The sequence below is a fragment of the Populus alba genome, chromosome 10 (assembly GCF_005239225.2).
Source record: "Populus alba chromosome 10, ASM523922v2, whole genome shotgun sequence".
Lineage (NCBI taxonomy): Eukaryota > Viridiplantae > Streptophyta > Magnoliopsida > Malpighiales > Salicaceae > Populus > Populus alba.
This window is the reverse complement of record NC_133293.1, coordinates 12,244,230-12,295,839: the sequence shown is the minus strand read 5'-3', so window position 1 is coordinate 12,295,839 and position 51,610 is coordinate 12,244,230. Positions and strand designations below refer to the sequence as shown.

Genomic DNA, 51,610 nt, shown 5'->3' with positions numbered 1-51,610 from the left:
AATATTCCTCACACAAATATTAATACGGTGAAAATATGATATGTCATTAGAAGGTTTTTTATACACTTAAAAACGTAGAAAAGATATGATCCAAAATATATTTGATTACATGAGATCTTGACTCTTCTCCTAGGTTAAGCCCATGATGGTGGGCTCTTCTCCAAGCCTGAGCCCATGACGATGGGCTATTTCTCATGACAAAACCTATAGCCCTCGTGGAGGAAAGCCTAACATAATTGGCTTTGCCTATTAGGAATAGTTCATGATGGTGGGCTATTCCCTTATGGCAAGGCCTAAAAGGAATGGTCTTTTTTCATAGGTTGGGCTCATCTATTGAGTTAAGCTCATGAGGGCTCAACTCTTTTTCTATATTGAGCCTATGACATTGAGTTTTTTAAAAAAATTGAACTCGTGGGCAATTGGGTCTAGACATATTATCTAAGACTGTGAGTTTTTGAATCTTTAAAGATTTTTTAGGCTTGTTAAATTTAAATTTATCAATTTTATTCAATAATTTAATATTCATAATTATCTATGATGTGGTTATAATGGTAGCTTTCATAAAGTGTTTGAGATAAATTTATACTTTTAGAATAATATGTTTTTTAGGCATGCTAAATTAGACATGATAGAGCTGAAGAATTTCAAAACTTATTCATTTCTAGCTCCAAATAGGATTTAAAAGGGAGCAAACTTACAATCGAGTAACCTGGTCTGTTGTGGCAGTCACGATGCTGATAGGAATGGTGAAGAGAAAGGCCATAAAACTTGCATAGATTAGTCCCTGTTAGCAGTTGTGATGCTAACTCGAAAGACATTAATGTCTCCTTTTAGCATCTTTGGTATGAAAATAAGTCGCAGATTCTTATTCGTCCTTCGCTTTAGAACGGAGAGGGAACTCTAGCTACACTGTGGCTCAAGCAACATTGTTACTGTGGCATGGACTATAGAGTATAGACTTTTAGCATGGGCTTAAGTATCATATTGGACGGTGCCCTCTCCAACTACAGTAGAATTAGGGGTGCATTTAATAACAAGAATTTTCAACAACCTCTAAGCACGACCTCCTCAAAAGCTGTTTGCTAGAATGCTCAGGATCTGGGCTTGTTCGAAATAAAATATATTTTAAAAAATAACATATTTTAAATAATTATATATATATATATATATGATATTTGTGACAAGTCACAAATATAATTAAAGAATATTTTAAATTATAAATTATTACATATAATATTCGAAAAAAAAAATTAAAAAAACTTAAAAATTTATATGAATATATTAAAATTCTGATAACAATATTACTAATATCGTTGAAAAAATCTTGATGAAATAAATCCAACTATCTTAATAAAGGTCACCAATAATTATAAAAATTTCAATGTATTTTCAAGATTTTTTCTAATTTTGAAATCCGAAAAATTAAGACTATTCATAATAACAACAACAATAAATTAAGACTATTCAATATTTATCATAATAACAACAACAATAAATTAAGACTATTCATTATTTCAAGAGCCAGAGCCCACGACTTACATCAATGCTCCCTTAGTGGGCGTACTTGCGTACTTTTCAGCCCACCCTTGATTTCCACAACGTAAATTAAGGAGGATGATTTTAGTGGTGTGCAAAATGGTCACTCTCACTATTATTGTCAAGAATTATAATTGTCCCTGGCTAATGAGGAAAGAAGAAACAAGGGCTCATTTTATCCTAGCCTCTCATTTCACCCTTAGTTTTTGTGCATGTAAATGATAGAATATCTTAAGATTATTGACAAATTATAAAGAGAGTTCATGAGACCGGGAAAAATAAGTGACACATAAGAAGGAAACCATGTAGATAGAGTCCATTAGTGATGTAATTATGAACAGTAGTTTTAGAACATTTACAAATTTTGGGATTGGTGGGGCAAGTCCGAATTATAAAGATGAAAGTGAAATAGGACTAGAGATCGAGATGTAAATTTTTTAGCAGGTATTCTGGCCAACCACAACTTGTCACATCTTTAAGAACTCATTTGGTATTGTGATAACTGTTGTTTTTTAAAGTGTTTTTTTGCTTTATAAAATATCAATTTTATAATGTTTTTTTTTTTAAAAAAATATTTTTGATATAAACATATTCAAACTATATGAAAACACTAAAACATTTTGATGCAAATAATTTTATTTTTTTAAAAAAATATTTGTAAAATACAAAAGTAAATAGACTCTGAATCAATGCATTCATCGCATGTCAATAGTCAAGTATCTTAACTGTTCTTCGTGTTTATAAAGTAATGTTGATGAATTAAATATTTTTAATTTTATTCTTTGAATCAAATTGCACTTTTTATTCACTGATATTGCAAATAATTCTAACACAAGTCAAAGAGTGGCATTATGTTATTATAAAACATATTTCATGTTTTGTTTTTTTAATTTGTATATACTTTAAATGATTCTCAACTATTTTAATTTATTTTAATTGAACGTCAGTCAGTTTTCTATTCCATTCGACCCCCTAACTCTTTGCTTTCTTTCTTCTCCATTGGATGACTGGGTCAATTTTGAAAACCTAATTTCCCATGGATTAGTTGCTCAAAAAAAGAAAATATCTCCCATGATTAGGTTCTTGGAAAATCTAGAATCAACCATAGAGTTCTCAACTAAAACGGTCCACGAGCACTTTATATATATATATATATATATAGCCTTCTAATTATCTTAGAGTTATCACCTCAAATGTTGAAAGGCATTCTCTACTCTCGTGGTCACGTTACACACGTCCTCGACCCTACCTTTACCTGCTATTTCCGCGTGAAAATGGTGTTGATTTGGACGTTTATACTGACCAAGTCATGGCCTCTCCCCACTTTCAGAACAATCGCGAAACTCAGTCTTATTTGTTTAGCAAAGTGTTTTTGATGATTTTTTAAATAATTTTTTATATTAAAAAACATGTCAATGATAGTCCATATATTAATAACATCACCCAGCATACCATGTTAATTTACATGCATACATATATATATACATACATATATATATATGTAAACCCTCAATTAAATCAACCGTGAGAGCTAAATAATAAAAGGGGCCTCAACTGTCAAGGGATTTCAGTATCTATAACGAATTAGAAACAATAACGACGTCGAATTCATACTAATTGAGGAGTTACTTTATACTTTGAATCCGTGTGGATGCATACCCGTGTTTTATTTTATCAAGACTCGAGAGGTACGCCTGAAATTTTTAGGTTGTCACAAAGATGAATCCTGAAATTCTATCAGTATATTCTCCTTCATGCTTCTCTTTCTCTGGGTTTTTTTTTTTTCCTTAATTTCATTGCCCCGGGATCATATATAGCTTGGAGGGTTTTAGGTCAAAACGTTTATAATAGCAATAAATTATGAAAAATCCTTAAATATAGTTTCACGATTGAATGATTTCCGACGGTAATAAATAACACTTGCCGTATCCAATTCAATTTTGATTTAGAGGAGAAGTCGAAGTCCATTTAGTTATTAATATTGCGTGCAACTATATTTTAAGAATTTTTAGGTTTTTTTAATTCTAAATTATTTTTTATGTGTTTTTAAATAGTTTTAAAGTGTTGGTGTGAAAAATAAATTAAAAAATTTTAAAACTAATTTAAAAAAAAAAAGCATGAAACAGCATGACAAGGACATTAATCAGTATCCTGTCTAGAAAATGTTCTAAACAAGTCATCGACTGCGGAGGCCGCCTTGACGCAGTCACTGTTCATCCCGCGTCAAAGAAGAAAACAACGCAAGTAATGTAACAGAAACTCAACTCGAGAAGGACAATTCCCACAACTAACACCAAGTCTAATTTGCGTATGTTAATTATGTAAGTGCTTCCTATAAAGTTATAGCTGCCTAACACCATGCCAAACCACGAACACAATATATATCTCAAACCTTAAACCTTTGATCATTTTTCAATTCCCAGAATAGTTTTTGATCGATTCATAATATCTAGCTCCAGATAAACCACGGCCATGGATCCATCAAAGCCAGGTGCATCAGCCCTTGAAATAGACACAAAGCCACAGCCTGCATACCCACCCCCCGTGACCGGCATCCCAGTGGGACATGCAAGCCAGTATATCAATGAGAATCCGCAGCATCCCCGTCATCATCAACAGCGGCAGCTTGGACAGCAGGCTCCTTGGTCCTCTGGCCTCTGTGATTGTGGTTCCGATGTCCCTGGTTGTAAGTACAAGTTCTCATGAACAGGCGAGATAGCTTTTTAGTTTCGTTTTGGCCACGTGTACAAATAGAACATGGGCTTTAAATCTTTAGCTATAATATTATATTTAAACTGTTCCTATGAATTGCAGGTTGCCTCACGTGTTGGTGTCCATGTATCACTTTTGGACGGATTGCTGAGATTACAGATAAAGGAACAACACGTAAGTAAATAATATAGAGCCTTTATTGTTAATTGCTGATAATTTGCTAGCAATCAATTGTGGCGTGTCTAGTTGATTTTGGATGTTACTTTTTTTTCTTTCTATCTAATTATTCGTGATTTTTATGAAAGAATTCTTTGGTTTTTTGCAGCTTGTGCTGTGAGTGGAGCAATTTATGGATTGCTTTGCTGGTTCACTGGTTGTAGCTGCCTCTACTCATGCCTCTACCGGTCCAAATTAAGGACGCAATACATGTTAGAGGAGAGTCCTTGCAATGACTGCTTGGTTCACTGCTGCTGTGAGAGTTGCGCCCTGTGCCAAGAGTACCGTGAGCTCAAGCACCGTGGATTCGACATGGCTAGTGGTATGTATTTCACTCTTAAATTCCTTGGTGAATTGCACAACAGGGATAGCAAAATTATAAATTAACTTGGTCTATTTTTTTTATTGGAAATTATCAGGTTGGCAAGGGAGTTTGCAGGGACCAAGTGGCACCGTGGCTCCATCGGCTCCGCCGGTAGGTGTACAAGGCATGACCCGATAGGGTGGGTGATCTACTGGATACTATTATGCTACGATTAGTGAAAATGATGTCAGCTTGTGGAGAGCGTGGCATCTTCTTATTGGATCACATACATACTCTTCCTCGTTTCTATACTCTGTTTTACCCTCAAAATATATACAGATTTTAATATGGTTTGTCCACGTTTACGGCATAAACTATAGCGGTAATAAATGAAGCTCTGAGCTTGCTTTTGTTTTTGTGTTTTCAATTCAACTGGTGGTATCTTTTCTGTTTGGGAATTGAGATCGTGGGATGTTTACTGCGAGTCGCATTTATGCACTTTGCACACAGCTTAAATGATCAAGGGATAACTCATGTGTGAAAAAAGTGTTTTCTTCTTCTTCTTGTTTTTGTTTAATCATCTTCGATATTATTATTATTATTACTATAAATCTAAAAAAATGTGATCATTTCACCATTCACACGTCATTTTATTCACTCTTTTATATTTTACTATAAATATTTTGTTTAAACACTTTAGGACGTCGTAAAAATATCTTTTCAGATACGACTATGCAATTACAACTCGTTTTTACTCAATGGATAAAAAACACTACTTAATAGATACAAAACACGCATGCTTTAGCTATTTTGAATTTTTTAAAAAAAATTTATCCTTAATTTATTTTGTGTGATTTCATCATTTTTGGACCAAACTCAAGGATAATTAAATCAAATTTACTTACTAAAAACAAAATTCAAAAACATGGGATTAAAGTAGAAAAACCACTACAAAGTCATGGTTTCAAGGTCACACAAAACATTTACTTTAGTCCTCAAACTTTACAACTTATATAAATTCAATCCCTCAATATGTTTTCAATCCAATTTGGTATAAAAGTTCATTTTTGTTATTAATTAGCCAATGGTTTGAGAAATATGAGAAAAAAGTCATCGAAATCCGACCATAAAGAGATAAAATTGATGTTTCCACTGACTTCTGTCACCAAAATAGTCGATCTTGGATTTAAAGGGTTCCATTTAGCGAGGGAATTTTCATTTAAGTGTTTTTTAACCTTGAAATAACTTGAAAAACAAAATCTAAGCTTGGGAGGATTTTGGGTTTTCTAGAGGTTTTTGAAATACCATTTATGAGTTTGTAAATGTGTTTATACTCTTTTCTAGGTGCTTTAAGTCGAAACAAAGTTGAAAATAGGTAAAAAAGACATATAACTTATTTTTCTGACCACCAAAATAGTTGAAATCTAGTGAATTCCAGTCAACATGTTGTATGTTAAGAAAAACAAAACATATTTTTTTTCAAAACATATTGGTTGTGGGTGATATATTATCCACCCCAATTACATTTTAAAATCTTTTATAAAGAGGATGAGCTAGAGTTAAATCTTGCTATAAGAGTATCAATGAGAAATAAATATTGTTTATAGAATCATTCATGAGAGATAAATATCCCTCACACAAATATTAATACAGTGAAAATATGATATGTCGTTGGAAGGTTTTTTATACACTTAAAGATGTAGAGAAGATATGATCCAAAATATAGTTGATTATATGAGATCTTGACTTTTCTCCTAGGTTGAGCCCATGATGGTGGGCTCTTCTCTAAGCCCGAGCCCATGGCGATGGGCTATTTCTCATGACAAAACCCATAGCCCTCATGACCTTAGTCTAGAGGAAAGCCTAACGTAATGGGCTCTGCCTATTAGGAATAGTTCATGATAGTGGGCTATTCCCTTATGACAAGGCCCAAAAGGAATGGTCTTTTTTCATAGGCTAGACTCATTTATTGAGTGAAACTCATGAGGGTTGGACTCTTTTTTCATGTTGAGTCTATGATATTGAGCTTTTTTTTATGGTTGAACTCATGGGTCATTGGACTTAGACATATTATCTAAGACCATGAGTTTTTGAATCATTAAAGAATTTTTAGGCTTATTAAATTTAAATTTATCAATTTTATTCAATAATTTAATATTCATAAGTATCTATGATGTGGTTATCATGGTAGCTTTCATAAAGTGTTTGAGATAAATTTATACTTTTAGAATAATATGTTTTTTGGGCATGCTAAATTAGACATGATAGAGCTGAAGAATTTCAAAACTTATTCATTTCTAGCTCCGATTAGGATTTAAAAGGGAGCAAACTTACAATCGAGTTACCTGGTCTGTTGTGGTAGTCACGATGCTGATAGGAATGGTGAAGAGCAAGGCCATGAAACTTGCATATATTAGTCCCTGTTAGCAGTTGTGATGCTAACTCGAAAGACATTAATGTCTCATTTTAGCATCTTTGGTATGAAAATAAGTCGCAGATTCTTATTCGTCCATCGCTTTAGAACGGAGAGGGAACTCTAGCTACACTGTGGCTCAAGCAACATTGTTATTGTGGCATGGACTAGAGACTTTTAACATGGGCTTAGGTATCAAATTGAACGGTGCCCTCTCCAACTACAGTAGAATTAGGGGTCATTTAATAACAATAATTTTCAACAACCTCTAAGCACGACCTCCTCAAAAGCTGTTTGCTAGAATGCTCAGATCTTGGCTTGTTCGAAATAAAATATATTTAAAATATATATATATATATATATATATATATATATATATATATATATATATATATATTTGTGACTCGCAAGTCACCAATATAATGAAAGACTATTTCAAATTATAAATTATTAGATATAATATTCAATAAATTTTTTTTTTAAAAAAAATCATATGGATATATTAAAACTTTAATGATAACATTATTAATATTGTTGAAAAAATCTGGATGAATTGAATTCAACTATCTTAAAAAGGGTCACTAATAATTATAAAAATTCTAATGTATTTTCAAGATTTTTTCTCTCTCTCTTCTTTATTTATTGAATTTTATATATAATAATTTTACAATTTAAGAAAGTGGCGAAGAACATGTGCCACTCGTTAGATGTTATTTGCAACCTAACATTTTGATTTATTTGCAATACAATATATTTTAGATATAATTATATCTTATGATTATTATCTTTTATTTTGTATAATCAACTTCTTACCCTTCATCTCTAAAAATAGACTAGTAATAATAAATAACTGACTTCTTTCTTTCTTTTTCCCTTAAAGCTCCACCACGTCCATGTCCCATCATGACACACGCAAGTAAGCTAAAGCCACGTGTCCTCGTTCTATAATTTTTTATATTCAAACTCTGTTTTTGGGATTAATATTGATATTGATTGATTGATTGAATGGTCCTCAATTCCCAACAGCCACACGGTTTCTATAGCTTGGCCACTTGAACTTGCCTCTCTGCTTCGAGGAAATGAACTGATTGTTGTTGAGAAATGATAAACAAGGCCTGCATTTGACACGTTAAAGTAAACTTGACCCATTCTCCGTTATAAATATTGTAATGGACCTTTATGCGGTTGATAATGACATTAGAGGTTTCCGCACCCTTTCGCTTGACGTGCAAAAGAACGCATTAGAAAAGCCTTTGGCAAAGAAATCGGAACACGAAGGAAATATTGCTTGTAAATTATTATTTTTTATTTGTAAATATATTAAAATAATATTTTTTTTATTTTTAATTCCAAAATATCAAAACATTCTAAAATTATTTTAAATAAATTTTTTTTTTTAAAATACTCTTCAAGCACAAAAACCAAAAAAATTATTCTGCCCGTTCTCGTCGAAAAGAAAGAATTGTCCGCAATCTCGCACCATTGAATACGCTCCGTGTAAAGTTAGGGAGGGCTGCTTGTAAATTAGCGACGCGTGTCATTATCTGATATTGAAAATTGTACCTGGCAATAAATGATCAGTGGTAATTTTGTAATATAGTTAACGTAAGAGGATACTTTAACTACCTTCTTCTCCCAAAATAAAGTCTTGTTCATCCACCCTGTTTTCTCCACCAATCTCCTCTCTCAAATTCTCAAATCTCATGGTATCCCGGCACCAAGATCTTCTCGCCCGTTCTTTAATCCCTTTTGCCCAATCTCAAACTCCATTTTCTTGTTTAAAGGAGGCTCAAGAGAGGTGTATTGATCAATTACTTGGTGGATATATTTCTCAGGATCCCAAATTATTGGAGTCTGCGGACGAGAAATCCAATTCAATGTTGATCGAACTAGATGACAAGGAAATTATTACATAACAGATAGATATGTGTTCGAAAATTATCACTGACAACATTTATAGTACATGCATGACTTACAAGCATAGTTGTAAGATTTTGCAACCTGCTGGTTCAATGATAAAAATTTAGGATTAAAAAATTTGTTTTTTTTATGGTCTCAGGTTCAAATTCTAGATTATTCATATGATGACCACTGGAGGCTTACATAATCGTTAACTTCAAGGCCCATGGGATTAGTCGAGGTACGCGCAAGCTGGCCCGGACATCCACGTTAATAAAAAAAAAAGATTTTGTGTATTATCTATTATTTTTATTTTAAATAGTATGCTTTTTTTAAAAAAATAATAATTTTAATTTAACTTAGATTTAACGAGGGTAACGGAGTTATAAATTAATTCATCATGTCAAAAATTATTCAAAATAAAACATAATCTAAATCAATTTTTGAGCCCCGGATTGTCCTGCCTTACCAAGTAAGTCATGTTTAATAATTATGAATGTAATTCAAGTGACAATATCTGGAAGCCGGAGCCAAATATCGGGGAAGAAGATCTTAGAGGGGAGAGGGGACGGGCACGTGGAGGGAAGAGAATGAGCAAAGAGCCTTGATTTGGGAGGAGGAGAAGGCAGTTAAAACGTCCTTAAATGTTAACTATATTACAAAAATTGTCACTGACCTAGTATTTAGCGGTTAGATGATTCAACAATGAAAATGATGACACGTGTCACTAATTTATAGCGAAGACGAAGACTAAGAGCCCTATCAGTTCATAAAGTTACCTATAGCCAACAGGTCCCACACCAAACCGTAAGCCCCATAATCATTTTTCGCGTTCCCGGATTGTCTTTGATCAATTCATTATACAATATACTGGAAAGGGAAAATTACCGAGGAAACAGTAATTTTTTATTTTTTACTGTAGCTAGTATTGTGACGTTAATAAATTTGTAATTTTTTTTCTTTTTACTGCAATAGTGAAAAGATTATAATTATAATTTATTTTTTTATGATTTTTTTTTAATACTTGACATATTTATCACTTTATATTTAACATATTTGTGATATTTTTTTCACTTTATATTTTTTTTTATTCTCTTGTAATCTTTTTTATTTAAACACATTTTTTATTATTGAAAATATTTTCTCTCTGCGCATTATTTTTTTCTCTATTAATGAAATGGGCAACAATCTACATTTTATTTTTGATTTTTAAAAATGTTTTTTAAAAATATTTAATTTTTTTATTAACTTCAAATTAATATGTTTTTAGTGTTTTTAAATCATTTTAATGTACCAATGATAAAAATAATTTTAAAAAATAAAAAAATATCATTAACATGTATTTTTACATGAAAAAATTATTTTTAAAAAATTACAATCACATAATAGAGCATATAACTTTTTTTTAAAATAAGCTAGGCTGTGAACCTAACTTGTCACTTCTAAATTTAGCATGAACTCTTTTATATATAATTTTATTTTTTACAATCGACCGTGACCCAGCCTAAAAATAGTGTGCGTTGACTTGTCAAAGTAAACTCTCAGCTATCCCTTTATATCTCCCTACTATTATTGTTAGTTCTTAAGTGAACCCGCCCGCCGTCCAATCAACGGGCATCGATCGGAAAACCACATGCTACAAAGCATAAACTCTTCTCTATCCGATCTGGGTGTATTAAACACAGTCCTTAATTTCCTAGCTTAATCATGTACTCATCAAACTCATCTTCTTATGACAAATTCTCCACTTCGCAGCCACCAGTCTTCAGTCAAGATACATCAACAACTGGGATTCCAGTGAGTACAACAAGCCAGTTCTACAGTACTGATGATTCTAGATCTTCTATTGAACTCCGATCCAAGAGCAAGGGTCCCTGGTCAACTGGGTTGTGTAACTGCTTCGATGATTGGCGAAACTGTAAGTTCACGACCTTTCAAAAAATGCCTCTCTTTGGTGGCGCGTCACTCACACGCCCTGCATTTCCGAGCGTGGGCTTGGTAGCTGGTGTCTCCTTGTCTGAATTATTCATTGTCTTTTTTCTCATTCCTTTTTTGGTGGTTTTACAGGCTGTGTAACTTTTTGGTGCCCCTGCATCACTTTTGGACGAATCGCTGAAATCGTCGACAAGGGATCTTCATGTGAGTAGTACTTTATAGTATTTCACATCAATTAATTAGTTTTTGTAGTGTTACTATTAGTTTTATGATAGATGGTTTGTTTTATTATTAATCAAGAAGTTGGGATTAAGAAAATTGAACCACTGAATTACTTAATCGATTTTAGAGAAATGTTGCCAGTACTCAGTCAATCCCACGTATGTAGATGCTAATCAGCATGTTGATTAAGAGGTAAATTCACTGATTATCTTGATGTATGTGTTGCATGCAGCCTGTGGTGTAAATGGAGCACTTTACGCACTGATTTCATGTGTCACTTTCTGTCCGTGCTGCTACTCATGCTTCTATCGTGCAAAAATGAGGCAGCAATTCTTGTTGAGGAAAACTCCCGGCGGGGACTGTTTGGTTCATTGCTGCTGCGAGTATTGTTCTTTGTGTCAGGAATATCGCGAGCTCAAAAATCGTGGATATGACTTGACCATGGGTGAGGATATAACTTTGCACGAGACTATCACACGTGTGTGTTTTTCAGATCTTGTCTGAGTTTCTTAATTAACTGTTGCTTGCTTGAAATTGTTTAGGATGGCATGGCAATGTGGAGAAGAAGAATCGCAGCGTAGAGATGGCTTCAGTGCCACCGACTGTTGAAGAGGGCATGAGCCGATAGGGAGCTTTTGTGTGGAACAGAGGGATGTATTAATTATTATTATTATTATTAGCTCACGTCGTTTCCATTGCGACTGCTTTGTTAATAATTCCTTGTCTGTGTTGTAGACTTGTGGTGGTGTAAGAATTGTAGTATCGGATCCTCTATGATGATGATGTTCATCTAAATCTCTTTATTAATCTTGAATTTAATGATTTAGATCAGATAAAGGAAATAAAATATAAAAAAACTACGATATTTTTGTTTTTATCATTTATTAAATCACAATCATTTACTATAAATTCAATGATTTACATTTAATGAATATAATAACTATAAGAACATGAGGTCGTCTTCCAAGTCCAAGAATATTAATACAAGAGGCCAGTTCCTTGGCCCGCTCAAAAAGAATGCTTTGGTGACTTGAAAATGAAAACTGTACCATATGGCATAGTAATAGTCTTGAATCGATGCACTTGTGAATTTAATGTTTTTTGGCTGTATTTTTTTGCGCCGGTCTTGTCCGGTTCAGGAAACCGTGTATGGTTTTCTTTTATACTGCGTGTACCGGGTATTTTTATATCTTTATAAGACAGACAGCCCCTCCTCTCTTTCTTTTTTAACTGCTATTTGCTAACCTGCGTTCAAAACGCAAAACATGGTGGTCCCTCATGAAATAAATCACGTTTCCTTCATTACCAAACACGTGTTTTCTGTAGTTTGCTTTAAAAGCAGAAGCAACACATAAACAAACACCCACTTAAAAGAAAAGGCAAAAGCAAAAGCAAAACTTTACCCGCAATGTCTTAAAACAACGACGACGACAAACAAAGCCGAGTCGGCCCCCAAGAAATTCTGATTTCGAAACATGGGTTTCTTTCCCTGTAAAAAGCTCCTTTTCTTTCTCAAATTAACAGCTTGTTTAGGATAATTTATGAATAGCATCTGGGATTAAAGTAGGACAGGTATATATAACATTAACAGTATTGTTATTTAATATACACACATGCTTCAGATATTATAATAATGATTTTATTTTTATTGAATAATAAATCATAATTAAATAGTAAATATTTACAAGAATATCTAAAACTCTATAAATATTTTTTAAATATTTTTCCTGATAAATAATAAATAAGAGGTGAGATGCGAATATAAAAGCTTCAGACTCAACAGTTACCCAGGGCCACCCGTGAGCTGAAGACTTGGATCCCAAAGGATAAGGAGTTTGGCAATTTAGCACACATCTTTCATCTCCGGAAATATCTTCTTCTTTTCGATAAGTAGGGCCGGACATACCTTTAGACTTTAATGCTCCAGTTACACGTACATTTCCTTTCAGATTTTATTATTTATGAGTGCGTATTGAAATGGACCGATCCATCACTGCAGAACCCTCCATGGGCCTGAAGCCCGTGAGACAGGTTAGAGAGCTTACTCCATGGGCCTAAAACAAGTTTTAAATAAACCCGTATGAACAGCAGAATCAATGCAACCAGTTAGGAAAAATGTTAAGCTACAGGTGCATCGGTATCATCCTTGTTTCAAAAGATTTCAAATCCAAACCTTTTTTTAAAAAGGAAAAAATAATAACAAAGCCACGCAAAAACTCTAGTAAATTAACCAGAGCTAATTTTCCCTGGCAGAACATTGTTTATATAAATTTATAGACGTGTTTACTGGAATGGTGTCATCATATTTTTTTTATCCTCACCAAAAATCATTGAATTAAAATCATTGAAATATATTTTTCTTTCAAAAATGAATTAAAATAATATTTTTAAAAAAATTTATTTTTTATTTCAGGATGTGAATATATATAAAAAATAATTTTAATTTTTTTTTATTATAAAACACTGTTTAATTTCAAGATATTTAATTTACATGCTGAGCTATGGTCCAACTCTAATATCATTTATAATGCTCCAAGCACGAGGGGATGGTTTTGGCACGCAATAAATAATCTCCAAGTCTATATATGTAATTTCGAGTTTGAGTTATTTTTCCTCGCCATTTAAATAAATTTTTATTACATATAATTTCACTAATCATTTCTTTAATCCAATTCAAATTTTTCTGTAATTTTAAAATGTAAAACAAAGAGCATCACAATGATGTTTTGGGCTGCCCATATAGAGGCATGGATTCTCAAGAAGTGATCTTCTTGAGCCTTAACTGGTCGTTAGGCCTGCTGGTCCGGCTTCCCATATGCAATTTTGCAGGAAGCTAGGGCGGGGAGGGAAAGTCCGGGGCAGACCAGACCCGTCAAGTTCGAGAGACTTTTGGAGCCTACGAGGACCCACACCTTTCATTGCAGGACTCTCATCTTATTACAAATCCCCGCAATTGCCGTTTGTAATGTACGTACTGTTCAAGGACTTTCTCTTCGGAGGTCCCATCTCTCTTCTTTGATCTTGGGGCAATGTTTTGTGGCCGAAGCTGGTGGGACTGAGCTTCAGGAAAGGGAAGGTTTCTGTGGGACGGGACCTACCTACCTACAAGACTAATGATGACATAGACTGGTCTAAATTAGTCAAGAGTCAACTCCTTCCTCACCTCGTGGTAAAAGGAAAAAAGGAAAACCTTCTGATACCGCCTAATTTCCCAGTGCCCTCGTGTTGATTACCAAAAGGCAAATTCTAGAATGCTTGCATTGACTCTACAAATTCATTTTTTGCCACAACGTGTACAGGCTTTTGGAGTAGTTTTATTTATCTTTTATAAATATACAAGAACTTGAAAAGAATGGTCATTTTTTCCAGAGAACAAATCTCGCGTATAATTAGTAAATAAACAAATAAAATACCAACATGTAAAATTAAGAATTGACCAGCTATCTTCAAAGATGCCACAAGTAGCCATGAATTTGGTTATAGTTTGGAACATCCGGTCCATACAAAAAGAGTCTAGTCAAAGACACAGTAAAAAACCCTACAAGTTAACGAGCAAAAAGCTGATCAATTTCAGTGTAGAAAGCTCTGATACTGCAAGAGCAAGAAGAAGTTCCCTGAGCCCCGCTTTGAATTTTGATTAGGATTTCTCGGAAAGAGAAAAGAAGGCACCGCATTGTTTACTCGATTATTTGTACTCGGATTCAGGTTGGCAATTTGCACTGGATGAGGTCTCCAGTATCCTGAATTATTAATATGCTCTCATAAAGCAACTGAGCTGAGTGTTGATAGCTATAATTATAGAACTTGTCAAATCTTGCCTGGCTTTCCAAGTCCTAAAAGTAACTCTATTTTCACTCAAAATAACAAGTGATTTGGGGAGAAATCTCTTCATCATTCAAATCTCCCTTCTTTTAAAGAAAAGTTTGGGTGTACACAATATAATACACAAACGAATTTATCACAAAACAATCATGTAGATTGGTGTAAGAATATTGTCTTTTTAGAATTGGTTAATTTCTTGATTTCTTAGATTCATTTTTTATAGCTAAAGTGATTGGTGCTTGGTAAGTCATGGTGGCTAGTAGATGGTATTTGTAAGAAATTTTATTTTTTGAATTTAGAAACTCTTTAATAATTAATTGTTTTGAGAGAAAAATCTATTATCTTTTAAAAAGAGACTCTGAAAATAAATAATAAAAATTAAAAACATGAAGTTCAAAGAATTCTTCTTGTATTTATAACCCACAAATCTTGTTATTTTATAGAGATAAATAATTTTTTCATAATAATTTTACTATCACTTATATTTTTTTTTTTTAAAATATCTCTGACTCATCTAAATTTCATAGTCCAACACGGAGCCTAATAAGATTTCTAAAGTCATATAAGTTTGGACTCAAAGCTTAGTTAAATTTAAAGATACCAAGTTTAGCTCAACATTGACAGCTCGCTGGACTTGTATATATTTAGGCTTAGTGTCATGTTGCATTTAAGATCGCCGGGTTTAACAACTCGCCAAACTTATATTTGTTCGAGAACACTTTAATAAGTCTAGAGATATTGAGTTATCACCCTCACTTCGACTTTTTTTTAAAAAAAAATTATGTAAAAATAAAACATGCTGATTATACAAAAAGATTTTATTTCATTTATTTATATATAGATTAAAATTTAAAATATCTTAACAAATAAAGCTAATATAAGATAAATATACCTCGTCTTCAAAGATTTAAATCTTATGAACCTCAAAGTTGAGTATACATATTTTTCACAAGTGCATCTCTATGTCTCTAGTGTAATATAACAATCAGGTCTGATCTTCAGCTACTCCATACAACCGAACACATATTTGTGCGTAGGTGGGCTAAAATCTTTCCGTTAATCAAGAGTAAAAAATATATCCTACGGCGATTACAAAACTAGCGTTGTCCCCACTACGCCTAACCCAACAACGACCTGACCTGACCTCTCCCTCCTCCCTTTTAGTGAGGGTTTGGGATTCTTCTAACATTTCCTCTCTCGCTACTTTCTCCCCCCCACCCTCTCAATCTTTTCATCAAACACTTTGTATGCATTTACAGTAACTGCTGATTCATCTAGGCAAATTTATGATCAATTTTTTGTTTACGTGATGAGAGAATAAGCAAGAAATAAAAAATCAAGCAAAGTGAATGGAGGGAGCAGAGCTGGAACTTGAGCGAAGGAGCAAGTTCTTGAGTAGTTTGATAGAGAAAAAGAAAGCCAAAGAGCACCAAGAGCAACACAGCAAGCTCAATGTTCGTGTCAGAGCTGCTGATATGCCCGTTCTTTTGCAAGACCGAGCTTTTAGGTGTGCTCGTGACCAGCTTGACTCCATGCCTGGAAAGCTTGATAGCAAACGCCTCGCTCTTGCCCTGAAAAAGGTTAGAAATTAAACAAGTTCCTTGCTTTTCTGGGTTTCGATCTTTGTTTACTCTTCAACCTTTAAAGGTTCTGGTGATTATAAATTATTTATTCTTTCGTTATTAGAGGGTTTATAGTAATGGGTATCGAGTAAATTTTGCATGGAAGCAATCCTGTTGACTGTTCAGGCTTAACCTGGACTTCAAATGTGCTTAAATATGAAGCTAAATCGGCTTGTTGGGTTTTTTTAAGGGCGTGTTTAGTGTAGATTAATGGCCACTGAGTAAATTTTGATTATAGATGGTCCTGTTGAATGTGCCATTGCTTTAAGTGAAAAATTGTTGGGTCCTTTTTATGCTGCTGGGTTCTAATCTTTAATTAGGGTATGGTTTACTCTGATTATTAAAGTTGGAATCCTTTATGTGAAGAGGAAAGTGTTTGGCACGTGGTCCAATCTTGGAGCCGTGTTAGATTTTTTCTGCTACCATTATGAAACAGCCAAACTGAGGATAATGGTTTGAATCTTGTCAGTAGTGTGTGTATAGAAACTGCAAGTACAGGTGGCCTTATTGATCATTTGTGTTGTTAATTCTTAATATAAAATTCACTGGCTTTATTTTTATTCTTGATTGCGAAGTTGGTCTGAACCCATTATTTTTTACCAACTCTTTGCTTGATTCTACTGAAAGTATGAATTCCTTAGATTCCAAAGAAATTGAAGTTGTGCAACCATATGTATTGAGTTAATCTTTATAATATTTAGTTATTTACTCAGTCTAATCGAGCCAAAAGGGTAACACCTGTCTCGTAACTAATTATAATAACCAAATAAATAATACATTTCTGGTTCGATTATTTTCTTGCTTTAGATTTTCTTTTGGTTGATTGCCAGTCTGACTAGCTTCTCTGAATCACTAATTGCATTTGTTCAGAGGGAAGGGAATTACGTGAATCTGAATATGGGTTTTCCATCAACTTACATGCCGTAATTTAGTTCTGTTGGAGGAAAAAGTTGACTTTTCTCTCTTAATTGAGGGTAGAGTTGAGACTTTGGATTACCGATACATGATACATAATTTTAGTCAAATTATAACTATATGCAAATTTTGTTGTAGAATTATTTCATTAAATGTACGAGAAAAAATAGAAATATCTGGATGGTTTTCATATAGGTCGTGTTTAAAATAGTAAAAGAGATCCAACCTGCTGATAACCTGGGCACATTTATGATCCCAGGAAACCTGAGAAAACGAGCAACTGGATTGCTTGCTGTTTAGACCTTCTATATATAGGGTATCTAAATCCTATTAAACTGCTAATGAGTTCTTAGAATTTGTACATATGAAGAGAGCAAAGCATTCTCACAACTCCAGTGTTCAGCAGAATTCTTGGATATGAAATAGGGGCTGCCCATGAGGGCAGGTCCAAGTCCAATATCACTTAAGAAAGGAGTTACAACTCCCTTATGAACTGTCTAGAAGCAGTTTTAGGTCAGTTTTTGAAAAGGGAAAAGTAATATAGAAAAACAAACTTTGTTATTTCCCTGTCAAGGTTCTCTACGTTGTGGATGGCACTTGAATTGTGGAAATTTCATGTTCTTTCCTCTGTGATTGCGTGCTAAGCCTTTAAGCAAGTAAAATAGCAATGATCTTGGAACTTCTGCAAACTCCACTGCTCGGACTAGATGTAACCTAGATTTGTAAAATTGCTTCATTGGTAGCAGAGCTATGGTTATTACAAGAAGAAACAAGAGAACAGAGATGAATGCACTGTCATGGTAGCAAAATAGAAGGTGTAAATGTTGAAATATAAGGCATATTGACTTGTCGGGCCTAAGCTTGTTACAGCTTTCCTTAGTGTACTATTAATTGTGTAGGTCTCTTGCAGTTGATGTTAGCCTAGGTAGCTCTTGCAAGCCAGATGTTCTACTGTTCAAACTAGAACTTTGTCACTTGTGTTTCTCGGGGATATAGTTACTTATACCTGCTCATTTGTTTCCAGATTTCTGAGACTTAAAGGAAGCATTACACCAAAGCATCCAGCAGTGAATTTTGCTAGATTTACCTCTTTCTCAGTCTCTTTAATTTTCCTTTTACCTCTATCGGAACACCTACTTGTATGCAATCATTATCTACATCAAACGTGGAAATTACCTATTAGATTTGTTTTAAGAAGCAAACTTTTGTATGATAAACGAAAAGAAAACTGGAAGCTGGAAAATGGGGAGAGAAAGAAACAGCTATTTATAAGGTGGAATGTGAGAACACAAGAAAAGAAAAATTGGCAGATTCCATCATCTTTGAAATATGGTAATGTTTCCTGTTTGATGCCAGCTTCAATGATTCTCGATAAATTTTTTACACATGGAAATGTTATCTCTATCTATCTTGCATCAATTTATTTTGACAAGTCAAGCAGTTAATAGACCTGGATAAAATAAGCCAAAGATCAAGTTTCTAGACTAATCATTGCTAGTGGAACATAGCTAATGCACACGTGTGCGTATGTTACTCGGATTGAATTTTCTAGAGATGCCATGGGAGCTGGGAGGGAAAAAAATGACACCTGGCAAACTTCAACTTTGAAGAGCGAATTGGCCCATACCTCAGGTGGTTTTTTATAATTTCCCTTTAGATTATTTTGGCACACTGCTTATAAAGAAGGCCTTCATTGAAGCAGCAAGACTTTGATGTTTAAATACAAGAAAACATAGATAGGCGAATGTCCGCTGTTCTCTATCCTTTTTTTACCTAAGAGATAATGATGATCATTTAAGCTTGAATTTATGGAAATTGTTCTAGGAAGTGCCGTTTAACAATAACGATCTAACAGATCACAGTTTCACTGGTTTGCCAGGAATTTGATGCTGCATATGGTCCAGCTTGGCACTGCATTGTTGGAACTAGCTTTGGTTCATATGTTACTCATTCCACAGGAGGTTTCTTGTATTTTTCGATCGACAAGGTTTACATCCTTCTCTTTAGGACTGCTGTCGAACCTTTAAACCGTTGACAGTTTACAAATTTTGAGTTTCAAGCTTTTCTATGTTGTTATTGATATCGTACATTTGATTTGCCAGTTTGTGTAAAATTACCGGCTAAGATTGTAGTTTCTGTTTTTTTTCCAGCTGTATAACACTCCTCATCATAAGAGCACAAGAGATTGGTCCTCTTTTACTATTTTTTTTGCTGCATTATGTTCTCCATTACAAATTAATTAAACCAGGCAGGTAGCATCGTATCTTCGGTCCAATATATTTGTCAAGGATTCTCTTTTCTCATGCTTTAGATATATATTATGAGATAATTCATTTAACTTCTACATATTATCTGTCAGCACAAAACAACGATATTTTTGGACAGTGGATCCTCTCACTAGCAATTTCACTTGCAAAAATTCACAAGTGCAGATGAACGCCTTTAAGATACGAAATTCCTGGGAATTCAACTAGCCGATCCTTTATTTTGATTACGGAAACTTCCAAATTACGGAAACTTCCAAATTATAGCTATAGGCTCATATGGAAATGCTACGGATATGTGCAAATGTTGTCTCTGTTATGCTTGCATAGGTGGACCTACGATAATTTGGATTCTTGCATTCTTTTGCTTAGCAAGCAAGAAATGAATAGGTTTTGACAGAGTCAAATGACTGGAAGTTGCAATTACAATACGCGGTTCACATTGCTACACGTATGTGTCATGTTACTCAGTTCCAAAACTCCTCTCTTTATTTTTCTTGTCTGGCTGTGTCATCCTTTTACACCTCTTTCCCAGAACTCTTACCCTTTATAAATTATCTTTCGAACTCAAATTACAATGTTTGAGCTTGATTGGGGACATGGGGATTTTACATTATGTAGAGAACAAAATGCATGAAAGTAAAGAATACTTTATGCAGCCTCTGCAAATTCTGTCTGCTTTTTTTTCTCATCTTGGTTCCAAAAATAGATATACAAACCGAGAGGTGGAACCAGGGCCACCTCATGAGGCTCTATTTTTTGCCCTGGCTTACCTCGATGTATTTGACCTTCTTGTCATGAGTAAAGTTTGCATGCCACTCAGAGATGCAGTGAGCAAAGATGTATTACCGTGGCGGAATATCATCATTGAAAGGCCTTTGAACTCGAGATTGTCTGATGAGATTCTGGTGCAAATCACTTCGAAGGCACAAGGCAGACTCAGAAGTTTGGCTCTCATAAACTGTTTCAAGATCACAGATGATGGCCTTCAAACTGTCATTGAGAAAAATCATTTAATCAGTAAGGTATGATTAGCAGGATAGACCTTCTTTTGTTTCTTATATTCCCTTTTTTTTATTTTTTATTTTTTATTTTTTGATGATGATTAAATTGATTTTTTTCCACTGCCGTTCTCTATCGCTTTGCTATCTTAGCCACAGAGAGAGAGAGAGAGTTTCGATACTTGCGCCACCGTTTTTCTAACAACTAATTATCTAGGTTAAGGTGGACATGGATAAGATATGTTTGGAGGGGATTACATTTTCATTTAAAGCAAAAGATACCTAATCTTATCAAAATAATAAATGGACGATGTTGACTTGAAGCCGTTCAAGAATCAGATGAGTGAGTGGCTTCTGAGGTAAAAAAGAACTTAAGTAGATTGAGCGACTTGCTGTGAACCAAGTTGAAATCCCATGAAATATTTCTGCCCGTACTTTGTTCTTTCAATTGAAATTGCTTCAATTGATAAATTTACTGCAGTTGCGGAAACTCGTTGAAAAATAAGAAGATATTGCGAATGACTAGCTGTCTTCAGACGCAGAAACAAAGTGTATCATGAATGTTCAAGGCCTAACACCAGTACTCGTGCAACAAGTATATGTAAATCACCAAAGCAGTAAAGCACTAACCCAAGGGTTAGACCGCTTGCTCTTATGAATGTACTAGGTTGACTTGGGAGGTGGGGCGTCTTTAAAATGATCTGAGAAATAACTTGGTCTCAACTGACACTAAAGCTGGTTCAAGAATATCCATAATTTTGAATAAAAAGGAAGGAAGCACTTTTTTTGGTGGAGCAGAAAGCATTCAGGTAAAATCCTCATTATTATTATTTGTTTCTTGTCTTTTGGCTCAGCTCCACGTACCCGGATGCTCTGGCTTAACCCCTGAGGGAATCATAAGAACTGTGAAGACACTATCCCAACGTCACAACAGCTTAGAGAGTTTACAGATAAACGGTATCCACAACCTAAAGAAAGAACACCTGGAAACAATTTCTTCTCATCTTCAAATGAACCCACCGCATCAAAAGCCACAGCCTATCCTGTATCATCACCATAGCAGTTCCTTAACATCAAGAAACGAAGAAAGTAGCCGCATGATTGATGTGGACATCTGTCCAAAGTGCAAAGAAGTAAGTACAGTTTTCGACTGCCCGAGGGCGACCAGCAAGAGTGGGAGAGAGCAGTCATTCACCCATTGTAGAGGATGCTACTTTTGCATTAGCAGGTGTGAAGAGTGCGGACAATGTGTGGATGATGAAGAACTGGAAGAGACTCTTTGTTTTGGTATTTTGTGTACAGATTGTTGGCTTCTTCTTCCAAAATGTTGTTTTTGCAACCAGGCATACTGTAAGCAACATGAGAATCAGCAGCGCAGCCTACCAGACAGTACTGGGTTTCTATGTGACCTTTGTAACGAGAAACTCGAAACTTATGGGGAATTAGAGTAGTGATATTCAGTAATAGGTTGAGACAGAGAAATCTTCGAACTTATCGCAGCTTTCTCTACATTATATTTCATATACATGAATCCATACAGTAGGTATCGGAATGATAGTTTTGATGTGACTCTCAGCTTCTCGTTTCGGGGTTTTATAAATAATGAATCTTATATCCTACTTGGCAACCCTTTATACCAGTAATTGCCAAAGTTTGAACGAGGTTTAAGCACGTAAGAGCGGGGCTAAAAAGTGGGTTTAACTTGTGAACTTTGGAGATTTAATACAAGGTCCGTAAACTAACTATTATTTTTCAACAACAGTTTTATACCCTAAACTAAAATTGACAGTGGATTTTGACTCGCATGTTTCTCAAAAAAGAAACAAAAATTATAGATATATTGAAAAAAAAAGAGAGAAAAACAAACAAATGGAAGGATTCTTAAGAGGGAAGAAAAAATAATTGACGGGAACAAAAAATTGATATAAATAATCTATTTTCATAAAGACAAACTTGATAAGCGATCCTCGAAATATCATGCATGAGTCGCAATTTTGACCAAAAGGCCTACAAGAATATGTGCAGCAAAACCATTTGACATTGTACTACTGGGAACAACGTTTGACGTGAAAATCATCACGCTACCAATCAGAAATTGAACACATCACAAATCCAGTTCAAAGAATACATATTCTGCCCTAAAAAGATAGTTACAACTTTACAATAATCATCCAGAGTTCTTTTCGCTTGTCTATAAAAAAAATCCAAATTCACCAACTCATGTTAAAAAACTACTCCGTGGCTATATGACCAATCAACCTCGCCACTCCCTTAACTCCTCTCCAGGAAAACCAAAATTGGGCGTGCCGCAAGTTGTCCGATGGCATAAAAAAACAAATGTTTTGAATGATTCCAATGCTATCCAAGGGTTACAAATGATACAAATGCACAAAGTTTTACAAGCAAACCATGCTCATTAGTAAAACACCTATAATCACAGAGGTTGTGAAGGAACCAGCACCATAGATGGAATGGCAACCAGATGTCGATGAATTTGAAGACGGTGCCAGAGAAGTTGTATTTGGGAAGGTGCCATTTCTTCCAGCACTACATTGACATAAAAAATCAGGGTAAAGAAATGTCAGCAAACTACTCTTGGCAATCTGGCGTATCCAAAACAAGAGTTATGAAATGCAGTGCAAAGAGAATTAGACAGACGAGTGGAAAATAGCAACAAGAAACAAAAATCAGGCCTTTAAATCAATTGTACAAGCTTTAGTTTATACCTTCCAGGAAATATACAGGAACCATGACCTGCAGAAGTAAAAGAAAATAATAAACTCCATATGTGATAAGAAAAGCACAAGGGAATAGACAAGCAACAAAAACTCTTCTCACTTGTGCAAGCATCTCTAGTAAACAAAGAAAAACCCAATCTAGCAGTTTTGAGAGTTAAATACCCTAAATCATTAACAGGCATGGCCACTTATTTTTGCAGTGGAGTAGCGTTTATGCTAGATGAACACTTACTGCAAAGTTAGCATACCATTACCCAATTAATGCTCACCAAGTAATTCATATCCCCACTGTAATATAGTTGGTTGTTTTCTTCTCAAATCCTATTTTGCTGGAACTATAATTGCTTACTTGGGTCACTGGTGGTGACGGTGGCTACCCCCTTAAAATCACAAGTACCAGGAGACTTGGCCATTTTCTGGAAATAAGCATTGAAAGCATATGTTGAATGAGCAACAACATTATCTGGCTCATAGCATGGCTGCCCTTGTAACAAGAACGAGCAATCAACTTTCCCAGGTCCACAAGCCCAGTCAAGAGCTGCCTGTAGCATCTTTGGGTCAGCACCTTCCTTTGCAACACAAAAGGTTTGGTTTGTGGTGTCATTTGCAAGTAAAGTACCAGCACCAGTCAAGTGTAAGGTATAAACTGGCATGCCATTGGCATCAAAAAGCCCCCAGTTCTTTTCAGAGACTGGCCCAGGTCTCGAATCCTCATTATAGAGCTCATAAATATATGTACTAACCACAATCCCAGGATGTTTGGGAGTGCCTGTGTTATTAAGCACATGCCTAATCAAGTTGCTGTTGTAAGTGTTAGCATTGTCAAGTGTTGCATCTGGCTCAGATGAGTCACCTTTGGATGGCCAGCCAGACTCAGTCACAAAAATAGGGATTTTGGTGAAGTTCAGATAGGACATTGAAAAATATGCTGCATCAACAACGGCATCAAAGACGTTAGTGTAATGAAGGAGTGTATTAGCATCCACAGCTTCCTTGTTAGGAGGGAGGGGACGGAAAAGCGCATAGTCCAACGGGATCACACCATTTGATTGCATGTAGTCATAGTATGGATATACATTTAGCATAAAGTATGACCCGGTGGACTGCAAAAATTTAAGCAAGGGAACCATGACTGGATCCCAAGAGCGATTAAAGAAGGCTTGGGAAGGAGGGAAAGAGTCAAGGATGATGGAAGAAGACTGAGGGGTAGAGACTTTAATTTGTCCATCAAGATTGGAGGCAACAAGGGCAGAATGGATAAACTTCAGGGCAGAGACCAGGACAGGGGCAGCATTTGGGAGCGTAGTAAGGATTTCAGATCCAACTGCAATGGCTGTGATGTTGGTGGCAGGGACATGGGCTATTACATTGCGAGCAACCCAGTTGGCTGCAGTGGCATTCGATTGACCAATGCCAAGAAGCTGCTCATTGGGAACTGAAACAGTTACACGGATGCCTGTGTTGGCAAGTGCATTGAGCATAGCTCGGTCTGCATCATAGAGTCTGACATGTCGAATGTTCTGAGCCTTAAGAAGGGCTGCCACCTGACTTGGACTTGGCATGTCAGAGAGTGCTGTGCCAATATTCACACCAATGAAGGCATCTGGTAAACAAGAGAGAAAAAAAAGCAATTCAACAGTAGGATTTAGACAAACAAATTGTCTTTGTTGATAGAAAAGATTTCATCTTCATCAAACAACTAAAAGTTTCTGTAACTATATTATGAAATATGAACACAGACATTGTAAAACTATGTTCAGAAAGACTATCAATCCTTGGCCAGAGAAAATCTGAAACAAACAGGGGAAGAACTCATTTTGACATTCAAGAGATAATAGTCAGGCATGGAAAATAGCTTCTATATTCTCAGACACAAAGTGTGGAAACTGTAGCTCATTTGGCACCAGTCAGGTAGATATCCATGATCATCAACGCATTGTGTGCCTTATTTATGACCCATTCACAATGCATTCAGAATACAAGTATTAACAGTAGACATGGTTGCTTAATAATGGAGGCAAAATCTATAAGTAAACTAAAAAGAAATATAAATGCAAAATTAACTCCTTTCTACAGTGACAGCATCTAGACCAATTCCTAAAAATGGGATCAAATTAGTCCCACTAATCCCAATCCAGTTTGGAATCACCATAATAAAAACTAACACTTTTCTTATTGAGCAAAACTTAAGATGGCACCACCAAATAATGGGGGCCACACGTACCTCTCATGCTGAATCATGTACATGACTGTTAAATTGCAGATTGTATTTATCTACTTTGTACAACTATACATAGTATCCATTGATTATCTACATGAAAAGGCATTGTAAATACAAACATCATTATTTGTCTTCTTTTCAGAGCTCCCTAAGACTTAAAAGCATTATGAAGGGTAAACTATATATTTACCCTTTTGGATTCATTAATATTTCTACTTCTACCTCCATACTTTAAAGTTTCCCAATATTAAATAACCAAGGAAATGTTCGCTTTTGTTCATACTTTGTATCATCTTTTATTATTTTTCCCTTTATAACTCCCCATGCATATTGAGCATCTAGAAAAAAGCTGCTAAAAATCTCAAAAATCAAATTCAGAAGTAGGCTATTTAATGGTTAATGGTAACATTGCAACTTTTCACTTTTCAGGAACTATAAGGGTAAGGTTGAAAAAATTTAAACCATAGGAATAGAAGTGGAACATTGGTGAATCCATAAGGCAAAAGTGAACTTTGCATACCAGGAAACCATTTATGGAATTACAGCTTTATCCTTTCCATTGTAGAGGGAGATTGTTGACTCTGTCTAGAATGCATCATGCCATTGTTAACCTGAAAACAGACTCTTCTACTACTACTTCTAAGCTTAGGTACCATATTTAAGATTCTATATATTATCCTAGAACTTAGATATAGGTTAATGAATTATAATCAACAAAATATTTGTTTATTGAGTAACAAATTATTTGAGTTCCTTTATTAAAAAAATGTTATTTGAGGTGGGTTGCACTATGTAGTGAGTCATTGGACATTTGATGTGCATTCACCATGTACAAGTAGGGATGGCAATTTAACACGAACCTGGTGGAAATGACCCCGAATGGATGGACTTTTTATAGTTGCCTTACATGATAGGTAACGAATAAATTATGAATAAGAATATTCACAAATGTGATCCAAACTCAACTCAACATATATATAGCCCAACATTAACATAACACACAAACACATATGTATAAGATTTATAATATCACCATTTAATATATATGTATACATATCTCAAACACATATTACTCTTTTATTTTATGTTGAATAATAAATAGCATTTAAATAGTGATTGCTCGAATAAATACCTGAAATTCAATGGCTAGAGTATGAATATCTAAATTTTTTATCTGATGGATAAGATACGGATATAGTAGAAACCCGACTCATGGATACCCATTACCATCTTTACAAGGTCATTTTGAGCTCGCTGCATGAAGAGATGCAGGTTCTGCTTTAAAAATATAAATAATATACAATAGCAAATGGTGTCTAGTAAATAAATGACACATCACACAATTTATGTAACAATGCCCTCCTAGCTTTGATCATGACTAAGCCTTGCACTTAGTAGACCACCATGAACTTCAAAATTTTTCCAAATATCAAATCTCTAGACATTGAAGGCGAATGAGGATGACTTCTATAATATCCTGACAATCAGATCTACAATGAGGATGACTTCTATAATAAAAGAAGAGCTCTGGGCAAGAATAAAACAGCTAGGGAGGTGATTGCTTTTGCATACTATATACATCCACTGCCCACTGGGGGGTGTACAATGCTGTAGTGGAATACATGTATGCAACAGGTTGTGGTACTAGTAGCAAAACAACAACAATATCCTTGGAAAGAGATTTCTAGGATTCCAATTCATCCAATACATGATGCTTTTGCATCCTCATGCTAAGGGTTTTTTGGTCCTACAGCGTATTTACTAGAAATGTATCACAGAATATGCTAGTTAAAGAACTGCCACGAGCTGGGAAGCAACATGGTAGAGATTCCCCCGTTAAAGGAGAGGGTTGAGATGAGATCATTGGTTTTAAACTAGGGGAAATAATTTTATGCAGAGGCTTCTACTTTGATAGCAACAAATTAAAATCAAATGGAAAGAATATCTTTCAACATAAATGCCATCCTTTTCTTATACAGGTTTCAAGAAACAGACCTGCAATGAAGTAGAAGGAAATTTATTGACTAATTAGCACACTAACCTGCAAATTCAACCAAATAGCACCTATTTTATTGCAAACTTAAATTATAGTACAAATAATCCTCTCTTCCTGTTCAGACTAATCACTGAAAACCAAGCTAGTGTCACATAGTAATAATAATAATAAACTGACTGAAAAACTGCAAAAATTAAAATAAATAAAAAAGATACCCAGCAAAGGCACACGCAAAGTTAACTGGAGAACTACAAGAAAGAACTGGAAAAGAAAGGGGAATCGAGGTAAACAGAGAGAGAAAGAAAAAAGCGAACAGGTAGAATAGAATGGCAGCCAATGCCTCCAAATCATTGTTTCAAGAATAAAAATATATTAAAATAAGCTAGCTAAGAGGACTGAGCTGCAGCGAATAATAAAGATAAAGAGTATGAAACCAAAATAAACCAAGCAGATTAGAGAATCAATACAAGAAAAAGCAATAAAACCATGAAAGCACATAGAAAGAAGCTTGCCTTCATCAGCAGAAACAGCAGGCACCGTCAATAAGAAAAGCAGGAGCAGCAGAGCCATTGAATCTTCCGTCACAAATTAAATCTTCTATACCTTGAAAAAACCACAAAAACCCAGAAAGGAAATGTATTAGAGGACCAATCCGAAAGACACTAGAAGAAAACAAAAACGAGCCCGCAGAGAGAAGGTAGAGAGAGAAAAAAGTTTGCTCCTTTTGAGGTCTCTATCTATCGTGGGAAATGTTTTTGAACAAAACGAAGATGGGCTTCGTTTAGTTTAGTTTAATTTAGTTGTGCAATAAAGAGACAGAGCGTGTGGGCAGGGTTTGTTTATTCCGGCATTTCCTACGATGCCTTTGGATTTGACCTCCTCGAGTGGTTTCTTTTCTTTTCTTTTCATAACCATTTCTATTTCTAGAATAGCTTAGTTATTATAACTTCTAATGTAGTAGTGGTGTTCTACAAGTACGGTTTTTTAAATATATGTATGCATTCTTTCCATCAACTTGATGTATTTGATAAAAGATAAATTTCCTTAAATACATTTTAAAATTCGAATTAAAAAATCAATTAAGAGATTAAACTTCTTTTACCACTGGAAAAACTAAAAGCACTAGTCTACAAACAACATGTTTATTCGTGCTGGTATTGATTACTTAAAGTGTCGGATACTGGAGGGCTGAGACTGAGCGAAGGTACATGTTAAGCAGTGAGGATAGCAACTTTGTTTCAAATTGAATGGAGAGAGGCGTGAGTCTGTGAATGCAGGCTTTTAATGGAAGAGGAGAGGGGCTTCACTTCACGGTCTACGAGGAGAGTTCCGGTGCTGACGTGGAAGCAGAGCTGGATTCAATCAACGGTCATATTCCAAGTAGAAAGTGCACCCTTTTCTTTATCACTAGAGTTATGCCGCGGTCGGGTTTTTTTTTCAATAAAAGGAATAAATATATAAGTTTTTTCAATATATTTTTTTATATGACAAATTTCAACCACAAATATTAATAATTATATATATATATATATATTTAATTAAATAAATCAATATTTTATGAAAAAATAACTAAAATTAAAATATTTAAAATCACAACACAAACCATGCACTCATTTATATCTAGTAACCTTGTTTTTTACAATAATGTTTTTTCAATCAAGCAATTAATCACACTAATAAAAAATTAGAAAAAAAGAGATGTTAATAAAAGCAAATTAAATGAAATTATAAAACACAATTATTAAAAAACTCATTATTGAAAAGTAAAATTAAAAAAAAATCATGGCCATGAGCACGTGGTTAAGATAAACTCATAGAGAGTAAAGTAAAAAGAAAAGCATGAACATTAATTTCTAAAAAAATATATGTTAAATAATAAAATTGAAGAAAAATCAATGAAGCAAGACACACAATAAACAAAAGCTAACCTATGAAACTGGTGAATAACCATGGAAGGCAAACTCAAAAATCAACGAAGCAAGATTCTCAATTAAAAAAAAAAAAAAAACACTTAACAATGAGACAAGAAAAAAAAAAGAAAAGCAAAGAAAAAAAATCAAGTCAACCTAGGATTGGAATAAACCCCACGTAAAGAAAAGCGAAAAGATAAAAAACATGAAAGCTAGTTAAAAAAATAAAAATTGAAGAACAAAATTGAAAATAAATCAATTTTATAAAAAGATCTAAAAATAAAAGTTAACATGTTAATCTTCAAATCCTGTAACCTTGTCCATGATGGTAGAACTAACCCTATAAAAGAAAAAAAAATCAAAAGAATTTAGATTAAGTTTGACATTAAAATCAAATCAAACAAGATGAGAAAATGATGAAACCGAAGAAAAAAATCAGTTAAAATAAGATTAAAAAAATATACAATAATAATAATAATAATAATAAAACTGAATTAGATATACAAAATAAATAATAAGACACACCCACACTTTATCAAATAAAAAAGAAAGAAGAAAGCAGTCAATCAAGCAAAGCTCTACAACACATGAGTCACTCCCCCACACACCACCATGTAGAGATCATAGGTGTGCTTCCAACACCACCTTTAATGACTTTTTGGATACCACTGCATGCATCGTCAAGATAATATGGCGTGTCATCTACTTGCTATGTTTGTTTGGTATGCGTCAATTATTTTTTGTATTAATATTTTATTGAACATTAAAAAATAAAATTTCAATAAAGCCCCTTCACCAACCAATTATTAAAAAAAAAAAAACAATATAAAAAATATCAAAACACTCATGGCTATCAGTGAGCAAGACATAATTTTTTTAGGGGTGGTGTAGTTAATACACTGTGAAAAAAAAAAGAGAGAGAGACAAAACTATTTATTACTGTGCAAAAAAAAGAAGATAAAAACACTCCTTGGAACAACCGTCATTTTGTTTTATTAAAATGATAATTAAGTCATTTCAAAGTACATAAACATTCGTAAAAAGACAAATACACATCTCATCAACACAATAAAAATGAACATGTGAGAGTATTTATATCATTTAATAGCAATTGGGAGTATTTATATCTATTAAATGATATAAATACTCCCAGTAGCCAGGCATTTTGTTTGTTCTAGCTAGGACAGGGAAAACACGATGGACCATCCATGGTGTTTTTCCCCGTGCATGTTAGTTTTACTTGCTAGTTATGTGATTTGTGTTTCACCGTGGAGAATATATTCTTTTTTCAACAAAGAAATTTATACACGCATGCTTTTTCAATGCATTTTGGTAGAAAATAAAAAAGTTTATGGATATATGTTTTGCCACCTGACCTATTTTTTTGGAAATGTATACTTGGATTTATTTAGTTGTATTAAGGGTGAATCACATATCATTTGTTTTGATTTTTTTATATAATAAATCAAATGATATGCAGTTTAATTTTGCTTAAATTTTGGCTACCGTAGTAATAGAAAAAATTAATTTTTAAGGTTTTTTAACTCAAAAATATATTTTTCAACTCATTTTAATTAAAAACAACTAGAAAACATTTTAGAAACTATAATAAACTTATACATGATCTAAAAATTTCAAAAAATACATTTTTCAACCCATCTTAAGGTTTTTATTCCCAAAAATATGTTTTTCAACCCATTTTTTGATAAATAATATATATTTATTTATTCATGTTTGTTATATTTAAATTTATTGTTTTAGGATCATAGTGACTCCTTTGTTGCAGGATCATTTCTGGTGCACAAAGACGATAAAGAATTAATTCTAACATATCTCCTCGAAGATCAGACCATCACCTCTCTTGATCATCACCTTCGCGCAAAGTCGTCGTCAGTATCAATCAATCATTTTTTTCTTGTTACAGAACCTGGAGCTCAGATTGAATGAAGAGACTGATATACGTGGTTTGATGTATAGCTAAATTTTATACACGAAAAACTGCTCGAAGTTGTTTCCTTTCCTCCCTAGGAATACTAATTGTTAATTTTACTAATTATGTGGGGATTCCTTATTTCCAACAATAAAATCCCAATTAAATCAGGATTCAAAATTTTCCATATGAAAATTCTCTACACTTTGTCCTTATTGATACCCCACCCCAACCCCTACACACACACATGCAGGCGCACAAAAGAGTTGTATTGCAAGAAAGAAGAATAAGCAACGCTCTCCAAGGTGGAAGGATTTTTTTTTGTCGATTTTGTAGGTACACAATATATTGGGAACTCCATGGAAATTAATACCAGGGAGGAGGAAGAGCAACTAACGCAGTGGAGAAAACCAGACCTTTTTCGACATCTCAGAATGTAGTTACCATGTCAAAAACACTCCAGAGTTGCAAGGTAAACTCTTGCGGGATCACTTTTGCCAACATCGCCTTCTGGAGGAAGTACTGATTCACTAGGTGGAAGCAGATCAAGCCCTTCGGTTTCAGGAATCAATACTTCAAATTTTGTGTTACGAAGTGGCTATACTTGCCAACAACTTTCTTGCTTGTTGATCCAAGCCTGTGGTCTCTTACTAGCGCAGCTCCCTCCTGACTTTCTGTGCAACTTTATATGGAGGCATCGCGTATAATAAAAGAGAGCTGGTGGCTTACTGATGGCAAAAGGTCACTTGGGGAACTGCACTCTGCTGGTGGCTATGCTTTGTTGGATACAACATGGCCTGCTCGGGACAACACCTCGACAGCCATTGGTATGCTATTTAATTTGTCGTCTAGTTCTGTTCCTTTTTTTTTTTTTTGTTATTCTCAAAATGCTTAGGTGCCCAAATTTTCATAATTATGCTAATTTTTTAATTAAAATGTTGTTGAACTCTGGCCATTCCTAAATTCTCTGAACTTGAGCACCAACTATCTTTAATCATGCAAAACCTGAACGGTTAGAAAGGTTTAATGACCTTTACTGACTTTTGTTGATGATTTTAAAGCAAGCCATCTTGTTAATTCTGCAGCCCAAGTCATGTTTGTCAATAGTACACAACGAGATACATTTACATACCATGTTGGGGACAATGCAGTCATCGCATCTCAAGTATGGTGATAGTTTAGTTTACGAGATTCGTTTTGCTAGAACCTTGAATTAAGCAATGGTGGGAGATGACAGGGTGTGTTTGGACAGCAGTAGTAGAGGTCTAAATGAATCCAAGGTCATGTGGAATACACCCACAAGCTAGTCCTTGTGATGCAGGACACGGAGAGGAATGTAGAAATAGAGGAAATAAGGAAAAGAGGAGAAGAAAGGTGCAAAGGAAGTGAGGATAGGAGGAGCGGGGATGCAGAAGAGAAGAAGAACAAGGAGGCCATGATTTTCTCAAAATTTGATATCAATTCAACTACTACTTGATATAATAATAGATAGATATCCTTATATAGGCACCAAAACCCTAAAACATAAAAAAGTAACAAACATATTGAAATCCCTAAATACTTCTAAATATTACAATAGCCTGAAAATAACTGTAGATTATAAATTAAGAAACACTAAAGCCAAACATGATCTCTAATTTTGCTATAATTTTGCTATAACAAAAATAACGAAACCTTCCTTTCATTCTCCATCACTTGGTGGTGGTACGGGCAAGTCAAGAGAATGGTAAAGAAAGCTACCGCATTCTGAAGATGGTGAGGCTCTCGAAAATATAAGATGGCGAAGAGAGAAGCTAAGAAAGAACTTAGAGAAGCTAAGAAAATATAAGTGTGTTGAGAACCAATTTGTTTTCGCATCCGGTAAATCAACAATGCAGTCAATCTTTGTATCGAGAATGATCAACAATGGAGTTCTTCTATCTTTAAATTTTAGTTTTGTTAACAAAGGTTTTCATATTTCTTGCAGCCATTTCCTAATCAAGTATTATCATTAAATGCCAGTATCCCAGATATATGCCATTCGTATCATTTTGAATTAAAAAATCGTTCTTGTACATCTTGCCCTTTCGTCCCCAGTGAATGGTGGCAGATGAATGAATATTAGAGTTCAAATCTTATGGAATATTTTGTTCTTGTGGATAAGATATCCTAAGCATGCTACAACAAAAGTCCAACACGATAGGGGGCACCTGGCGAAATGGATACAATTAGGCAGTGTAGGATACTTATTAGAAAGGTCTTCCACTTGATGATCTACCCAATATTGGTGTTTCTGTTGCTGGTTATTAATGGATCAGATCAATAACCAAGATAAATTGTCATAGTCAAATAAACATTTGACAACTGAGGTTTTTATAAAAGAGCCAGGCATTTTAAGGGTGCCTTCCATTACATTGGTCACCCGGCGATGACTGATGATTAAGGTTTTCATTCAAAAAAAAAAAAAAAAAGGAAACAACTTAAAAGTTTCTCAGGAAGTAAATCCATTCTGCGGAATCTGTTAGTTTGATTTAGTTTATGCTTATGACCAGCATAGAGAAGCCAAAAAACTAAAATGCTGTTGTTGGGGGTTTATGAAGAGTTTTTAGATCAATACAAATGTTATATCTGCAAATGAACTTAAATAGTTGAAACTGGAAGACATGCATTCATTCTTTCATCTAAATCTGTAATCGTCGCCTATTTTATCTAGAAAATATCAGGTACTTGTGCTCTGATTCGTTGTTATAAATATCGTATTGCCAGGTAACATAATCGCCCTGCTACATTCTTTCTTTAGCAACCTCCCACGGGAATGGCTAGAAAGAACACAGGCTATCATTAAACATCTCAGGCAGCTAACATCAGTTGCAATGTTGAGGATAGCATTCCGTATAATGAGTCCATTGCTCCCAAGACTTGCTGATGCTCACACGCTCTTCAATAAGGTATAAAAGCTACTCATTAGTTTCTATGATCTCCTCTTAAATGTTCACTCGGTGAGATTGTGATTATGACATGTCCATGGCCAACTCGCTGTGCCATGTTTACTCTGTGATGAGCTATCCCACCATGCTTGTACCATGAATTTCTTGAGTTGTTAAATCTACAAAATTTGTAACTAGGTAAATAAGCTGAAAAATGCTGGAGCTTAAGTTTTTCTGGTGCCATATCTTTATCACTAAAGTCATCGTACCTTGTGATGGAGGACAACGAACTTAGGATTAATTTCCACAAAAGATTCATGTGAGCTAGGGTTAGTGCTTGTTAGATTAGGTTTGTGTACGATTTGCTTAGACAAAATAGGATGGAATAGAACTGTTAACAGTAACTCCGATACAGTAGCAGCAGACCTTCAAGGCAAGGAAGAATAATTAGGGAAAACTAGAACAACAAGAGTTGGAAGAAAAACTCTAGGCTCCTCAGCATCAAAAAATCTTTAAACTCAATTTTATTTCACAATTCACCTCTAAGGTAAACAGCGTGATTCTGTAACTCTTTTCGGTCTATTAATATGATTTCTTTATCTGAAAAAAGGAACAGCAAAATAGATGCATAACTAATCCTTACTTGATTGGGTAAGCATTAGAATAGGAATATATGTATACTATTAAAGATTGAGACCCCAAATTCCTACGCAAGGCTAGGAACTTCTAGTAAATCAAAATTTCAAATATCCTTGTTGGAATATGCAGAACTTATAGTTCTGCCCCTGCTTAAAAAAATTACCCATGACTTGGAACATTGGACCCCAAACCAAGAAATCTACACTTCTTGATTGATGAATAACCAATTGATCGAGCCTTAGGTTTGAGGTTCATTTTTTAGTTTGAAAAAATAGCCACCCCATCGCCTTATGTAGAGTTGGCAAGTTGATAGGGTGATGTAGAATGATACGAGATGCGTCTTGAATTTGTTGATTCGACTTGCTCCATGAAGTGACAGGATAAATTAAACAGGAAATGAAAAAGAAAAGATGAAAAAGAGAGGGAGAGGGAATCCATGATGGTTGCCAAGGTATTGGACTGATAAGCCTTGACCAGTGCTGTTTTTCCTCTTAATTTAGCAAATCTGGTCTTAAGTTTTTGAGTAGAAAGTAGGTGGTGATGTAAATTTGAATCAGATGGTAGCAAGTAGAAGATGCCAATAGAAAACAGAGGATGAATTGAGGAAGGACAGGTCAGACGAAGAGAATTGCTAGGGAAATGACCCCAGACCGGTGAAAACACCATACCCCAATTTAAGAACAGGGTCTATTGTATCAGGTGCATCATTCTCTTCCACGTAATATGCTTTATCTGATTTGGTCTCCACAAGGGTGGTTGTTTTTGGGAAGTGGGGGTAAAGACTAGAAACTGCTGATTTACATGACTGCTTTGGATAATCATGTATAAAATTATTAGGTCTTAAAGAAATTGAGAGCAGTGACCTGCGCACAAACACAGGAATCCACGTGATTTTGTCTTAGGGCTTGCATCAATGAAAATGATGAAATCTTGTTACATTACAAAGGGGGGAGATCAAATGCAATAATTGTTACCTGAATATATCTGGTTGAACCCCATGTGCCAAAAGACAAGAAAAAACACGTTAATAACTAAAAGGGAGTAATCCCAGCTGCTAATCACATTATCACTGTAGGCATCATGCAATTTTCCATTTTATTTTCCCCCAGTTTTTCATGGCTATATCCTGAAGTAAGTCAGATAAAGGAATTAAAGGCACGGCATTGCAGTCTTTTGCCAATGATGATGATTCTATGAATCTTGGACTTTTATTTTATTTTCTATATGGTGTTTGAAGTCTGAGTGAAACTTTTGTTGGTTTCATTTATCTCATGCATGGGTGGCGCCCCTTTGTTGCCTTCCAGCATATATTAATTTTTCACTTGTGAAGAGGAGCCAAAAAAAAAAAAGCAAGAATCATGATGGTGACACACAAATTTGACCATATGAACCTTGCCTTTTTTTCAAATTATTTTCGTTGTTCTGCCAAGTCAATTAACAGTTTTTAAATCCTTGTTTCACCATGAGGACATTGCCTTTTGAATATTCTCTTACTGGTTTGGGTTCATAATTCCCTTTTATGTTTGATTTTTCTCGACCATCTTTTTTCAGACCCTCTCGTTGCTTTTAGATACAATGGTTGATGTTTTTGGGAGGAGTTCACAGACATCAACTGCTGTTAAAGCATCAGAAATTGCAGATCTCATTGCCTTTCTGTGAGCACAAGTTTCTTTGAACTTTCTTTTATATGCTTTGAAATTCTGTATGTCTAGAGAATTTACTTTAACAAAACTCTTGTGAGTGTCAGCCATCATGTTGTCCATTATGAAGGGCAGGGAGGTCCTGTCCAGCCTAACAGCAAACCTAAATCAGAGGTTCTTGCCCTTTGTGGGAGGGCAGCAGAAAGTCTACTTCTAGATTTACAGCATCCTCTTTCCCACTCGAAACCTGAAACAAATTCTTCCATATATGCTGCCACTCATCCAAAGCTGGTCCAGGATCCCCCATGACCTTAGGGTTTAAGCATTCTTCATGAACCGATCATGAGATGGCTATAGTACCCTCCTAATTGTACTAGCTTTATATCCTCTGGGTTCTTCTCACAGCAGATTTTGCTGCACTATGTTGCTTTGGAATAAGAGAGATAAAAGGAGTGAATGGAGAAAATCACAAGGTGCTTGACAGCTTCCAAACCCGATAGCGACGGAGAAGACAACCCAGTTTGAAGGGCACTGCCCTGCGCCGATTTCCTTTTGGTTCAGGAAAGCCTCCACCTGCATCCATGGCAATAAAAGAAGCATGATCCCTTATTGGCCATAGAGGAGATACTGTACATTATTGTCAACTATTGCCAAGCCAGTTGCATCCAGGATATCCGAAGGCCAGGAGATGACGACAGAGTTGTTAACTTACGAATATCTGAATTTTGTAAGGCTATGAAATTTTAAAAACTACCTCAGCCCAACTAATTGTTTAACTTGCGAAAGTGGTAAAGCTGTGAAATTTTAATCATTGCACGGGGAAGGAGCGTCAACTTGTATCTGAGTGTGGTAAGGTTCGAGGCTGTCTCAAAGTGACCCCAAAACTTTGTTGACTGTCAATTAACCCCCCACTGAGGTTTTGGTACATTTTCAATTAACCCCCTTCCTCTTGGGAGCTGTTCAAATGTAGTAACAATTTGATTTTTTAAAATATACGGGAGCTGTTCAAATATAGTAACAACTTGATTTTTTTTAAGTGTTATAAATATCTTTATATAATAAATATGAATATATTAATTTATATCTTTTCATATATATATATATATATAACCCACAGCAAAATAATATGCCAAAAAGAAAATTAAAATCAAAACACAAAATTAATGAGAACCATTCAAGTTTCAGAAAGGACAGCCACTCATAATTTGGCATCATCCCTTTGTTTGAGCACGTGAATTTTGTGGACGCCACAGCTGGAATTGGAATTATTCCACATGTCTGCCACGTTGCTTTCACTTCTCCCTTCTTCTTCTTTTTTTTTCCTTAAGAAAGAATCTAGAACCGGCCTTGCCATAAAAATTAATAATGCTTCATCACATCTGCCATCGACTTCTATGAAAAAACCTCCCAAAAGCTCTAACAAAGCCCAAAAGCCCTTTTCCCCAAAACTAGCCGAAAGCAATTTCAAAAGGCCGTGAAAGCTAACACCCTTGTCAACCCGAGCCTAAGCTTACTTAACAAAGAATACTCAGTAGACAAATCTAATCCATATGGCCCACCACGTACCTAGCATAGGACCAGAAAATTTGGTCCGGGCAACCATAAAACCTTGGAAGTTGAAATGAATTCTTCCTAATTCATAGTGAAGCATTAGTAAAAATAACAAATATACTGCAGCCCCGTTTATATTTTTTTATTCACCATTGTAGTGTAGTGATTTTTTTTCTTTCACGTGAAGTTTTGCTTGTAATTAAATCAGAGGTATTTCTGTATACTATCTCTTAGCATTATAGATTAGTATTTTTATCGATTCAATATATTTATAAATAACAAAACAACTAAAATACTTTAAAGTGTCAGAAAAATAAAGAGTTATAGGGATATTTTGGTGTTTATGTCTTTTATACACAATAGAATTACATATGTACCCTTAAATCCAAGAAATTCAATTCATTAGAGTCAGGGGTATATTATGGTGTTTCAGCCATTTTTTTATATATAAAAAATTATTAGTTTTGTCAAGGATAGTTATGTAATTAACCATTAAAATAATAATTTTAATTTGAAAAAATTATTAGCGTGTGTAATGCATATGCTAGCGTGTTGAAGTCGCCTGCGCACTCTGAGCAACGCGTGCGACAGTTTCAGCCTTTCAGGTGCTCAGAAATGAGCTTCCTCCGTCTTATATTATTCATCGTTATCTCCTCTTCCATTTAGAGTGGTATGTGGTGTCTAGATGTTGCCAGTTTATTGTCAGTGACCCTTTTTTCCCCTTTCATTTCTCACTCTTAACTCAATAAATACACTATGATCCTTATTGTTATTGGTATTTCATATTCCATATTTTTAGTTTTGATTTCTGTATTTTACTTCATTTACCCTTTAGTTAAAGTTTTATTGTTTTTCAATTTAACCCTTGCTTTGTAATTTGTATAGATAATGTTTTCAATTCGGTCCTTCTACTTTTAATTTTTGTCCTTTGTTATTTTATCAAAAAAAAATATGGCTTTCAAATTTATCCTTTATAATTTTTTTTCAATGATAATAATTATTCCAATTTGGTCCCTCTTCTTTTAATTTTTTATTTGTTTTTCTTGGTCCTTTTATCAAAGTTTTTATAGTTTTCAATTATATGTTTCTAATCAAGTTCATGGCTTTTATTTTTTCAACAACAACATCATAATAATAATAGTAGTAGTAGTAATCAAATTAGTAATTATAATGATGATAATGATGATGATATTATTAATAACAATAGAAATGATGATGACGATGATGATGATAACAATAACAATATTAATAAATAAATAAATAGCGATAATGATAAAAATAATAATAATTGTGGTGGTGGCAACGATGGCATTGATATCGTTATTACTATTGATAGTGATAGTAATTGCAATAACAATAGTGATGGTATTAATAGTTGTGACAATAATAATGATAATGGTAATAATTGTGGTGGTGGTGGTGATGATAGTGATGGTAATGGTTTTAATAGTTGTGATAATAATATTAATGGTATTAGTAATAGTAATAGCAGCAGTAGTAATAGTGATGACGACGACGACAATATTTATAATAATACTAATAGCGATGATAATGGTCATGATAGTAGTTGTAATAAAAATTTGTTGCGGTGATGATAGTTGTGGTGGTGGTAGTAACTATAATGACAATGACAACAATAATAAAAATGATGGTTATGATCTTAGTAGTAATGATATTAGTAGTAGTGGTGGTACTAATGATGGTGGTGAGAATAATAATAATAATAACGATAATAATAATAACAATAATCATAATCATGATGACGACGACGACGACAATATATGAGAGAGAATAAGAAAAAAAATAGTGATGATAATAAAAACACTAATAATAATAGTTATGATAACAGTGATAATGACAATAGTAATAACAACAATAATAATGACAGTGATGATAATAATGATAATTGTTGTTAAGATAATAATAATATTAATAGAACTACTATTACTATTATTAATGATGACGATGATAAAAAAAAAAAAGGGCTTGTTTTGGGGGCATTTTTTAATTTTCACATTGTTTTTTTTTGTGTGTGCTATGAGTATATTAATACAGAGGGTAAATTAGTATTTTACATTAATTAAAAATTATTAAATTTTAAAATATGTAAAGTGTGTGCAAGTGATGTGGAAACGCGTGAAAGGGTTCTGTTATGCTTATACAACATTTACAGCATCTTGTGGCGGAGAAAAATTATCTTTCACCATGACATTAGATTTCTTACAACGTCCTTGTCCTTTAACGTTACACATGTTTATTTTTAGATGGATTGTTGTTAGAATTGTTTTCTTTTTTCTATTTGTCCTCTTTTTTCTCTCATCTCTCCAAATTCACGCTCGACAAATAAAATTTCAGGGCAATCCCTTTAGTTGGGGATATTTAAATATCAATTCTTATTCTTTTGATTTGTTATTTTTATCATTGATTTTTTTGTAAGTTTTTGTTTTTTTTTTTCAATTTTATCTTTCAATCTAGATTTTTTGTTCTTTTGTTTTTTCAGATTTGTTCTTGGTTCTTATTTTTCCTTCATTTTTCTCTTATCACTTTTATAAACCTTCAATTATTTTCAATTTCATCCTTTAATCAAAATATTTAGTTTGTTAATTTTTTTAAAAAAACTTGGTCCTTATTTTTTGGGTGATTTCTTCTTTTATTTCTTTTGTAAAATTAATTTTTCTTTTCAATTTAGCATTTCAATTCAAATTATCTACCCTCTCGTTTATTTTTTTTATTCAAATTTGATCCTCAAATATGCTTTTTTTTTGTGATTGAATGTTTTTTTTTTCAATTTCATCATTTGATATTTAGTTTTTTAAGGTTTAAGATTCATAATTTTTCCAAATTTGATACTTCTAATTAAATAACTTATGTCACAAGTTTTATAAGCCAAACATTGATTTTTTAAAAATTAGACTTTATGGTTTTCTTTGTTTATCTTTTTATAGGATTATCCTGATTTCATGGCATGATATGTGGATTTAGCAAGTTAATTCGGGTAGGCTTTTTTTTATTTATTTTTTCCTTCTAGTTACTTTTTTTTTCTTTGAAATCCTTTTGTGTTATTTTTTTTTTTCAATATTTGATTTATTGAGAATTGATTTTTGTGTTTTTTCCTTTATATTTTGTGTTTTCAATCAAGTGTTAGTATCATTATTTTTTTACTTATTTTTCTTTCGTCTCATATTTTGACATTTTTTTTAAATTAAGTTTTATAATTTTCTTCATTTTCCTTTCGTTGATTTGAGTATATTCAAGTTTTTTTTTTCTTGCTTGTAATTGCTATTTTTTTATATATTTTTATATGTTAAATTTTATTTTTTAAATTTTATTCTTTAATATTTGGTTGTTTCAAGTTTTTTTCAATTTAGTTAGAGACGAGATTTTTTATTTTTTTTTGCTTTGCTTTTAAAAAAATAGGTTCATGTCAGCTTAGCATTGTTTTTTTCTTCTTATCCGACCCGTGACGAGCACAGGTCAGCTATAGCGTGTGTGTGAATTGAGAGAGAGAGAGAGAGAGAGAGAGAGAGAGAGAGATGGTCTTATGTTGTTTCAAATATGAAAGGAGGCTGCTTAGCTATAAAGAAAGGCTATATAATTATTACAAACTGGAAAGTTGTATAAAAATTATGCTAATAGAATTTTAATTATGCTATAAATGTGCTTAATATAACCTAATCTTAGAAGCAAAGAATCCGAGAGCAATAAAAGAAAGCGAAATGACAAGAAATGGGCGGAAAACCCTACACTTACTATATACGAGAGAGAGTTAAAGTTTGGCAATCAAAGAGAGTCATGATTACAGTTATTCTATGAAACAAAACACGAACTGACATAATTTAACTTGCTGCACAAAATCTCAACTTCTGCTTTGGCTTCATTGTATGTTGTTACTCTCCTTCTTGCCAGCCACAGAGGTTGCGAAGGAATTAATTAGTAGGGTTCGGGGTTGGCAAAATCTGGAGATTTCTTGCCGAGGTTGTATGGCTCTGCATTCGTCGCTCTGCATGCACAAAAAACTGCCTCAATTCAGGAGCCAGATGATTTAGTTGAGCTAATCATTGCATCAATAATATCACTTCATTGAAATTCAATTTTTCCAATATAGTAAAGGTTGTAGCATGGTTTCTACTTTCCCCTTCTTCTTCTTTTTTGAAAAATTGTTTCTTTATTGTTGATAAACACGCCCCCTCAAACCCAAAGCAAACGAAAAGCAGGCTTTGAAAATTCTGAAGCAAACTCCAAACAAATGCATCTCCAACTCCAGGCCCAAACAACTTCTTTAAAACCATTTTCAGTTTTTCGAAACGACCTGAAGGTATAATTATCACAAAGACAATTACCTAGCCTAGCTAAATTACATGCGTCTTACATCCCCGCAGGTCCTTGCTTTGGCTTACCATCTAAAGTGTATTTGTTAATAATTCTCAAATAGATTTGAGCATTAAGGTCAAAGAGAAATTTAAAACAAGTATCTTTCATTCTTCTTCGAGTTAGAACTCACCTTTCCTTGCGTTTCTCTAAAAACCGAGCCAGGGATGCTTTTCGAGCCTGAGGGACTGCAGTGACAGAGATTGGGCATTGATTATACATTGCAGATAAAGATTAAAAAAAAAAAAAAAAAAAAAAAAAAAAAAAAAAAACCTAATTTGAAGACCATGCAATAAACTCTCAATGAATGTGCAAAATAATTTAGATATCTTTTTGTCGGAACATCTTCATGGAGGCAATATATATTAGAACACTTTCAAGAAAGAGAAGAGAGATCATACCAGATGGTATCATGGTGGTTCTAGCAGCAGATCCCACTACATTTCCTGTCTTTGGATGATCTGGTTTAATAACAGGAATGGTCACAGGTCCAGTGGTTTTGGTTGCCATGATTTCCTCGGTACTAGATGACCCACTCCCTGACTGGGCACCTGTATGTGATGGGCTTGAGAGACTAGAGCATGGTGGAGTAGACATGATAGGTTGGTTCACGGGACTAACATCAGCTGCTGCTGGCTTTGAGCTAAATGCCTGGACTTGGACTTTTGGCTGTGCCGCTTTGGATGAAATGGAAGACCCATTTCCAGCCAAGAACATGATTGCCTGAGCCTGGACAGGATTCCGTAAAGAAACCAGATTTAGGATTGCCATCTCCAATTAGACAATAAATTAACTACTGCACACATTTATGTGGAGAAGAGAGAGGCAGAAAGAGAAAACCTTCTCAGGGGATATATCATCATAGACGTTGACTGCGCCAGCATAAAAGATGGTCAATTGAGCAGGAGACCCATATGCTTTGACACTGTTCCAATAAACATATTCAATTAATGTTTGTTGTAAGAAAAGTTTGTATGTGTTCATTTCAAGCATAAAGTGATACTTACCTTGAGTCTGTTGCCCCAGCAACAGGACCAGCCATGGGAAGAATTGAATGTGGAGCTGTGACAGGAAATTCTCCAAGCAACTGTGGCTTCATGGTAGTCCCAAACATATTCTGACCAGTGGCTGGATAATGATTGTTGAAGAAAGGGTTGCCCGTAGAGATTGAAATTGCATGATTGGCGACCGGAAACATCTTGATATCATGAGGATGGTGCGCGGAGTTCACATCATGTTGCGCAGGAAAAGCAGGGTGAAAAATGAGTCTTACCTTGTCTATTGAGATTGAATAATTTCTAAATGGTGAAAATCCATGGAGAAATAATGACAGTAGTTCACACTTGATGATAAACCAGTCTCTTTAGTCCGAGCACCCAGGGAAATAATCATCCAGCTCATTTTAAATAGTATGTGAAAGGGATAAAGTTTGTTCCTTCAGTATTCCTAATTCAGACTCATCTGATAAGTTGTTTGTGCCAAGGAACTTCATTAACTAATGCCTAACCACGTAAAAATAATACTAAACACAAAGGAAAACTATAACATACCTGGATTTCAGCAGCAGAACGTTTTTGACCAGGATCACATGCGTCTGCACTTAAGACAGACATGAATCCAGAGGACACCAAGGCATCAGATTCAATCGTTTTGGTCTTATCTTCTTGAGCAACCTTGAAAGACATCAAGTTATGAAGGGTAGAGACCTTGTTGGAGAACGGCCAATGCATCCCTGAACCCATAGTAAATCCTATGAATATCAACAAAAAGATTAGAAACCCACGCAACCTTTTAATTCAAAACAAATCCAGGAACCTTTTTCTCTAACACTCAACTTTGGTCAGATATCAAATTAGGAAATAAAATTCAAACTGTCTGAATCAGACTCCAGATGGACACTCTTTAGAGTTAAATTGGAAAAATCAAGCTTGAGCTATGTGTATACTCCAAATTTTCTTGTTGCAATAAACAGCAAAGCATATACCAATTATTAAAGATCAATATAAACAGTCACTGATACCAGATTGAATCTTTATCTCACAGATATAATCCCATCAACAATAAATAAATGGCTACACACATACATATATGCATATATATTGGTTAAACAGGTAAATACTGCAGTAGCGAAAAAATAAATTTAGCAAAGAAGCAAGAGATTTCTTAATGATATCAAACAAGAATTCTTATCGAGTTTTTAAGCAAAAAAGCTCCATAATTTGTTAATAGTATGAACCACCTACTCTTTCTTTCCTTTTATTCAATTCAAACATCATAGTCACAGCTGCACCAGCCATGCACTCATAATTAGCAAGGTACAAGAAAAGGAGAATTTTCCATGTGAAAAACAAAAGCTAAACCACAATTTCATTTCAAAACTAACACAAAATACATCAAACAAAAACAGCATACACAAGTTAATATTAATGTAAGAATCACAAAAGAAACCAAAAAACAATAACTTTTTTATGACAAGAAGAAGAAGATACCTAAATCTTTACACCCATCAGAGCTACTCTCCTCCTTCACCACAGCCGACGGTTTCTTTGAACTCAAACCCAAAAAATCTCTTTCCATTTTCAAAGGAACAAGCTACTACAAAGAGAATTCAGCTCAAACCCACCTCGAAAAACAAACCCAAAAACCATACAAGATTAATCAATCAATTCCTCGAATCTACAGAAAACCAAACGTTTTTTGTTTTTTACAAAAAACCAAACGTTATGCGGAGAGGAAGGAGAGAGAGAAAACCACACAAAAGCTTATAGTAAAGGGGGAGAGAATTTTTTTAAGGTTTTATAAGATCTGGACCGTTAATTTCTTAAGAGTTATCAGAAAACAAGGAGTGAGAGTTACCGGTTTATCCAGTATGGTTACTGGTTTGTTCGGTATCCTACCACGTGCGAAACTCTTTTAATTAACCCATTGCCATTGCCAGGGGCCCACTTGTCGGTGATAACGCCTTTCTTCGACTGAGAGTCTGACACGTGTATTTGTCACGTGATGATTTTCTCTTTGCGGGTTGAGCTGATATATTTTTTAATTGCTGTCTTATCTCATATCTGTGACTTGTGATACTGAGATAGCAAAATTCTCACGAGAAATTAGTAAAGAGTGAAATGGAATTCATCTCAAGCTTTTATTTTCCTGAGAACTAGTTTTTGCGTCGCTCCACATCCCTTTTTGTTTTTAGTTAAAAATAGATATGCATTTGTTTGTCAAATTCGCCTAACAAATAACTATATATTAATTTACAAAAACTAGAGGATTTGGGAAAGTAAACCATTGTTTACCCATATTCATTCCACTAAGTTATTCATAGTGTTTTATTAGTATTATTGATTTTTTTGTTATGATTTTTTTAAAAAAATTAATTTTTATTAATTTTATCTTTTAATATTAGAATAATTGAAAATTTAACTTCGTAATTTTTTTTGTTTTATCTTTATGTAGGGTTAACATAGTTTTATGACTTTCCCCGGTTTATGGGTTTGATGAGGTGTCTTTTTTTTTTCCTTTTCTTTTATAATTGAACTTGAATCTTTTTCTAATTTATTGTTTTTTCTTATATAGTTAAGAAAAAATAGTTTTAGAGAAAAATCATGTTATTAAACTTTATAAAATAATAAAAACTAGAAAGTGTAGAGAAATCATTGTTCACTTATACCCATTACATTGTGGATTACAATGTTTTGCTTCTTCTTCTTCTTTTTCTTTCAATATTGGATTTTTATTATGATTTTTTAAAAAATATCAATTTTATCATTTAATATTTGGGGTGATTTAGAATTTGGCTTTGTAAATTATTATTTTATTTTTTCTTTTTACAGGGTTAGCGTGGTTTGCGGGTTTTCTTACAGTAATTGAAGGTGCCTTAATTTATGGGTCTGGTGAGTGTTTTTTTTTTAATTGAATTTGATTTTTTTATTGTTTGTTTTTTTTTTCATATAGTTAAAAAGAAAAACACTTTAAGAGAAAAATTCAAGTTATTGAACTTTTATAAAGTTTATGAATGTGTCCGCATGTTTGGCTGGTTGAGCTGGTTCGTGAGTATAGTGAGTTTAATTTTTTTAATTAATTTTTGTTTTAAATTCCATAATTTGATATTGGGTTAATTGATTTCATTTTGTTTTCTAAGAGACTTGACCTAAAAAAATATATTTTGGTATTGGTTGGTGTTTGATTTAGCGATTGTTTATTTTTGTTATCATGTAGTTAAATAAAAAATGGTTTTGAAAAAAAATATAAATTATAATTTTAGTGAAGTCTTGGTATTTCATACTCGGTGCTTGATAGATTAATATAGCTTGTGGCTAGTACTTGTAAAAAATTTGTTTTAATGGAGATAAAGAGTTTTTAATACTTAAATAAGGATCTTTTTAAAAAGATAAAATATAATAATATTTTAGATAGAAACACTTTCAACATATATATATATATATATATATATATATATGCAGTAGAAAATGAAGGTTGTGAACTTTTGCTACGAAGGTCTCATAAAATATTTATAACTCACGAGTCTTGTTTTTTTATGAAAAATAGGGTTTAAAATGTAATTATATCTTTGTGATATTTTAAGTTATATTCTACTAAAAACAACATGTATTGGACTAGTACAAAATATTGAGGGACATGTATGGGGTCATAGAAAAACTCTTTGGCGAGTATTGGACTTAGGCAAGGTGCTCAAGTCCATTAAAATTGAAAGTAGATCCGGACGTGCTGTCAGGATCTAAATATACTGGGTTTAAGCATGATATCCCGAGCCTATGAATGTGCTAGGCATGTCACACCCATTGTGGGTGTTCACTCTGCATAGGCTTGCGCTTCTTGCTTGTGCCCATGTCCTCTAGAAAGTTAGGCATGGGCAGTAGCCAAAGCCCATGTTTTTTAGATGATGGGCTCGGGCTACCATGCTTAAGCTCACTTTTTTTAAGCTCCGTGCTATACTTTGGACTTATAAAATTGATCTCATGACAAACGGGTGTGTTCTTGTTGAGATTATTTTTGAGGAATGTTTTGGATTTTTTTGGAGGGTTTTCGGTTCTTTTTTTTTTTAAATCCATCACGTATAAATGAAAATTAAAAAATATAAAAACAATTAAAATTAATCCTAACACTCTTTTACTATTAAAACACTACCTTGTATTTTCTCTAGTGAAGCTAATGATATTCCTTTTAGTCTTATTAGTGATATACTGTAGTTATCAATATACAAACTCTTGTAATATTTTAGAATTGCAAAACCTGATAGATTGAAAAATTAAGCCCAGGGGAGGATACACTCGTTTTCTGAGAAAAGGATAGAGTTAAAAGATGGAATTTTTTCACCATTAAATGTGCCTAGATGTTAAAGTCTTCCTTCATAGAGTCCTCGATTTCAATTAGCTATTTCTGTATCCGTGCACGAGGTTAAATGTGCCTTGATGTTAAAGAGCCACAGATCTTTTTCTGGATATCTTATTGGTTTTTTAATATTTATACACAACGAAATTTAATTTGTTTACATCATGCTTTCATAAACATGATTTTATTTTTTAAGTCGCATGTAAAAATAGAAGAAAAAAATTGAAAATCAAAGATTTGTCTAATAAATTATATTTAATTATCCAACGAGCCTTATAAAATCCGGAAGAAAGTTGAAGAGATGATAAGAGAGTATTTGAAGATAGGTTTCATTGTTTGATACTCATTATAACATAAGAGAATTGGTTAAAAGTTTTTTAAAATTATAAATATATTAAAATAATATTTATATATATATAAACATATTAAAATCCTTTAAAAATATCTAAAAAGTATTAATTTGATATTTTTTAAAATAAAAACCAACTTAAAAAACATTTTAAAAAATAACAATTACAACACAAAATCAAACACCTATTATACTTAAAAAAAGATAACATGTTAAAAAACCATCCAGATCAAAGACAATTAATACATGTACACAATTTGAGTATGGGTAAATTTTTATTTCATCCTAGTATTTAAAAATAAATTAATTAGTTAACACCTTTGTATTGAAAAACCTAATATTCAGTCCATATGCCTTTTAATTTGGCTGTAACCCCATATCTGTGTTGTTTTTCATCATGACTGAACTATTTTTTTAATCATTTCTTGTCTGTGATCAAATTTTATATCCATTTTAATACGGAGCTAACTCATGCTTTAAAAAAAAAAGACTAATTAACTAGGAAAATCATTCAAAATACGGATTTAGTGGAGTGGTTACGGATACAAACTTGAGCTTTGCTGAGCTAGTATCTTTCGGATTCAATTCCTGCAATTCTTTTAATTATACAGTGTAAAGGAACTCTTTCCATTACGTCGCGGCTAAGGAAATTGGATTCGTCGAATCTTTTGAACTTTAATCCATTAATTAAAAGAAACTATGGTGGGCAATCATGCTTCTATTTTTATTAAGCTAGACTGGCAAAATTTACTTCAATACTTAAACAACTGATAATTAATCTCTATAACCTCGCTTCTCTCTGTATTATTTTTTCCCCACAATTTATTCTTTAAATTATTTTTTATTAATAGAACATGGTATTTTTAGACTTGTCAAGTAAGATAAATCATGTTAATATAATTTTAATATTATTTAATTTTGCATTCAGGTTAAACAAAAGATCAGATCAAGAGGTTTTATATATAGGAACCACAATAAAGCTCCAATGAAAAAAGATGAACGAAAAACTCATTCGAAAAATGTGACGTTGGGTATTTTTTAATAGGAAAAAAAATAATTAAAATACTAATCACTTAATTACTCTTTCACGTGATCCTGTCGAATATTTAAAATATAAAAGGTAAAAATAGTACCAGTATAATTTAGATTAAGAAAATGTTTGAGATTACATCATAATGTATTTTATTTAAAAATATATTAAAATAATTTTTTTTATTTTTAAATTTATTTTGATATTAGCACATTAAAAAAATAAAAAACTTATAAAAAAATTAATTTTAAAAAAATCAAAAATATTTCCAAACACAAAAACAAGCTTACCCTAAGTTAGTAAAGAATCATTTTATCCCTGTGCGAAAATAAAAGGGGAAAACAAGTGAGAAAGGGAAAGGTGAAAAAGAAAAGTAGCGCAATACATTTATCCGAAAACACTTCCCTTCGTAAATTTATTTGAAAAAGAATTTTACCTTTTTTTTATTAAGAAAAAAAAGAAGAAACGTTCTGGCTTTTTTCAATTTCTCGCCTTATGTACCGTGCCGTCATTTCGTAAAAGCAACGGGCTGTGACGAGGCATAGGAGACAGATCTAAAACGTGTCACATAAACTATTGCTTCGCTTAGAACTGTACCCACGTGTTGTCTTCCCGATCTTCTGCCAATTGTTACGTGCCACGTCAAAGATACCGTTCCGCAGGTGACGTGTTAATTCTCTCAGTATCTATCCCACGTGTCTCTGTTCCTGTCTCTCTGTAGTCTGTACAGGCAGTGGATTTTTTATTTTCAGAAACCACGTGTAAAAAAAGAACTGAATGTTTTGATTTGAGAAGAAATTATAGTGGTGGTTAAAAAAAAATATACTTATCTTATTTTTAATCATCACTTGTTATGAAGTGAAACAATATTCGTTTATTTCTGAATAAAATTGCATATTTTAATAGTAATTGTATATTATTAATTATAATTAGGTTTTTTTCTATAAAAAAAATTAGAGCTTGTTTAATATTGTGATATTAATTATTTTTTAAAGTTTTTTTGGTTTAGGAATACATTAAAATAATATATTTTTTTATTTTTTTAAAATTTATTTTTGACATCAATATATCAAAATAATCTAAAAATATCAAAAAATTAAATTTTAAAAAACATTAAAATAAATAAATATTTTAAAATATTTTTATAGCACAAAAACAAATAGATTTTATGTATCAAAATATCATGTTTAAAATATCGTGGAAAAACCTTTCGTTAATTTGTACATGGCTTTGAGAAAAATGGGCCTTTGGGTGATAAAATTCTCCACCAGCCCCCCTCAATTAGATTGTGACGTGTCAAAATAAATATAGTAATTTCACGTTATTGCGAGGAGTTAAAGTATATTTTTCTGCACTTTATTTTCAACAACACATTTTACTTTGCTTTTGAAAGCATCACTCTCCCATTTGCAGCTTGCGTGTAAAACAACAGGTTCTGGGGGGACACGGAGATCATGTAAATCAATTAAAACAATGATGCGATTGGTACATCAAGATCATCAAAGTAATATAATGGAAAAGTAAGCTTGAAGCTTTTCCATGGAACAGAACGCAGTTTCAAAATTCAAAAAGCATACAAGTGGGTTAGCCAAATACCCGTGGTGAATTTGATAGCCTCTTGAAAGGACACGCATGGTTCAAGTCCTCTTGACAAAAGCTAAGACGAAAACATTGTACCTCTAGACGTAGAGGTATTGTTTACTAGCCAAGTCCTATAACCTATGATTTTGCCATTCATACCACAAAAAAAAACTTAAAACTATTAGGGGAATTAATATCTTTTCAACAGGCGTATTAGTTGTAACTAAATTGAATATGAGTAAATAAGTTTTTTTATATATTTTAAAAACATTAAAATAATAAAAAATATTTTTAAAAATAAAAATTTTATATCTGGCTTCAAAAAACAATTTAGTGTTTTCGTAATTACCAAGTCGGATGAAGAATAATTTAATATATAAGTAGACATAGAATACATACAAAGGTGAAACAAACAAAATTTAATTGTAAGTTAAAAAGTTAAAATTGATCTTAAGAGGTTTTTTCATCTATTCTCATGTTTTGTCATTGTTATCAAAAGCAAGTCTAGGGATAATTGGGTATTTTTATAAACAAATAAAAT

At 33.5% G+C, this 51,610-nt stretch overlaps 6 protein-coding genes across 9 annotated transcripts; 4 read left to right on the top strand and 2 right to left on the bottom strand.

Moving 5' to 3' along the window:
• Positions 1 to 3,740: 3,740 nt before the first annotated feature.
• LOC118046415 (protein PLANT CADMIUM RESISTANCE 2) lies at positions 3,741 to 5,195 on the top strand. Its single transcript, XM_035055309.2, has 4 exons — positions 3,741 to 4,222; positions 4,351 to 4,422; positions 4,574 to 4,786; positions 4,884 to 5,195. The coding sequence occupies exons 1-4, from the start codon at positions 4,009 to 4,011 to the stop codon at positions 4,964 to 4,966; spliced, it is 582 nt and encodes a 193-aa protein (XP_034911200.1). The 5' UTR covers positions 3,741 to 4,008; the 3' UTR covers positions 4,967 to 5,195.
• Positions 5,196 to 10,647: 5,452 nt separating this feature from the next.
• On the top strand, positions 10,648 to 12,117 carry LOC118046416 (protein PLANT CADMIUM RESISTANCE 2). The gene is made up of 4 exons (XM_035055310.2): positions 10,648 to 10,998; positions 11,148 to 11,219; positions 11,470 to 11,682; positions 11,780 to 12,117. The coding sequence occupies exons 1-4, from the start codon at positions 10,788 to 10,790 to the stop codon at positions 11,863 to 11,865; spliced, it is 582 nt and encodes a 193-aa protein (XP_034911201.1). The 5' UTR covers positions 10,648 to 10,787; the 3' UTR covers positions 11,866 to 12,117.
• A 3,916-nt stretch (positions 12,118 to 16,033) lies between these two features.
• Positions 16,034 to 19,798, top strand: LOC118046419 (uncharacterized). The gene is made up of 2 exons (XM_035055314.2): positions 16,034 to 16,639; positions 19,476 to 19,798. Exons 1-2 carry the CDS (start codon positions 16,409 to 16,411, stop codon positions 19,629 to 19,631), a joined length of 387 nt encoding a protein of 128 aa, XP_034911205.1. The 5' UTR covers positions 16,034 to 16,408; the 3' UTR covers positions 19,632 to 19,798.
• Positions 19,799 to 19,940: 142 nt separating this feature from the next.
• On the top strand, positions 19,941 to 22,431 carry LOC118046418 (F-box protein SKIP28). Its single transcript, XM_035055313.2, has 2 exons — positions 19,941 to 20,885; positions 21,716 to 22,431. Exons 1-2 carry the CDS (start codon positions 20,460 to 20,462, stop codon positions 22,310 to 22,312), a joined length of 1,023 nt encoding a protein of 340 aa, XP_034911204.1. The 5' UTR covers positions 19,941 to 20,459; the 3' UTR covers positions 22,313 to 22,431.
• A 546-nt stretch (positions 22,432 to 22,977) lies between these two features.
• LOC118046417 (glucan endo-1,3-beta-glucosidase 3) lies at positions 22,978 to 28,732 on the bottom strand. Of its 3 annotated transcripts, none has more exons than XM_035055311.2 (4): positions 28,329 to 28,731; positions 23,949 to 25,202; positions 23,588 to 23,615; positions 22,978 to 23,408 (listed from the first exon to the last, which is right to left on the bottom strand). In XM_035055311.2, exons 1-4 carry the CDS (start codon positions 28,384 to 28,386, stop codon positions 23,258 to 23,260), a joined length of 1,491 nt encoding a protein of 496 aa, XP_034911202.1. In that variant the 5' UTR covers positions 28,387 to 28,731; the 3' UTR covers positions 22,978 to 23,257. The 3 variants fall into 3 exon arrangements, 2 of the variants coding, with proteins under 2 accessions (XP_034911202.1, XP_034911203.1); XM_035055312.2 differs by lacking the exon at positions 28,329 to 28,731 and adding an exon at positions 26,341 to 28,271; XR_004687166.2 differs by having other exon boundaries at positions 23,297 to 23,408; positions 23,869 to 25,202; positions 28,329 to 28,732.
• A 13,377-nt stretch (positions 28,733 to 42,109) lies between these two features.
• On the bottom strand, positions 42,110 to 45,518 carry LOC118046423 (protein TIFY 6B). Of its 2 annotated transcripts, none has more exons than XM_035055317.2 (7): positions 45,250 to 45,518; positions 44,311 to 44,510; positions 43,768 to 43,994; positions 43,601 to 43,685; positions 43,162 to 43,489; positions 42,894 to 42,948; positions 42,110 to 42,392 (listed from the first exon to the last, which is right to left on the bottom strand). In XM_035055317.2, exons 1-7 carry the CDS (start codon positions 45,335 to 45,337, stop codon positions 42,323 to 42,325), a joined length of 1,053 nt encoding a protein of 350 aa, XP_034911208.1. In that variant the 5' UTR covers positions 45,338 to 45,518; the 3' UTR covers positions 42,110 to 42,322. The 2 variants fall into 2 exon arrangements, with proteins under 2 accessions (XP_034911208.1, XP_034911209.1); XM_035055318.2 differs by having other exon boundaries at positions 43,768 to 43,958; positions 45,250 to 45,514.
• Between the last annotated feature and the right edge of the window lie 6,092 nt (positions 45,519 to 51,610).

Bases quoted from the DNA above. Each gene is read 5' to 3' on its own strand.
- LOC118046418 (XM_035055313.2), top strand. From the start codon at position 20,460: ATGGGGATTTTACATTATGTAGAGAACAAAATGCATGAAAGTAAAGAA. The intron at 20,886-21,715 runs GTATGATTAGCA...CTTTTGGCTCAG, and splicing joins AAAATCATTTAATCAGTAAG to CTCCACGTACCCGGATGCTC.
- LOC118046415 (XM_035055309.2), top strand. From the start codon at position 4,009: ATGGATCCATCAAAGCCAGGTGCATCAGCCCTTGAAATAGACACAAAG. The intron at 4,423-4,573 runs GTAAGTAAATAA...GGTTTTTTGCAG, and splicing joins TACAGATAAAGGAACAACAC to CTTGTGCTGTGAGTGGAGCA. The intron at 4,787-4,883 runs GTATGTATTTCA...GGAAATTATCAG, and splicing joins TGGATTCGACATGGCTAGTG to GTTGGCAAGGGAGTTTGCAG.
- LOC118046417 (XM_035055311.2), bottom strand. From the start codon at position 28,386: ATGGCTCTGCTGCTCCTGCTTTTCTTATTGACGGTGCCTGCTGTTTCT. The intron at 23,616-23,948 runs GTAAGCAATTAT...TTACTTCTGCAG, and splicing joins CGTCACCACCAGTGACCCAA to GTCATGGTTCCTGTATATTT. The intron at 23,409-23,587 runs GTATAAACTAAA...ATGTCAATGTAG, and splicing joins TCCTGTATATTTCCTGGAAG to TGCTGGAAGAAATGGCACCT.
- LOC118046416 (XM_035055310.2), top strand. From the start codon at position 10,788: ATGTACTCATCAAACTCATCTTCTTATGACAAATTCTCCACTTCGCAG. The intron at 10,999-11,147 runs GTAAGTTCACGA...GTGGTTTTACAG, and splicing joins CTTCGATGATTGGCGAAACT to GCTGTGTAACTTTTTGGTGC. The intron at 11,683-11,779 runs GTGAGGATATAA...GAAATTGTTTAG, and splicing joins TGGATATGACTTGACCATGG to GATGGCATGGCAATGTGGAG.
- LOC118046423 (XM_035055317.2), bottom strand. From the start codon at position 45,337: ATGGAAAGAGATTTTTTGGGTTTGAGTTCAAAGAAACCGTCGGCTGTG. The intron at 43,995-44,310 runs GTATGTTATAGT...CCTGCGCAACAT, and splicing joins GTTCTGCTGCTGAAATCCAG to GATGTGAACTCCGCGCACCA. The intron at 43,490-43,600 runs GTTTTCTCTTTC...AATCCTGTCCAG, and splicing joins ATGATATATCCCCTGAGAAG to GCTCAGGCAATCATGTTCTT.
- LOC118046419 (XM_035055314.2), top strand. From the start codon at position 16,409: ATGGAGGGAGCAGAGCTGGAACTTGAGCGAAGGAGCAAGTTCTTGAGT. The intron at 16,640-19,475 runs GTTAGAAATTAA...CTGGTTTGCCAG, and splicing joins TCGCTCTTGCCCTGAAAAAG to GAATTTGATGCTGCATATGG.